General features: G+C 48.7%; 1 protein-coding gene and 1 pseudogene across 2 annotated transcripts; both read left to right on the top strand.

Annotated features, from left to right (window-relative positions):
• The first annotated feature begins 17,504 nt into the window (after positions 1-17,504).
• Positions 17,505-68,501, top strand: LOC140409279 (histamine H2 receptor-like). Of its 2 annotated transcripts, none has more exons than XM_072497650.1 (4): positions 17,505-17,735; positions 18,543-18,834; positions 56,494-56,670; positions 61,178-68,501. In XM_072497650.1, the coding sequence occupies exons 2-4, from the start codon at positions 18,551-18,553 to the stop codon at positions 61,851-61,853; spliced, it is 1,137 nt and encodes a 378-aa protein (XP_072353751.1). In that variant the 5' UTR covers positions 17,505-17,735; positions 18,543-18,550; the 3' UTR covers positions 61,854-68,501. The 2 variants fall into 2 exon arrangements, with proteins under 2 accessions (XP_072353751.1, XP_072353753.1); XM_072497652.1 differs by having other exon boundaries at positions 17,505-17,796.
• LOC140409661 (U1 spliceosomal RNA) lies at positions 47,801-47,936 on the top strand (annotated as a pseudogene).
• Positions 68,502-72,089: the final 3,588 nt, after the last annotated feature.

The raw sequence follows: 72,089 nt of genomic DNA, 5'->3' as shown, positions 1-72,089 counted from the left end.
GCTCCGTACGTACCCGTCGCGACAAACCCACCCCCCCCCCCCGGACACGCCACAGGCTTGCGCGGTCCAAACGCCAAGTCGCACTGGGGGCGCCCGCTGCTATTTCTGCGGCCAGGCGAAACACCCCCGGCAGCGCTGCCCGGCCCGCGCAGCGATCTGCAAGAGCTGCGGGAAAAAGGGCCATTTCGCGGCTGTGTGCCGGTCCCGCAAGGTCGCCGCTGTCCCGGGAGAACAGGGAGCCCTGCACGCCGTTTACGCTCCCCAACCCCCCCAGCGCCCCATGTACGACCCGCAGGCACAGCCACTCTGGGTCCCGACCACCGCGGTCCTGGGAGAACAGGGAGCCCTGCACGCCGCTTACGCTCCCCAACCCCCCCCCCCCACGCCCCATGTATGACCCGCCGGCGCTACCACTTTGGGTCCCGACCACCGCTCTCCCCGGAGAAGAGGGAGTTCTGCGCGTCTCTAACGCCCCCCAAACCCCTCCCCCCCCGCGCCCCACGTCTGACCCGCCGGCGCTACCAATTTGGGTCCCGACCACCGCTGTCCCCAGAGATGAGGGAGCCCCGCGCATTCCTAACGCTCCCCAACCCCCCCAGCGCCCCATGTGCGACCCGCAGACGCCGCCATTTTGGGTCCCGGCCACCACGAGGGGAGGAAGGGCGCCGCCATCTTGGGCCACCCCAGACCTGTATGACGCATGGGGGCGGCCATTTTGTCCACCCCCGCCGCCATCTTGTGACCCCCCAGCCATGTGCGATGCATGGGGGCAGCCATTTTGTTCACCCCGACGCCATCTTGGACGGCAACAACGGACCCCAGTATCGACGGCTCCACGGGGTTCGAAGAAGACGCTCAACTACTACAACCACGTCTCGCTTCAATGACGCTGGACCAAGCTCGGCCCCGGACACTCCAGACGACAACGACAACGGTGCTGATAAACGGGCACGAGACACCATGCCTAGTCGACTCCGGGAGCACGGAGAGCTTTATCCACCCCAACACGGTAAGACGCTGTTCTTTGACCACCCATCCCGGCGCACAAAAGATTTCCCTAGCTGCAGGATCCCACTCCGTACAGATCAAAGGCTTCTGCATAGTTACCCTAACGGTGCAAGGGAGGGAGTTCAAAAACTACAGGCTCTACGTCCTTCCCCAACTCTGCGCCCCCACATTACTGGGATTAGACTTCCAGTGCAATCTACAGAGCCTAACCTTCAAATTCGGCGGCCCAATACCCCACTCACTATCTGCGGCCTCTCAACCCTCAAGGTGCAACCCCCGTCCTTGTTTGCAAACCTCACCCCGGATTGCAAACCCGTCGCCACTAGGAGCAGAAGTACAGCGCCCAGGACCGGACCTTCATTCGGTCCGAAGTCCAGCGGCTACTAAAGGAAGGCATAATCCAGGCCAGCAATAGTCCCTGGAGAGCACAGGTGGTAGTAGTAAAGACAGGGGAGAAGCAAAGGATGGTCATAGACTATAGCCAGACCATCAACAGGTACACACAACTAGACGCGTACCCTCTCCCCCGCATATCCGACATGGTCAATTGGATTGCCCAATATAAAGTCTTCTCCACCGTGGACCTCAAGTCCGCCTACCATCAGCTCCCCATCCGCCCAAGTGACCGCAAGTACACAGCCTTCGAGGCAGAAGGGCGATTATACCATTTCCTAAGGGTCCCATTTGGCGTCACAAACGGGGTCTCGGTCTTCCAACGAGAGATGGACCGAATGGTTGATCAACACGGGTTGCGGGCCACGTTCCCGTATCTCGACAATGTAACCATCTGCGGCCACGATCAGCAGGACCACAACGCCAACCTCCAAAAATTCCTCCAGACCGCTAAAGCCTTGAACCTCACGTACAACGAGGACAAGTGCGTTTTCAGCACAAACCGGTTGGCCATCCTGGGCTACGTAGTGCGCAATGGGATAATAGGCCCCGACCCCGAACGTATGTGCGCCCTCATGGAATTTCCCCTCCCGCACTGCTCAAAAGCCCTGAAACGCTGCCTGGGGTTCTTTTCATACTACGCCCAGTGGGTCCCCCAGTACGCAGACAAGGCCCACCCCCTAATACAGACCACGACCTTCCCTCTGTCGACAGAGGCTTGCCAGGCCTTCAGCCGCATCAAAGCGGATATCGCAAAGGCCACGATGCGCGTCATCGACGAGTCCCTCCCCTTCCAGGTCGAGAGCGACGCCTCCGACGTAGCTCTAGCGGCCACCCTTAACCAAGCGGGCAGACCCGTGGCCTTTTTCTCCCGAACCCTCCACGCTTCAGAAATCCGCCACTCCTCAGTGGAAAAGGAAGCCCAAGCCATAGTGGAAGCTGTGCGACATTGGAGGCATTACCTGGCCGGCAGGAGATTCACTCTCCTCACTGACCAACGGTCGGTAGCCTTCATGTTCGATAATGCACAGCGGGGCAAAATCAAAAACGACAAGATCTTAAGGTGGAGGATCGAGCTCTCCACCTTCAACTACGAGATCTTGTATCGTCCCGGAAAGCTGAACGAGCCGTCCGATGCCCTATCCCGTGGCACATGTGCCAACGCACAAATTAACCACCTCCAAACCCTCCACGAGGACCTCTGCCACCCGGGGGTCACTCGGTTTTACCACTTTATCAAGTCCCGCAACCTCCCATACTCCTTAGAGGAGGTCCGTACAGTCACAAGGAACTGCCACATCTGCGCAGAGTGCAAACCGCATTTTTTCAGGCCGGATGGTGCGCACCTGATTAAGGCTTCCCGCCCCTTTGAACGCCTTAGTCTGGATTTCAAAGGACCCCTCCCCTCCACCGCCGCACCCCGCGACCGCCCCCTTCCCAGGAGGATCAGTCCTCCTCCCAGGCCCGACCAGGAATGAAGCCCAAGCTGAAACCGTAAGGCTCCCGGAGACGACAACACCGGAACAAGCACCACCACCACCACCGGGGCCGAGGCGATCGACGCGGACGACCAGACCGCCCGACCGACTCGTGGCGTCGATCTAACAGTACAATATATGGACTTTTAACGAGAACATTTTGTCTTTTCCTGACGATTACTGTAAATAGTTTGAGAAAAAAAAAACCTTGTACATACTGTAATAACATGCGAAAGCTTTCCTCCCAGGACCAGCCTTGTAAACCCTTACCACCATGTGAAGCATCACCCCGCCGGGTTCATTTTTAACAAGGGGTGAATGTGGTAGTATGCATTAGGGGTCATGTGGGACTGTGAAGCCATGATGTCATTGGCTGACAGATCCCGGGCCCTGGTTGGACGTTGACCTCTAGCTCCGCCCTGAAGGCGGAGTATAAGTACCTGGAGTCCTCCCCCGCAGGCAGTCTACTACTGAACTGCGGGGGAAACAGGCACGCTTAATAAAGCCTCATCGACTTCACTCTATTCGTCTCTCGGAGTCTTTGTGCGCTACAAGGGGTAGAAGGGTGGGCAGCATGGCGGGATAGGTAAGATTATACATTACAGGATGCGACCGTCATGGAGAGCACCAAGGTTTTCGTCTCTGCCAGTTCGAGCGTGGCCCCTTCCAGTAATTGTTCTCGGATGAGGTCCGACGCAATACCCGTCACGAAAGCATCGTGCATGAGGAGGTTTGCGTGTTCAGCGGCCGTAACGGCCTGACAGTCACAGTCCCGGACGAGTGGAATTAGGGCGCGCCAGAAGTCTTTGATGGACTCACCAGGTAGTTGCGAGCGGGTGGCGAGTACATGCCTGGTGAAGAGCGTGTTCGTCTTCTGAGCATAGTGTTCTTTAAGGAGTTCCATTGCTTTCGCGTAATTCGTGGCGTCTTGGATCAATGGGAACACGCTGGAGCTCAGTCTGGAGTACAGGACGTTTATCTTCTGAGCCTCCGTTGGCGCGGGGTCCGCAGCGTTGATGTAGGCCTCAAAACATGCTGGACAGTGAGTAAAGTCTTTTCTGGCGTCGGGCGAGTGCGGATCCAGCTGCAGGCGATCTGATATCCATTCTGTGGAAAAATCTGACTGCAATAAATTGATGCGCAATCAATTGCACAAAGACGCAGATTGGGTACAACTGTGGCTTTATTGCAGTCAGATGCGTGGCCTCCTGCTGCAGCTGGCGAAATGGCAGGGCACTGGAGGTCATGCAAATTTATACAGTTCTTAGTGGGCGGAGCCAGCCGGCAGGGGCTACCGGCGAACCTGTAGTGCAGGTCCTACCTTACATGCCCTAATACAGTGGTTCACCACACAGACAAGGGACCTCAAACCTGTTTCAGGACCCTGCAACATAAGAAATAGAAGCAGGGGTAGGCCAGACGGCCCTTCGAGCCTGCTCCACCATTCAATACAATCATGGCTGACGCTTGGCCTCAACTCTACTTTCTTGCCTGCTCCCAATATTCCTTGATTCCTGAGAGAAAATCTATAACAGCCTTAAATGTACTCAGCGTTGGAGAATCAATAACCCGCTGATGTAGATAATTGCAAAGATTCAAATAGTCCTGAGTAAAGAAGTTTCTCCACACATAAGCTCTAAATAATTGGCCCTTTTATCCTGAGATTGTGGCCCAAGCATTCTTGAATTCCGAGCCAGAGGAAACAACCTCTCGATGCCCCTTCAACAAGCTCACATCTCATTCTTCTAAACCCCAGAGAGTAAAAACACCCAAGCTTTCGTCATGGGACAACTCTCTCATCCCGGGAACTAATCTAGTAAATTTTTACTGTACCGCCTCCAATGCCGCAAAAGCCTTGTATCAAAGGCGCACAATACCACAATACCTGTGGTCTCGCAGAAGCCCTGTACAATTACAGAAAGACTTTCTCAGTTTTATTTTCCAGTTCTCTTGCAATAAAGACCAACATGCCATTTGCCTGCCCAATTGTTGGAACAATACTCTGTCTAAAATGGTGGATCTCTGCTCATCAAGTGAGGAGAAATATCTCGATGTCTGTCATTCAATATTACAGCCCACAAGATTAAATTAAATTTTTGTTGTCATATCTGTCTTTGTTGTGTAATGTGGGTATGGCACGGTAGCACAGTGGTTAGCACTGCTGCCTTATGACGCCAGGGACCCGGGTTCAATTCCAACCTTGGGTAACTGTCTGTGTGGAGTTTGCACATTCTCCCCGTGTCTGCGCAGGTTTCCTCCGGGTGCTCCAGTTTCCTCCCACAGTCCAAAGATGTGCGGATTAGGTGAATTGGCCATGCTAAATTGCCCCTTAGTCTCCAAAAGGTTAGGTGGGGATATTGGGTTATGGGATAGAGTGGGGACAGGTAGGATGCTCTTTCAGAGGGTTGGTGCAGACTTGATGGCCGAATGGCCTCCTTCTGCACTATAGTAACAACGAATTTCCATACTCTGAATAATTCACAAATTTCAATACGAATCTCAAGAGTCCCTTTTCTGTGACAGATGGAGTTTCCATAGCATTGGTGAGGGTGCAGGGGGAGTTTTATTTCAATCATTCTCGGGATGTGGCACTGCTGGCAAGGCTGGCATTTATGGACCAACCTTACTGGCCCTTAAGAAGGTGACAGTGGGTCCATTTCATGAAGCGCCACAGTTCATGTGGTGAAAATGTTCTTCATCCTTTCATGAGATGAATACAGCGCATCAGGGCCAGGATTTGTTTCTCAACCCAGTTGCCCATGTGAAAATCATTGTGAGCCACCTCCTTGAAATCATCCAGTCCATGTAGTATAGGACAGGGAACTTGCAGGTGGCGATATTCTCATGCCTCCGCTGTCCTTGTCCATCTAAATGGTAGAGGCCTTGGATTTGGAGGTGCTGTCAAAGGATCCTTGGTGAGTGCTGTAATGCATCATGCAGATGGTACACATAGCTGTCACTGTGCACCGGTGATTGAGGGAGTGAATGTTTAAAGTGGTGGATGGGGTGCTGAACAAGCGGGCTGCTTTGTCCTGGAGTTTTGAGCTTCTTGAGTGTTGTTGGAGCTCCCTCATCCTGGCAAGGGGAGAGTATTCCATCACACTCCGAAGTGCATCTTTAGATGGAGGACAAGCTTTGCGGAGTCAGGAAATGAGTTAGTTGCCACAGAATTCTCCCTGCTGTTCTTGTGGCCACAGTATTTATATGGCTGGCCCAGTTCAGTTTCTGGTTAATGGTAACCCCAGAATGTTGATGGTGGGGGATTCAGCCATGGTAATACTGTTCAATGTCGTGGGGAGTTGGTTAGATTATCTCTTTTTTTTAATGAACATTTTACTGAGGTATTTTTTGGTATTATAACAACAACACAATAAACAATGTACATGAAATTATAAACATGGTGCAAAAGCCGTCTCCCTCCCTTACAGGTCCCACATTTATTAACCCGCTACTCTAAGCTAAACTAACCCCCCGCCCGTATTTTGCACACCTGTCTTCCACCCCAAAGAATCTGCTCATCCGGGCCACTGTGAGCCCGGTGAATGACCTTAAATTGTATCAGGCTGAGCCTGGCACATGTTGCAACCATGTTGATTCTACTCAACGCATCCGCCCAAAGACCACCCTCTATCTCATCTCCCAGCTCCTCCTCCCACTTGCGCTTCAGCTCCTCGGTCTATGTCACCTCTGACCCCAGAAGTTCCTTGTAAATGTCCGTGACGCTCCCTTCTCCTACCCACCCTCTGGAAACTACCCTGTCCTGAATCCCCCTTAGCAGTAGAAGCGGGAAGGTTGACACCTGTTTACGTAGGAAGTCCCACGCCTGCAGGTATCTGAAATTGTTTCCCCTCGCCAACCCAAACTTCTCCTCCAGCGGCCTCATACTCGGAAAGCTCCCCTCTAGAAATATATCCCCCATCCTCTCAATCCCTGCTCTCCGCCATATCTGGAACCCCCCATCCATACTTCCCGGGGCAAACCGATGATTATTACAGATTGGGGACCAGACCGATGCTCCCTCTGCTCCTACATGTCTCCACCATTGCCCCAGACTCTCAGGGCCACGACCACCACTGGACTGGTGGAGTACTGTGCCGGTGGGAACGCTCCCATACAGACCCCTCCCTCACCACCCACTTCCTGCTCATGGCTATATTCGCCGCACAGTAATAGTTACTAAAATTTGGCAGTGCCAGCCCGCCCTCTCCCCGACTCTGCTCAAGCATTACCTTCCTTACCCGCAGGGTCTTGCCCGCCCAAACAAAGCCAGAGATCACTTTGTTGACCTGTTTAGAAAAGGACCGCGGAATAAAGATGGGGAGACATTGAAACACGAACAGGAATCTCGGAGGACCATCATCTTCATCGTCTGCACCCTCCCAGCCAGTGACAACGGGAGCGCGTCCCACCTCCGAAAATCGTCCTTCATTTGGTCTACTAGCCGGGCCAGATTTAATTTATGCAGCCGGTCCCATTCCTGCGCTACTTGAATGTCTAGGTACCTAAAGCTTCCCCCTATTAATCTAAACGGCAGCTCCCCCAATCGCCTCTCCTGTCCTCTCGCCTGGACCGCAAACATCTCACTTTTCCCCATATTTAGCTTATACCCCGAAAACTGGCCAAATTCCCCTAGAATCCTCATGTTTTCTTCCATCCCCTCTAATGGGTCCGATACATACAGAAGCAGGTCGTCTGCATAGAGCGAGACTCTGTGCTCTACCCTCCCTGGACCAGCCCCTTCCAGCCCCTTGAGGCTCTCAGAGCAATTGCCAACGGCTCTATAGCTAGGATGAACAACAGTGAGGAGAGGGGGCATCCCTGTCTCGTCCCCCGGTGCAGTCTAAAATAGTCCAATGTTGTCCTATTCATCCGTACACTTGCGACAGGAGCCTGATACAGCAACTTGACCCAGTCAATACAGACCCGCCCAAATCTGAACCGTCAGGTAATCCCACAGATTAATCCCATTCTACCCGATCAAAAGCCTTTTCTGCATCCATTGTGATCATTACCTCCACCTCCCAGGGGCATCATGATCACATTTAACACCCTTCTTACATTGGGCGCCAACTGCTTACCCTTAACAAACCCCATCTGGTCCTCCCCAATAACGTCCGGAACACAATACTCAATCCTGGAGGACAAAATTTTGGCCAGCAGTTTGGCATCCACATTCAACTGGGATATCGGCCTTTAGGACCCACACAGCTCCGGGTTCTTGTCCCGCTTCAGAATCAGCGAAATCATGGCTTGTGACATTGTTGGGGGCAGCACCCCTCTTTCCCTTGCCTCATTGAATATCCTCATCAACACCGGCCCCAATACCCCAGAGAACTTTTTATAAAACTCCACTGGGTACCCGTCCAGCCCCGGGGCTTTACTCGCCTGCATGGTCTTCAGACCCTCCACTATCTCTTCCAACCCGATCGGGGCCCCCAGCCCTTCTACCAGCACCCCGTCCACCTTTGGGAAATTCAGTCCCCCCCAAGAAGTGCCTCATCCTCTCCAGCCCCGGAGGGACTATACAGCCTACTGTAGAAATCCCTAAACGCCTTATTTACCCCTGCTGAAACTCCAACCAGATTCCCATCTCCGTCATTTACTTTCCATATCTCCCTGGCTGCCTCCCTCTTTCTAAGCTGCTGTGCAAGCATTCTGCTGGCCTTCTCTCCATACTCATAGATTGCCCCCCTCGCCTTTCTCAGCTGCTCCACCGCCCTCCCTGTGGTTAACAAGCCGAACTCCACCTGCAGTCTCCGCCGTTCCCTTAAAAGCCCTGCCTCTGGGGTCTCCGCATACCTCCTATTGATCTATAGTATCTCCTTCACCAGTAGGTCCTTCTCTTATCTGTCCACCTTCTCCCTTTGGGCCCATATCGAGATCAGCTCGCCTCTGACCACCGCCTTCAGTGCTTCCCAGACCATCGCTGCGGAAATCTCCCCCGTGTCATTGACCTGCAGGTAGTTCTGAATACATTTCCGCAACCGCTCGCACACCCCTTCGTCAGCCAAAAGTCCCACATCTAACCTCCAGTGCGGGCGCTGGTTACTGTCTTTACTAACCTGCAGGTCAACCCAGTGCGGAGCATGGTCTGAGGTTGTGATCGCCGAGTACCCCGTGTCCACCACCCCTGCCAGTAAGGCCCTGCTCAAAATGAAGAAATCGATCTGGGAGTGCACTTTATGCACGTGTGAGTAGAAGGAGAACTCTAGAAGGAGAACTCCTTCACCCTTGGCTGCCCAAATCTCCATGGGTTCACCTCAATCCCCCCCCCCCTCCCCCCAATCTGCTTCATGAACCCTTTTAGTTCCTTTGCCATTGCTGGCACCCTGCCCGTTTTCGAGCTTGACCGGTCCAAGCCAGGGTCCCCTCCCATGACCAACCTGTGCGAGTCCAGGTCCGGTATTTTCCCCAGCATCCTCTTTATAAACTCCACACCATCCCAATTTGGCGCATGCACATTTACCAATACCACCTGTACCCCACTGACCATAATGTACCGACCTCCCACATCCGAAACTATTCTACCCGCCTCAAACATCACCCGCTTGTTGATCAGGATCGCGACCCCTCTAGTCTTTGAATCCAGTCCCAAGTGAAAGACCTGACTGACCCAGCCTTTCCTCAATCTAATCTGGTCAGTTACTCTGAGGTGCGTCTCCTGCAACATTACCACGTCCGCCTTCAGCTCCCTAAGATGCGTGAACACACCTGTCCTCTTGACCAGCTCATTTAACCCTCGAACATTCCAAGTGATCAGCCTAGTTGGGGGCTCATTGCCCCCCTCCTCTTCGCCGATCGACCATCCCCTTTTTTGGGCCCGCCTCCAGTCCATGCTCTGCGCCTCCACCGGCCTGCCCCCAGGCATTCTCCGCCCCAACCTCCTCTCTGTCCCTTGGCCCAAGTCCCTCCCTTGTCAGCAGAACATTCCCCCCCTAGTAATAACACTCTGTAACCCAACCCCTTTGATAAACTGAACATATGCACACCCCCCACTCTGCTTCCGTGAGCTAGCCTGCCCAGCTAGCTTGGTAGCCCCCATCCCTGGCGCCGGATAGTCTCCCACCGACTGTTCCCTCCCCACCCTCGCCCCCGCTCATACAAACATACTCCAACATCAAACAATCTCCACACAATTGCCCGACAGAAAAAGACCAAAATCTAAACAAGCAAACACCTCCATCCCCAACAGCGCAAATGAAAACCTTAACTCACTCAGCTCTGCCACTGGTCCCAAATCAATACAGGAGGCATTACAAACAGCTTCCACAAAACGAGAAATGAGAAACTTTGTTTTAAAGAACAGAGAAACAAAAAGAGAAAAAAAACATAGATGTTGCAGGAAAGTTCAAAAGTTCTCAGTCCACCACCAGTCCTTTCCTTTTCACGAAGTCCAGCGCGTCCTCAGGCGACTCGAAATAAAAGTGCTGTTCCTTGTTTGTGACCCAGAGATGGGCCGGATATAACGTTAGATTATCTCTTGTTGGAGATGGTCATTGCCTTGCACTTGTGTGGCGCAAACGTTAGGTTTTGAGTTCCAGAATTTTGCCCAGCGACAATAAAGGAACAGCCGTATAATGCCAAGCTGTGATGTTATGCTGAAAACTTGGAAGCGATGGCATTCCTATGAGTTGCTTTCCTTGTCCTTCGAGCTAAATAAATGGATGATCCTAAGTTGAGGTTGTAGGTGAAGCAGATTGTTGTTTGAGACCTGAATGCGCTGCGAGGAATAAACAATTATTTTAATCATTAGAAATGAATCGAATTCCTTGCTTACCTTCTGGTTCTTTTTAATGGGACTACAGTAATTACAGCAAAATATTTTAAAAAAACAATCTGAGAGTAGGCACAAAAGAGAGTATTTAAATACCTAATTATTTTGATTATTTAATGATGAAAAGCACAAATACTTGTGTGTGCAATGAGACTAGGAACTGCAATCTCACTTACAGCTTAACCAAAACCATGAGTGGCACTTGAGAGATTTTTAAAAAATCATCTACACTCTAAGAACTAATACTCTGTTGGGTTCGTGTATAAAGGCCAGTCAAAGGCACTTCACAGATCAAAGGAAACTGATACTTCTGACATAAAATGTTTTGCCAAGGCCTGTATATCAGGTTACCCAATGGTGGGCGTTCTCATTAAAATAAAACATTTTGCGTTGACAATGCACCTTTCACAACCTCTAGATATTCTGATGAAGTGTTTCTGGAGTGTATTCACTGGTACAATGTGAGGCATCTGACAGCCAGTTTGAGCAGAACAAGCTCCCACAAACTGCCATGGGATAAAATTGGGCAACGTATAACATGGAATATCAGATTACGAGCACCTGCTGGCACTACAGTCCGAGACCAGTTTCACTACCTCCCACACCCCACATGTCACACTGAGAACAAACAGTGAGATAAGGGTTTCATACTCTAGTTTCTAGCAAGTGACGGCAGTACTTTAAAAATTCATTCATGAGATGTGAGCATCACGGGCCAGAATTTATTGTCCATCACTAATTGAGCTTGAGAAGGTGGGAAAGGGTCAATTTCTTGAACTGTTGCCGTCCATATGGTGTAGGTGCATCCACAGTGCTGTTAGGAAAGGAGTTCCAAGAATTTAACCCAGTGGCAATGAAGAAACGGCGATATATTTCCAAGTAAGAATGGTCTGTTAGTTGTAGAGGAATTTAGAGGCAGTAATGTGCCCAAGCATCTACTGCCTTTTTTCTTCTAAGTGGTAGAAGTAATCAGCTGGCAAGATGTTCCAATGAGCCCTTATGAGTTGCTGCAGCGCATCTTTTGTCTTATTCATTTACGGAACTTGGGTGTCACTGACTCGGGTAGCATTTATTGCCCATTCCTAGCTGCCCTTCAAATGGTGGTGGAGAGCTGCCTTGTTGAACCGCTGCAGTCCTTGAGGTGTAGTTACACCCATAGTGCTGTTAGGGAGGGAGTTCCAGGATTTTGCCCCAACGACAGTGAAGGGACGGTGATATATTTCCAAGTCAGGGTGGTCAGTGACTTGGTTCGGAGGTCCTTGTAGATGCTAGTGGTCGTGGATTTGGAAGGTGCTGTCTAAGGAACCTTGGTGTGTTCCTCCAGCGCATCTTGTAGTTGGTACACAGAGCTGTCACTGTTCATTGGTGGTGGAGCGATTGATTGTTTGTAGAAGGGGTAGCAATCAAGCTTTGCCCTGGAATGTTGTTGGAGATGCACTCATCCAGGCAAGTGAACAATATTCCATTACACTCCCGCCTTACGCCTTGTAGATGGTAGACAGTGGGTTAGGAGGTGAGGTACTCACTGCAGGAGTCCTAGCCTTTGACCTGCTCTGGTAGCCATAGTATTTATATGGCTAGTCCAGTTCAGTTTCTAGTCAATGGTAACCTCCAGGATGTTGACAGTGGGGGATTCAGCCATTGAATGTCAAGGAGCAATGGTTAGATCCTCTGTTGTAGGAGATGGTCATTGCCTGGCACTTGAATGGTGTGAATGTTGCATGCTACTTGTCAGCCCAATCCAGGATATTGTCCAGGTCTTGCTGCATTTGGACATGAACTGCTTCATTTTCTGAGGAGTCACAAATAGTGCTGAATATTGTGCAGCCACCTGCGAACATCCCCACTTTTGACCTTATGATGGAAGGAAGGTGAATGGCTTGTGACCGACCAAAATGGAAAAGGTTCACTGGGGGAGGCACCAAGCACATCCAGAAACTTTCCCGGGAATGGGCCAGGATGAAGTCTAGGCAAGGGAGGGAGAGCACAAACCTCCAAACAACCCATCCACTGAACCCTTCAAGCACTACCTGTACCACATGTGGCCTGGGACTGCAGATCGCACATTGGATATATCAGCCATGTCAGAACCCCTCGAACTGGAGTGGAAGCAAGTCATCCTTCATTTTGAGGAACTGCTGTGAAGAAAAAGGAGAAAATAGTGGCAATGCTTTAAAATGTGCTTTGTTGACCAAACTGCTCTGGAACGTCCCGCGATTAAAGAACAAAGAACAAGGAAAGTACAGCACAGGAGCAGGCTCTTCGGCCCTCCAAGCCTGTGCTGACCATGCTGCCCGTCTAAACTAAAATCTTCTACACTTCTGGGGTCCGTATCCCTCTATTCATATCCAATTCATGTATTTGTCAAGATGCCCCTTAAACCTCACTATCGTCCCCGCTTCCACCACCTCCTCCGGCAGCGAGTTCCAGGCACCCACTACCCTCTGTGTAAAAAAATTGCTTCGTACATCTCCTCTGAACCTTGCCCCTCGCACCTTAAACCTATGCCCCCGTGTAAGTAAAGAACAAAATGGGATGGGGAAAAGTAGAGTATAAATGTTTTATATTTATTTCGCTGTACCTGACATAATTGTTGGCTTTGTGGTGCACTTCCAGGTCACAGCAGGTAATAGGTCAAAACTTTGGGGACTTATTACCAATTGCAGTTCTTCCCCTGGTGTTATCAGCAACCTGCCCTTCGAGGGAGAAGAGGAAGATTGAGAGAATTTCCTTTGTTTGCTTTGACATGCAGCCAGACAGAGCAACAATGCTCAACCTATAATTGGTGAGATGACAGGTGCATGCAGCAAGCCATTACATTGCATTTGAGGTCATTCCTGAGGGTGACAGCATCTGAGTAAAGTAACATTCACACGAAAAGGGCATTTGTCGATCCCCTGGGCATGGCCAGTAAACAATTCAAGCACGTTAACCTGTTTCATTATTGTAGCTACCTGGCATGCTCAGGAACATAGTAGGTGAGTCAGCCATTCGAGCCTGCTCCTGCATTCACTGACATCATAGCTGACCTGTACCTGCATTCCATTTACCGGCCTTTGATTGATATTCTTTGTTATCCTTACCTAATAAAACTCCATCGCTCTCCGTCTTGAAAATTTCAATTGACCCACATCCTTTTGGAAGCCAAATTTCTACCATCCTCTGAGTGAAAAAACACTTCTTGATCTCAGCTGAAATGTAAGATTGCGCCCCTTTAATGGTCGGCATTCCTCCGACGCAGGAAGCAGTTTCTCTGAGTTTAACCCAGCTCATCATTTTATCATTTTCAGCACTTCAGTTAGATCACCCCTCAAGGTCTTAAGGTCGAGAGAACAGAAGCCATGTGAACCTGCTCTCATAATTCAAGTCTCTAAGTCCTGGTACTATTCTGAGGTTGAGATTTTCCACGCCCACCCTCCCCATGGTGTGTTTTGCGGTGGCGGAGGCAGCCGCCCCTTTCCCACTGGCCAGTGGCGGGATAATCATCATCATCTCCTCATCTTTATTATTGTCACAAGTAGGCTGACATTAACACTGCAATGAAGTTACTGTGAAAAGCCCCGAGTTACCACATTCAGGCGCCCGTTCGGGTACACTGAGGGAGAATTCGGAATATCCAATTCAACTAATAAGCACGTCTTTCGGGACTTGTGGGAGGAAACCGGAGCACCCGGAGGAAACCCACACAGACACGTGAGAACGTGCAGGCTCTGCACAGGCAGTGACCCAATCCAGGAATCGAACCTGGGACCCTGGCGCTGTAAAGCAACAGTGCTAACCACTGTGCTACCGGATCGCCCATTCCCGCTACTGTCGCCGGGTTTCTCAATGTTCGCACCCATCGCCACTGGGGAGCTCATGGCAAGGGGTTACCGTCATCTGCACAAATTGGTACCCAGAGTCACACATAATCATGATGAGCAGATTGTTGAAAGTTGGAGGTGAACAGTGCACTTCACTTCAGATGAGCCTTGTACTGATTACTAAGCACTGAGAAGTGCCCTGAATACTCTCAGAAACATACCTTCCAGTCCAAGAGATTCTGTATCATTGGGGCTCTGACTGACATTAGGGAGGAATATTGCAGCCACCCCAAGTTTCAGTGTATGAGAATTTACTCAAAGCTAAACCTACCCTCCCTCCTAGAGGTGTATAATAAACACAGCTGCCTCTGCTATAACAACATTACATGCAAATGAAATCATGAAGGACACTTGAACATAATAGGTTGGAATGATTATGTTTGCTTTTTAGGTTATGGAAAGAATCATAAGTTAATAATTTTTTCCTGATGGCAGTCCATAGCAGTGTTGAATGTATAATCAAAGCAATGCTGCCAGCGATCGTCGTGATTTTGGCAGCAACACCCACAATCAAGCCAGTACTAATGGCTCTGCGGACATTGTGTGGGGACCACCCGTTGAGGGGGGTGTGGGGACGTGTGTTGCTGTTCCCACAGACATTTTCCTGGCAGCAACTCTGTTCCCAATTCCCCTTCCTCCAAACAGGAACATTAGGAACAGGGGTTCAGCCCCTCAGGCATTCAAATGGCAGGATTGTCCCTGAAATCCCCCCTCACATCCTCCTGCACTTGTTTGGATGTGGAGGGTGTGTGCCACCTTGACAGTCTCTCACCCAGTGTTGTCTGGAGGCACAACCCTGCTCCCGGTGTATAAACAAGAGGTGACACCAGATATCGCATGTGGTCATTTTCCAGTTGCCAGACAAGTGGTTTCGGTCTTTGCTGAAAAGTTCAATTTCGCAGGTTTTACACTCTTGGGATATAGAATCCACCCTTCAACACTGGTGAAAGCTCACAGGTGGAAAATGGAAGTCACAAACATTTTCCACCAACTGCTCAGAGGTGCTGTTCAGTAGGCTCAATAGGCCATTCCTTCACTCTGGGTCAAAATCCGGCAACTCCATATACAACAGCACTGTGGCTGTACCTATTCCGCATGGACGGCAGCAATTCAAGAAGGCAGTTTAACACCACCTTCTCAAGGGCAATTCAGGATTGGCAATAAATGCTGATCTAACCAGTGAAGCCCACATCTCATAAATGATCTTTTAAAAAGTATTTGATGAACGCCAGTGTCTTTGGGTCTGAATATACTGCCCTGGCTGGTAGATACCAAGGATTTCCCAGGCTGGTCACTCAGCCAGTGCTGAGTTAATTGATCTAAATAGGCTGCAATATTAGGGGAGCTACTACTGGCTTCTGTGTTCTTAAGTTAAAGAGTGAGAGAAATGTAGCTTTTCAACACCAAACCCCTGCTTCAAGTGTACAGTCAGATGTCAAATGTGGTTCAGGGGATAGCAGTCTCATTCTTCAGGTCGAAGGCTGGGGATTCAATTGCCTTCACGCCCAATGACTAGTGCACAAAATCTAAGTTGACAGACCCACTCAGTGTGCTGACTGCTGTAGTCGAGGCAACATTAAACTGAGGCTCAGCCTGCTCTCTCAGGTGAATGCAAAAAGACCCCACATAGAACTATTTCAAAGAGGAGCACAGACGTTCTCCCTGGTGCCCTGGCCCATACTTAATCGTCTAAAGACAACCCCAAAAGCAGATACAAAAACACGTTGCATGGTAACACAATGGTTAGCACTGTTGCTTCATAGCGCCAGGGAATTGGGTGCGATTCCCGGCTTCAGTCACTGTCTGTGCAGAGTCTGCACGTTCGCCCTGTGGGTTCCCTCCGGGTGCTCCGGTTTCCTCCCACAATCCAAAGATGTGCAGCTTAGGTGGATTGGCCATGCTAAATTGCCCATAGTGTCCAAAAAGGTTGGGTGGGGTTACTGGGTTACGGAGATGGAATGGAGGTGTGGGCTTAAGTAGGATGCTCTTTCCAAGGGCCGGTGCAGACTAGATGGACCAAATGGCACCTTCTTTCTTTTATTTTTTAATAATCTTTATTGTCACAAGTAGGCTTACATTAACAACTGCAATTAAGGTACTGTGAAAATCCCCTAGTTGCCACACTCCGAACGACGCCTGTTCGGAATTCAGAATGTCCAATTCACCGAACAGACTTGTGGGGGGAAACCGGAGCACCCGCAGTAAACCCACACAAACACGGGGAAAACGTGCAGTCTCCACACAGAGAGTGACCCAAGCCGGGAATCGAACCTGGGACCCTGGAGCTGGGAAGCAACTGTGCTAACCGCTGTGCTACCGTGCCGCCTAATCTGCACTGTAATTTCTATGATTCTGGGAAACAGAAAGTACTGGACAATCTCAGCAAGTCTGACAGCATCAGTAGAGAGAGAAAGGGAGCTAACGTTTGGAGTCTGGGTGACTCTTTGTCAAAGCTCCTTTGGAGTTGGAGTCATCCAGACTCCAAAACGTTCGCTCCCTTTCTCTCTCCACAGATGCTGCCAGACCTGCTGAGATTGTCCAGTATTTTCTGTTTCTCTTTCAGATTCCAGCATCCGCAGTCATTTCCTTTTAACTCCAAGAAAACAGATGCTGGGGTCATTTTATCGCCCTCTGTCCCATCACTGTGGACAGTTTCTTAAGTGGTGACAACGAATGCGCTTCCAAAGGACTCAATGGGCGGTCAAGTGCTGTGGGACGTCCTGGGGGGGGGGGGGGGGGGGAGGGGGGCGTGGTGAAAGGCGCTACACAAATGCAAGTCTGACTGGTTGAATCGAGCCACTCGCACAAATATTCCTGCATTCAAGTATTCTGGGGGTTAAAAAAAAATTCCCCTTGTGTGACCGCCTGGCCGTCTCCTCACCCACCAGAGAGAAGGATGAGAGCTCGGTGAATGGGCGGAGGAGGCGGCGGGGCGAGGGGGAGTGGGGGGGGGGGGGGGGGGGGGGTGAGCCCCCCACACCCAAGGTCCGGGGATGGCTGCCTCTGCTGAATCCGATGAGAACAGCGCCATGGGGCGGCGGTACCGTGCAGGCAGAGAGGAGTTAGTTTGGTGCACAGGAGAATGAGGAGCCTTCAGCCCGGCGTCTCCCGCTCTCCTGAATCCCGCCCCGCAGTCCGGCAGCAGGAGGAGGAGGGGGTGAGGGAAACGCTGCACTCCGCTGAACAGACACACACACAGGCAGCTGAGCTGGCGGCGCGGTAGGTGCTGCTGTCTCTCCCTCCATCCTCCTCCCACCACAATGTACTCCTGAGTTGTGAGGTAAATTCTCCTCACCACTTTCCATCCTTTAACCGCCCCCCCCTCCCCCCTCATCATTTAACAAGGCAGCACACTTTGTGAGTGTGACTGCACAAACATCCCATCCATCAGTTGCTGAAAGAGTTGATCGCTGTTGTTTCCTCTGACAAATATAATTCAGATTTTAACGCACAGATCGGCTGATTTCGATTCGAGGAGAGTATTTCTTTGCTGCTGGGGGTGGAAAGAGAATTACACTGGTCTGCATCGTGTGTATATATATTTCCATGGGTGTTGGATCTAGCCAAACATTTGGAAGAGTCTGGGGTCGCCTTTATTTTTAATATAAATCGAGGATTTAAGTCGCCGTTGGTGCTGTCTCCACTCGCACAAGTTTGGGGAGGGGGCGGGGGGCGGGCTGAAGGACATTCGGGGACCAGGGAGCACAACCTTAAAACAAAAGGTGGGCTGTCCAGGGGTCTCGCTAGACAGGCACTTCCTCAAACAAAAGGTAATGGAAATCGGGAACTCTCTCCCCCAAAGAGCTGTGGGGGCGAGATGGGGAGGGGGGGGAGTCCATTTGAAATGTGCAAACAGATTGACAGATTTTCCCCTCCTCAAGCTTTAAGGGACACGGAACAGGTCGCGAGAGAGTTGAGGCACAGATCTCACGATGGGGCGGTACAGGCTGGAGGGGCTGAACGGCCCCGGTTCTTGTTTGGAGCATGCGATTGTTAACTCGTCTCCCTCTCTTGCTTCCTCCCCAGCTTTTGCCATGTTGAAGATGTGGTCGGAGGCAAACATTTCGGCATCGTTCAACTATTCGGCGCCCTCCCGGAGCCAGGCAGCGAGAGAGGGGAACAGCAGTGCCCGCCTCGCTCCCCAGGAGGTGATGGTGGGAGTGCTGCTGACTGTCATTGACCTGGTCACCTTCTTGGGCAACACCGTGGTCTTCATCTGTCCAGCAGTGGAGAAGAGGCTCAGGACAGTCACTTACATGTTCATCATGTCACTCGCCATGGCGGATTTACTGCTTGCTTGTCTTGTTATGCCTTTCAGGTAGGATTTTGTGTATGTATACATAAATATTTTAAAGCTACAATATATTATTGGGGGAAATTTCATTTAAAATCCCTTTGTCAACGCCAATTTAATCACATTAAGCTTAGGTTATGCATTTCTCGATTTTTAATAACCTGCCACTTGGACCAGGCTTTTGATCACCTGTCGTATTGTTTACTTCCTCTGGCCTGGTGTCAATTATTGTGTCTCATTGCGTTGCTGGGAAGCACCTTCGGCGGGTAGGGGTGGGGGGGCGAGGTGCCCTTCACTAATGGTGCTATATAACTGCAAGTTGTTGTTGTAATGACATTTCTTCTCTTTGGCACGGCCATTCTGGCCACCATCAAATCAGGAACGTCGCTTTTTAAAAAATATTCCAATTAAAGGGCAATTTAGCATGACCAATCCCCCTACCCAGTAGGGGTGAGACCCATGCAGATACGGAGAGAATGTGCAAACTCCACACGGACAGTGGCCCGGGGCCGAAACTGGGACCTCGGTGCCGTGAGGCAGCAGCGTTAACCACTGCGCCACCATCAGGAACGTCCACAAAAGGTATAAACCTGGGGCCATTTTTTGCCTCTGCACTCCCAGATGGTCATATCATAGAAATCTGGAACGCACTTCTCCAACAAATCAAAATGATGGCAGGCAGGGTGTGCCCAAACCTCCCTCAACGTGCAGAGTGTCTCTGATTGTCATGACTGGGTTGCTGTCTGTGCGGAGTCTGCATGTTCTCCCCGTGTCTGCGTTGGTTTCCTCCGGGTGCTCCGGTTTCCTCCCACAGTCCAAAGATGTGCAGGTTAGGTGGATTGGCCATGCTAAATTGCCCTTAGTGTCCAAAAAATGTTAAGTGGGGGTTACTGGGGATAGGGTAGATACGAGGGCTTCAGTAGGTTGCTCTTTCTATGGGCCGGTGCAGACTCGATGTGTCGAATGGCCTCCTTCCGCACTGTAAATTCAATGATTCTATGATGACACCAGTTATCATGGCAACCGGTAGTGTGAGGAGTGTCAAACCCAGGTTGTTCATTGAGCAGCATTTGGAGTCTTGAGAAAACAATTCTGCTTTCTGTGTCACTTTGGTGATGCCTTGCACTATTCCCCAGAGAATACAAATGCAATGGTACCAGTACATCGTCTGCTCTTTAATGTCACAATTGAGAGTTGCATCAGCATGCAGAACCCCCATGATCTTCAATGTTCAGGGATAAAGGGGAGGTAGCTACTGTAAATGTGACACTGTTCCCAGGCAGTCAGCAGCAACAACAGATTATTACCACCATCTTTTGTTGAGTTCCACTATGGAAACGTCAAGAATGTAATGAAGACCTTTCCTTCTGCTTGCACTTCATGGTTAAAGCAGGAGGTGTGGTCCTGTGGTGGAGTGATATGTAAGGTGCGTACAATACAATGTTTTCAATGTGAAGGGTCATCCTATTCGCACCTTCCATGGCTTGTACTGCTTCTTAAGGCTGCTCCATGTCTCCATCTTGACATGTTTCTGTACCATTGAAAATATTTTGGAACCAGAGGACTGCCACATTAAGGTGGACTGACGGAAAGACGGGACTGACCGAATGATACTCTCGCTGCTCCATGACAGACATTAGAATTGTGCAAACCAGGCGGAGCTCTGGCTTCACAGAAGGCTGGCCAGTAAAAATACTAATTGTAACAAGGCTCTAAGGAATTTTGGTGAATTCCTGCGGTTTTCCATCTACACGATGCACTGCAGGAACTCACCAAGGCTCCTTCGACAGCACCTTCCAAATCCCATAACCACTACCATCCAGAAGGACAAAGGCAACAGACACATGGGACCCCACCACCTGGTAGTTCCCCTCCAAGACACATAATATCCTGACTTGGAACTATACCGCCATTTAATTTGTCACTGGGTCAAAATCCTGGAATTCTCTCCCTAACAGCACACTGGGTGTACCTACACTACATGGACTTCAGCGGTTCGAGAAGGCAGCTCACCACCTTGTCAAGGGAAATTAGGGACGGGCAATAAATGCTGGCCTAGTCAGCAACGCCCACGCCCCAAGAATTAATTTTAAAAAAACTCATGAATGGATGTTGCTCCACAAACCAAAGGACAGAGGATCAGATCAAACCTCGGTCTACAACAGCTGGGGCCCCTTGCAGCTCTCCAAGCTCCTCCATTCACTCTCTGGGGCTCTTTTATCTTCTCCCACCAAAAATAAATCAGAGCTGGTCTTGATTCTTTTTGTGTAGTGACATTCAGTGAGTGCACCCACTGTAGCTGTGCCCTCAAAAACTGAGAAAGAGATGTGCATCATGCTGGCACACATTTGGAAGAGTCTTGCTCTGAGGCTTCTAGTTGTTTGCTCTACATTAATGGACATTAAGTCGAAGCGCTCCAGCTAGGTCGTACCTAAACCTCCACTGTAGCCAATTTCATGAATGAGCAAGCCACTGCCAAAAAATATTTCAGTACCCCTTATCCAAGGAATGTATCCTCTTAGTGCCTGTTGCCCTTTTTGTTGACTATCTGCTGTTACTATTGAACCATTTTGATTTTTGAGCCTCTATTGACATTGCTGGATGAATAAAATCCAAGGTCCACAAGTTCACTATCTTCCATTCTGATAGTCTCATGATACAATAATAGAGTGGTTGTCTGATCATAGCAATCAATCTGTTTATTAGCCTACAATATCTTTCTGTATTATGTCAGTGATAATACTTCCTTGGGTTTATTATGTCCGCAGCCAGCTGCCAGTCCATTGGAAAAGCTCTCTAATAAGCAACAGAAAATCCAGTGACCCCCTCCCTGGAGCAGAGCTAACTGAGTGAAGTTGTGGGGGTAAAGGGGTATGGAGTGTTAATCATTGGGCGGGTTGTCTGTGGGGTCAAAGGGGATTAATTAAGGTCCTTTAAGGACTGCATGTTAGGCTGTTCTACATTCGGTATCATTGAGTGCAGTGCCTTTCAATCAATTAGTTCCTGAACATTATACTGGAGTCCTAGTTAATTCAGAGGACACAATCTATACCAAGGTTCCCTGCTTCCGATATCAATCACAGCCCCTTAATTGAAGGCTCCATAATGAAGGACCAGAGAAAGGGGTATTACCATAAGCCTCTTAGGCATTGCAGTCACCCCCTCTGGTCACTGCTGATTGTGGGTCCTTGCTGTGGATAGTTTAATTTCTGCATTTCCCTGTTGTGCAACAGAGACATTACTTGATTGGCTACAGAACCTTGATATCTCAAAAACCTGAACATAGGAGCAGGAGTAGGCCATTCAACCCATCGAGCCAGATCCACCATGCAATATGATCATGGCTGATGATCCACTTCAAGCCTCTTTCCCCCAACACTATCTCCATGTCCCTTTACATTTTGAAATCTGTCAATCTCTAAATCTACACAGCCCTCTGGGGTAGAGAGTTCCAAAGATGCAGAACCTTCAGCATAGAAGAATTTATCCTCATCTCGGTCCTAAGTGGCTTCCCCCGTATTTTGAAATTGTGCTCCCTAGTTCTCAACTTCCCAACCAGAAGAAAAATCCTACCTGCATCTACCCTGTCTATTCCTTTCAGTATTTTGTAGGTTTCATCAAGATCACCTCTTGTTCTTCGAAAATACAGAATACAGGCCCGGTTTCTCCTATCTCTCCCCATAGGACAGTCTCGCCATCCCGAGAACAAGCCTGGTGAATGTTCTTCAGATTCCTTCTACGGAAATAATCCTTCCAAAGGTAGGGGCACCAAAAATGCTTGCAGTGCTCCAGGTGGGGTCTAACCAAGCTCCTACACAGTTGAAGCAAGACTTCTCTACTTCTGCACCCAAATCCTCTTGCGATAAAGGCTAACATTCCATTAGCCTTCCTAATATCTTGCTGCCTCTGCATGTTAGCCTTCAGTGATTATTGACAAGGACACCCAGGTCCTTGAGTACATCTAAACTTTATAATCTCTTCCCATTTCAGAAATACTCTGCACATCGGTTCCTCCGACAAAATGAATAATTTCAGATTTTTCCACATTAATTTCCTTCTGCCGTGTTCTAAGTCTGTCCAAATCTTCTTGAAGCCGCCTTGCATCTTCCTCACGACACACATTCCCACCTATCGTTTTGTCAACTGTAAACCTGAAAACATTACCTTTGATCATTGATATATATATTGTGAACAGCTGGGATCCTACTACTGATCCCTGTGGCACCCCACTATTCACGGCCTGCCAAGGCAAGAAAGCCTGTCTATTCCCGCTCTTTGCATGTTTGCCCATTCCAGTATATTACCTCCTATTCAATGTGCTTTCATTTTGTTTTATTTGATCACGGGATGGACCAGCATTTGTTGCCCAGCCCCAATTGTGCCTGAACTGAGCTAGGCCATTTCAGAGGACATTTAAGTGTCATCCACTTTGCTCTGGAGTCACGTGCAGGAGTTCCAGAGCAGGTGCGGATGGCAGATTTCCTTCCCTAAAGGACTTTAGTTAACCAGATGGGTGGGATTTGAACCCGGGTCCCCAGAGTTTCTGGATTACTAGTCTATTGACAACACCACTAAACCACCGCCTCCCCTGAGGCATGCTAACTAACCTTCTGTGCGGGACTTTACCAAAAGCTTCCGAAAATCCAACTATACTCTGTCCACTGACTCCCTTCATCAATTCTTTTTGTAATAACATCAAAAGACTCCAACATTGAATTCATGTAAACTCTTTTCAAGCAATTTCCAAACCACACAGGAATGAAAAATTTGTTAGCCTTTGTAAATGTTATCATATTTTTTTCATTATATATATGAGCCAGATACTCAGCTGGTCTGCTTTAAATTCCAATAACTTATTGGCTAATTCATTCCCAAATGCTCATTCTTTTTCTGTGATATGCCTTTCCGTGCAGGGCAGCACGGTAGCTTTGCGGAAAGCACAATTGCTTCACAGCTCCAGAGGCCTAGGTTCGATTCCGGCTTGGGTCACTGGCTGTGCGGAGTCTGCACATCCTCCCTGTGTGTGCGTGGGTTTCCTCCGGGTGCTCCGGTTTCCTCCCACAGTCCAAAGATGTGCAGGTTAGGTGGATTGGCCATGATAAATTGCCCTTAGTGTCCAAAATTGCCCTTAGTGTTGGGCGGGGTTACTGGGTTGTGAGGATAGGGTGGAGGTGTTGACCTTAGGTGGGGTGCTCTTTCCAAGAGCCGGTGTGGACTCGACGGGCCGAATGGCCTCCTTCTGCACTGTAAATTCTATGATATCTATGTTGGCAGCTCCACTCGTTGCTTTTACTTTACAGCACACCATTTATCAGCAACAGGATTCATCTAATCCAGGAGTGAACAAAATGTGGATACTGATAGCCTAGTGGTTTAAGTGCAGTGAAATCACAAGCTTGAGCGATTGGAATGCTTACAAACATTGGAGTTTCACCACTTTGGCCATTGAACCATGAAGGGAGATGAATGAATCAAAGCTGCGGATGGTTTGTAGAAGCTGTCAATCACAGACCATGACTGAAAGCTATGAATGGCTTAGAGGCAGGTCACAGCTGCCCTCCTTCCAGAAATGGACATGTGGCTCGTCAAGTTAAGCATTATAGCTACAATCCTTCCCATTGTCTTTATTCTGTCTTTATTCTGGGGGGTGGAGGGGGCGGGGGGAATTCCTTTAGGCAGGGGTTCCCATTTTCGGGGTGCCAGATGGTCCCGATTTTGTGTCAGTCCGGCGTCTACCTCGTTTTTGGCGTCAGAGGCTATTCTCCGCAAACGCGATTTTGGCACGGCCGACGGTGAATCCCACCCACAGTCTTCCAAATGGAGAACCCCGCCCTATATGTTTGCTATATTTGAATCCCCAACTGGATGTAAGAATTTCCTTTTCCTTGCTGTGCCAGTTGAGGAATCTGCCAATGGATTTTCTACTGCTGTCTACTCCAAACCTTCATTGGTCAATATACGTGCTGGGATTCCTACAGTTCCCTAAGATTGACCTTATCGGCAACCCCATTAATAGGGGGCGGGATTCTCCGAGCCACCGCGCCGAAATCGCGATCGGCGCGGGGGGGGGAAGAATGGGCGTTGACGCTGAAATCCAGTGCGATGCCGCTCCCGCGATTCTCCGATCCCCAGAGAATCACCGAGAATCGCGCGTGCGGTCTGCGTGGGTAGTGGGCCATTGACAGATGCCTCCGTGGTGATTCTCCAAGTGTAACTGGCCGAGTTTCCGACGGCGTGGGTCTCTCATGGTCTCACCTGTCGAGAACTCGGCGTGGCGGCTGCGGACTCAGTTCGCAGCCGCCCTGGTGGGGGGGCGGGGGGTCCTTCACCGAGCGTACTTCATGGATGGCAGGGGCAGCGATCGGGCGGCAGCGATCCGCGGGCGTGCGCGATCTTGGGGGGGGTACCTCCATTACTGGTCCTGCTTCCTTTCTTAAGGAAAGTCCAGAGTGAAACACCCGCATTTTGACGCTGGCATGGGGACACAGCCCCATTATTGGAGAATCCCACCGCCTCAGCCATTTGTTCACTGTGCAAACCTGGGGCGAGATTCTTTTTCTGTTTTCCTGTCAGGTTTCTTTCCTTTTTGTCAAAGAAATAAAGCGGTGAGGTGCAAAGAAATGCACTTTGATTAAAAATAACAGATACATTGGGATATTTTCTTAAGATTATTAGAAACAATGGAAGAATGATGGGATTTGGTAAACGTTAGTATAAAAGTACTAGATACCGAAACTAATCAGAAAAGGTTAATGAGGGATCGGTATCCAAAAATCAGGGTCTGGTGTTCCCATCAACCTGCTATCCTTGTCTTTCCGGCAGGTTTAAGGCAGTGGTTCAAGGCAGTGGTTCAAGGAAGTGATTCAAGGAAGCAAATTAACACTAACTTCTCAAGGTCAATTAGGAATGAGCAATATATGTGAGCCTTGCCAGCATATTAAAGTTTCCACAGTCCCAGATGATCATAGGCTGCTTTGCCCTATGAGGGGGAGAGCTCTCTGGTGGTGATTTAACCTGAGGATCACCACACCCTCAGGCGAGGGGCAAGGTTGAGAAGGTCGTGAATAACCTCGGCCGGTACAAGAATTGAACCCATGCTGCTGTCCTTGCTCTGGATCACAAGTTAGCTGTCCGGCCAACTGAGCTAAACCAGGATCAGACAAGGGTTCAAAAAGTTTCTTACACCTCTGAGACAAGAAATTGCTCCTCATCTCTGTTTTAAATGGGTGACCCCTTACTGTGAGGTTATGCCCTCTGATCCTAGACGCTCCCAAAAAGGGGAAACATCCTCTCAGCATCTATCCTGAGAATTATCTACGTCTCAATAAGGTCGCCTTTCATTCTAAGCTTCAGTGAGTACAGGCCAGCCCTATTCAACCTTCAGAAAATCCCTCCATATCCGGCATCAACCGCATGAACCTTTTCTGGACGGCCGCCAATGCCAAGCTTTTTATCAGTAACAGTGATTTTGATCAATTTGCATAACCTGAGGCGCAGCAATACTTAATTCGGATATGTTATCACACAGAATGACAGTGAAACAAAGCTGACAGCTTGAAAAAAACAATCAAAAATGACTGGAACGCACGGCAGAAAAGTCACTTTGTGAACCTGGAACATCAATCAACCTTTTCTCTGCCTGCAGCTGATGGATTTTATCACCGAAACCTGGCATCTTTAAATTTCAATTTTCAAATATTTTATCAATCTTTATAGAATCACCACAAATTCCCTCGTAGAAAGGAATAATCAAAGTTCTTTGATGGAAGGTCAAAGAAAACCAGCAGAAAATTGAATCAGCCAGCACATTTTGAGGCAATTTAAAACAACGGTTTGTGAGGAACACATGACAAATGCCATTTTCCGAATAACTTTCCTTCCAATATTATTCTGCAACTGACTTGAGTTTTTTTTTGTGTGGGTGGACCCTACTCACTCTCTGTACGATGGGCATCAGTTTTGGGGTGGGTGGGAAAGCAGTGGGCTAGCTTCCCGACATATTTTACGTGCCCACCCCTGCCGAAAACACGGCCCATAGTGGGCCCATAAAATCCAGCCCGTACCTTCCTCACTCTTCTCCTTCCTTACCCTTCCGTTCCACCTACAATTTATCAATCCTTAAAAGCTAGGTTGACAGCACCTAACCGTTCCCTTTTGATCTTAGACGGGATTCTACGATTTTGAGGCCATGTCCAGAGGAAGTGTCTAGTTTTACGGCGAATAAATCGGCGAGGCCCCAGCACCATCCCTCCGACTGGTGAGGGGCTAGCAGTCACGCCACGTAAAACACACGGTATTCACGAAATAAACGGCGGGAGAAGTGCTGTGGCCGTGGCCGCACATGGGAACGGCGACGACCTACAGCTGTTGCGGCGTATAACATGGCGCAGGCCGCACGCGGACCAAACCTGCCAGATAGTGCCCCCCCCAGGACACCCCATGGGACACCTCCCACCAGTCCCCCCAGCTCTCACCGAAGCCCCCCCCCCCGGCCAACGGCACAGCTCCTCCCGACTGTGGCGGTGCTGGACCCAGTCCACAGCCGCCACGCCGGGTTCATAAAAGCTGAGAGCACAAGTAAACCGTGCCGTTGGGAACTCAGCCCATCGGTGGCGGGCCTTCAGGAAACATCCTGAGGCCATCCCAACGGCATGCGGCGTACCCCTCGATGACGCCATTTTGGAGGGGGCGGAGCACCCAAACACAGACGCCGCCCCCGCTTCGGTTGTAAACAGGGATTCTTCGCACGATCGTCGATTACGATATCGGCGTCGAGCAATGGAGAATCCAACCCTTTATCTTTTCTGCCCTACATTATCACCTTTCGGCTGTGTGTCTGAATTTAATTTTTTCAAATTAGGATGTCCACGGTTGACCCAGTTCTACCCTTACTCACTCTGATGCTTTGCCTCGATTATTGAATGTAAGAAAAATAATAATTCCTTTAATTCCGTATCTTTTACCGTTGCACATCTATTGAAAGGAAACATTCAGGGGATGAAATTGGTCTTGGTGCTTAGCGGTGTAATATTGTCTAGAGAGAACAAATGGCCAACTCAACTTTACATCCACATCCGACTCTCCATAGCCTCAGTGCAAACAACTGACTGTCCAAGTACAGTTTCACCTCCTCAGTGCTGTTTTAAAACTTGCCGGAAATGTTCTTGGGGTCAATAATAACATCCTTGACTTCCGGGGACGGCGGGCGGGAGGCGGCCGCACAATGGAGAGCCCCCGCTCGGGAACAGCAATTTTGGGGCTTTAAGCCCAGTCCCAGGGTCCGCGGAGGCGGTAGAAGAAGGGAGAAGGCACGGAGGCAGCACTGAGAAGACACAGGAGGGAAAAAAACCCAAAGAAAAATGTTGAGGGTGAGCAGAAAAACGGCCGAAAAAAAAACCAGCTGGGTCCGTCGGGGAGTGGAAAGGTCACCGCGGGGTCACCAGAAAAATGGAGGCTGGAGCACCAGGGAAGGCCGCACTGCTTACGGCTGAAGAAATAACCAAGGTGATGGCTGCGGAATTTGAAAAGCAGTTGGCGCAGATTGCGAAATGCATGGAGACGGTGAGGAAGGAGATGAGGGAGGCTTTGAGTGTGCTGGTGGAGGAGGTGGTTTCCCCGGTGAGGACGGAGGTGGCGAGCGCAGTGGCGGAGGTGCGAGAGCAAGGGGAGGCGCTGAAGGAAGTGAAGGAGACGTTATTGCAGCACGGTGATCAACTTGCCTCGATGGGGAAAGAGATGCGGAAGGTGATGGATACTAACAAGGATCGGCGAGGAAACATGGAAGACCTGGAAAATAGATCCAGGCGACAGAACTTGAGGATTGTGGGGCTGCCCGAAGGAGTTGAAGGACCGAAGCCGGCTGAGTATTTTGCCGCGATGCTGGCAAAACTACTGGGGGAGGGGGAGGACCCCTCCCGATATGAACTGGATCGGGCTCATCGGTCGTGGAGGCCTGTACCAAAGGCGAGTGAGCCGCCAAGGGCAGTGACTCTGTGCTTCCGTAAGTACAGGGTGAAGGAGAAGGTCCTGAGCTGGGCCAAGCAGAAGCGGTTGGTGCAGTGGGCTGGAGCTGGTATGCGTGTATACCAGGACTTTACGGTGGAGCTGGCAAGGAGGCGGGCTGCCTTCAACCGGGTGAAGAGGGCACTGTACATTAGCAAGGTGCGGTGCGGCATTGTATATCCAGCGAAGCTGAGGGTGACTTACAAGCTCAGGGACTTTTATTTTGGAATGGCAGAAGCAGCGGAGGAGTTTGCAAAAGCAGAAGGACTGTGGCAGAACTGACAAACTGAGGAATGGCCATGTGCCGATGTAACCTCATGACTGTATTTTCTTCTTTTTTGTATCACTGCGCGCGGGTGTAGAGATTAAAGAAGCCAAGGTGGTATATATTTGGACGAGGGAAGGGACGGGACTTTCACTCGAAATGAGAGTTCTTTGGGGTGTAGGTGGATAGGCGGGGTTTGTGTGCTAAAAGGGGATCTTTGGGCTTTCCTGGGGCCGGGCAAGTGGGAAAGGGACCCGGGCGGGGGCCGCCACGCTGGCCGGTGTGTGCCGGCCAGTGAACGGGAGTGAGGTGGGGGGAGGGGCTGCGGCCATCGGAGCCTGGCAGAACAGGGTCCGAGTGGTCTAGCCGGGGTGGAAAGTTGGGGGGAAGGAACCGAGGTAGGGGGAGGAGTTTTACAAGAGGCAGTGGACGGGAGGAGTTGGAAGCATGGGGTGGGGGGGTGGGGGGTGGGGGGGGGGGAACTGTGTAAGATTAAGGGTGACTACGGGTAATCCCTGATTTATTTTTGTCATTTGTTTATGTAAACATGCGGGTTGAGGTTTGGGGGTTGGTGGGTAGATGGGATCGTTGTTGTTATTATGGGGACTGACATATCTTGCTGATTATTGTTTATTGTTGATGGATGTAAATGTGGGAGAAAATATGAAAATGGAGGAGAATAAAAAAAAAATAATAATAACATCCTGAGACAGGATAGAAGAAAAAGAGGATGAAAAAGAAAATCACGTGTAAAGCGGAGATGGCCGATGCGATGAGGGGATATGGTGATTGGCACAGAAAAATGAGACAGAAGCTGATTCTAAAGGTAATCTGCCTCAAAATTAAATATCTTAAATCTCCCTTTGATTTATCACTGTGAAACATTTGGAACTAAATATGGGAAGATAAGGGAGGAATAATAATTTATTTTTAGTTAAAATACTATTAAAACATTTTAAAATAAGGGATGGAGTGTGTAGGGAAAAAAACTAATTAAAACAACCTTAACAACAAGAACTTTAAAACATAAGTAAAATACAGCGGATGCTGGAAGTCAGAATAATTTCTATAATAATAAAACAGAATATCGCGATCAACTCTGCGGGTGAATCAACACCACACTGACTGCAGAGGCTCATCACCATCTTCTCAATGCCAATTAGGAATGGGCAGCAAACGTTGGCCTTGCCAGTGACACCCACATCGCAGGAGCCATTTTTAAAAAAAGAGGGTTAATAATAGCTAAACTACGTTAAACTGCAAGCTGAAAAACAGGAATATAAAGGAACGTTAACAGACTTTGCCTGACAAGGGCAGCTGGTAACCAAGGACAAATCTTGGGTTGCTATGGGATGAGCAGAATAGAGTGGTGCAGCCATGAGATAGGACACCTTCAAAATGCAACAAGTGTGCCCCGGGGCCAGATGGGTATCCGGTGGAGTTTTACAAAAAGTTCTCCGAGATAGTGGGGCCGGGGCTGGCTAGGGTTTTTAATGAGGCAAGAGACAGAGGGGTGTTACCCCCGACAATGTCACAGGCCACTATCTCCCTGATATTGAAACGGGACAAAGACCTGGAGGCATGTGGGTCCTATAGGCCGACCTCTCTGCTCAACGTAGATGCTAAAATTCCGGCCAAGCTCTTGGCGGCTAGGATTGAGGACTGTGTGCCAGACGTCATTATGGAAGAACAAACCGGGATCGTCAAGGGCTGGCAGCTGGTGGCCAACCTAAGAAGGCTGCTGAATGTGATTATGATGCCTCCGGAGAGTAAGGAGGTGGAGGTAGTTGTGGCAATGGATGCCGAGAAGGCTTTCGACCGGGTTGAGTGGGACTATCTATGGGAGGTGCTGGGACGTTTTGGATTCGGGGAGGGCTTTGCGACTGGGTCAGACTGTTGTACCAGGCTCCGGAGGCGAGTGTGAGGACAAACAGGATGACATCTGACTATTTCAGACTGTACCGTAGGACAAGGCAGGGGTGTCCCCTCTCCTTACTGCTGTTTGCATTAGCAATAGAGCTGCTGACGATTGCCGTAAGAGCTTTTAGGGGCTGGTACGGGGTGGCGGGGGGGGGGGGGGGGGGGGCGGTGGCGGTGGAACACAGAGTTTCACTGTATGCCACCGACCTGCTCTTATACATCACGGATCCAGTGGCTGGGATGGATAAAATCATGGGAATCCTGAAGGAATTCGGCCGGTTCTCGGGATACAAACTGAACATGTCAAAGAGTGAGTTGTTTGTAGTCCAGGTGAGGGGCCAGGAGGGTAAGTTGAGGGGGCTGCCATTCAGGTTGGTAGGGGACAGTTTTAGATACTTAGGGATACAGGTGGCGCGGGACTGGGGCCATCTGCTCAAGTTAAACTTGTCTCGGTTGGTGGAGCAAATGAGGGCTGATTTCCGAGGTGTTATGTGCTCCCACTGACACTAGCGGGGAGAGTGCAGACGGTTAAAATGACGATCCACCCGAGATTCCTGTTCGTTTTCCAGTGTCTCCCCATTTTCATTCCGCGGTCTTTTTTCAAGGTTAATAAAATGATTAAGGGATTTGTGTGGGCGGGAAAGTCCCTGCGGGTGAAGAGGGTGATGCTCGAGAGGAACTGAGGGGAAGGGGGGCTGGCGCTGCCAAACTTCAGTAATTACTACTGGGCGGCCAACATAGCTATGATAAGGAAGTGGATGGTGGGTGTGGGGTCGGATGGAGGCCGCTTCGTGCGGGGGGGACTAGTTTGGCAGTCCTGGTTACGGCGCCCCTGCCGCTCCCGCCGGCACGGTACTCCACCAGCCCCATAGTGGTGGCAACTTTGCGGATCTGGGGCCAATGGAGAAGGCACGTGGGGGGAGTGGGAGCATCGGTTTGGTCCCCTGTGTATTTGGTCCCCAGGTATTGCAGTACCTGAGAGGTGAATGACCATTGGCTAGACCGAGGGGTCTACCATTGGACAGTGTACATAGCCCCGCCCTGAGAGGTGGGGTATAAGAACCGATGCCATCCCAGCAGCCTTCACTTTCTGTATCATCGCTGCTGGGTACAGTTCTATCTGATTAAAGGTGAATCGATATGACTGCTCGTGGTCTCAAGAGAATTGATTGTGCATCAATTTAATCAGATAAGTACTTTTGAAGGATGGATCTCCGCATCAAGCCGGCGTGCCTTCAGCTCAGCCCGCACGCAGAAAACTCCGCCGCGATTTTTAAGCATTGGCTGGCATGCTTTGAGAGCTACCTCGAAACGGCTGCCGACACCCCCACGGAAAGGCAGAAGATACACCTCCTACGCTCGCGGGTCAGCCCGGCGATCTACCCCCTGATCGAAGGGGCGGCGAACTATGATAAAGCCATGGAGCTGCTGGAAGGACATTACATTCGTCCACTGAACCAGGTCTACGCCCATCACCTGATGGCAACGAGACGGCAGAGCCCAGATGAGACACTCGAAGACTTCTACCGGGCACTGATAGTGCTGGGCCAAAACTGCGGCTGCCCAGCGGTGACGGGGAACGAGCACACGGAACTTTTAATTCGAGACGTTTTCGTGGCAGGTATGGTTCCCCCCGACATCCACTGAAGGCTCCTCGAAATGGACACACTGGGCCTCACCGAGGCCCGGGCCATGGCAGGGTCCATGGACGTGGCGTGCAAAAACGCCCCCGCGTTCGCTCCCGCGGGCACAGCGCCCCCCTGGGCTGCGTGGCACCCCGCCGCGGCAGCCCCCCAGACTTACCCGATAAACCCACAGACTTACCCGCTAACTCCGCAGGCCTGCGGGGCAAGGCGCCCCGCTACCGCCGCCAGCCAACACTGCTACTTCTGCGGCCAGGCGAATCACCCGCGCGCGCGCTGCCCGGCCCGCACCGTCACCTGTAAAAGGGTGCGGCAAGAAAGGCCACTATGCCGCGGTCTGCCTAGCCTGCGCTGTGGCCGCGGTATCCAGCGATTACCCACAGCCGTTCTTCCAGGTCCCGGCTGTTCAAGGCCCACCGCAGCCGTTTTTTCAAGTCCCGGCTGTCCAAGGCCCACCGCAGTCCCTTTTCCCAGCCCCGCCGGCCCAACGCGCACCGCAGCCTTTGTCCCTCCAGTCAGCGTGCGACCCGCAGCCGCGGCCATTTTGCCCCCCGGCAACCACGCTGGAGGAGTGGGCGCCGCCATTTTGTCCCTCGCCGCCGCCATCTTCGGAGTCCCCGTCCCCGGACTCCATGTGCGATCCATGGCCGGCGCCATCTTGGATGGGGCCTCAAGCCCCCAGCACGGCTGACTACGCGCTGCCCGACCAAAACTCCTTGCTGCAGCTGGCCTCCGTTACCCTGGACCAGAGTCGGCCACGAACGCTAGCGTAGGCCACCACTACGATCGCCATTAACGGCCACGTGACGTTGTGCCTCATTGACTCCGGGAGCACGGAAAGCTTCGTCCACCCCGACACGGTAAGACGCTGTTCTCTGGTCACCTATCCCATCCAACAAAGGATCTCCCTGGCCTCCGGGTCACATGCAGTGCAGATAAAGGGGTTCTGCCTAGCGAACCTCACCGTCCAAGGCAGGGAATTCCGCAATTTCCGCCTCTACGTGCTGCCGCATCTCTGCGCAGCCACCCTTCTGGGACTGGATTTCCAGTGCCACCTACAAAGCCTGACCTTTAAATTTGGCGGCCCTATACCCCCCCTTACTGTTTGCGGCCTCGAGACCCTTAAGGTCGACCCGCCTTCCCTGTTTGCGAACCGCACCCTGGATTGCAAACCCGTCGCCACCAGGAGCAGACGGTACAGCGCCCAGGACCGGACCTTCATCAAGTCCGAGGTCCAAAGGCTGCTGAAGGAAGAGGTCATCGAAGCAAGCAACAGCCCCTGGAGAGCTCAAGTAGTGGTGGTAAAGAGCGGGGAGAAACATAGGATGGTCATCGACTATAGCCAGACCATCAATCGGTTTACGCAACTGGATGCGTACCCTCTCCCCCATATTGCCGACCTGGTAAACAGGATTGCGCAATAGAAGGTCTTCTCCACGGTGGATCTCAAGTCTGCACACCACCAGCTACCCCTCCGTAATAGTGACCGCCAGTACACTGCCTTCGAAGCAGATGGGCGGCTCTACCACTTTTTAAGGGTTCCCTTCGGTGTCACGAACGGGGTCTCGGTCTTCCAGCGTGAGATGGACCGAATGGTTGACCGGTATGGCTTACGCGCAACGTTCCCGTATCTTGATAACGTCACCACCTAAAGCCATGACCAGCAGGACCACGACGCCAACCTCCGTAAATTTCTCCAGACCGCGCACCTCCTTAATCTGACCTACAGTAAGGAGAAGTGCGTGTTTAGCATCGAACGTCTAGCCATCCTAGGCTACGTAGTGCGAAATGGAGTCATAGGCCCCAACCCGGAACGCATGCATGGAGTTCCCCCTCCCTCACTGCCCCAAGGCCCTAAAGCGCTGCCTCAGCTTCTTTAGCTACTATGCACAATGAGTCCCTAATTACGCCAACAAGGCTCGACCACTGATCCAATCCACAACCTTCCCCCTGTCGACGGAGGCCCGCCAGGCCTTTTGCCGCATCAAAGCGGACATCGCAAAAGCCACGATGCGCGCCATCGACGAGTCCCTCCCCTTCCAGGTCAAGAGCTACGCGTCTGATGTAGCTCTGGCTGCCACCCTCAACCAGGCGGGCAGACCCGTGGCTTTCTTCTCCCGCACTCTCCATGCTTCCGAAATTCGCCACGCCTCGGTCGAAAAGGAGGCCCAGGCCATAGTAGAAGCTGTGCGACACTGGAGGCATTACCTGGCCAGCAGGAGATTCACTTTCCTCACGGACCAACGGTCGGTGGCCTTCATGTTCGATAATGCGCAGCGGGGCAAGATCAAAAATGACAAGATCTTGCGGTGGAGGATAGAACTCTCCACCTACAACTACGAGATCTTGTACGTCCCGGGAAGCTGAACGAACCTCCTGCTGCCCTGTCCCGCGGCACTTGTGCCACCGCACAAGTAGACCGCCTCCAAGCCCTCCACGAGGACCTCTGCCACCCGGGAGTCACCCGGTTCTTCCATTTCGTTAAGTCCCGAAACCTGCCTTACTCCATCGAGGAGGTCAGGACAGTCACCAGGGACTGCCGAATCTGCGCGGAGTGCAAACTGCACTTCTACCGACCAGAGAAGGCGCATCTGATAAAGGCTTCCCGTCCCTTTGAACGCCTCAGCATGGATTTCAAAGGCCCCCTCCCCTCCACCGACCGCAACACGTACTTCCTTAACGTGATAGACGAGTACTCCCGGTTCTCATTCGCCATCCCCTGCCCAGACATGACCACAACCACCGTCATCAAGGCCCTCCAAAGTATTTTTACACTGTTCGGTTTCCCCGCATACATCCACAGTGATAGGGGGTCCTCCTTTGTGAACGACGAGCTGCGTCAGTTCCTGCTTAGCAAAGGCATCGCCTCGAGCAGGACGACCAATTACAACCCCCGGGGAAACGGGCAGGTAGAAAGGGAGAACGGAACATTCTGGAAGACCGTCCTGCTGGCCCTTCGGTCCAGGAATCTCCCAGTCTCCCGCTGGCAAGAAGTCCTCCCAGTGGCCCTTCACTCCATTCGGTCGCTGCTATGTACTACCACAAACCAGACACCTCACGAACGTCTCCTTGTTTTCCCCAGGAAGTCTTCCTCCGGGACCTTACTCCCCACCTGGCTAGGGACACCCGGACCCGTCCTGCTGAGGAAACATGCGAGGGCGCACAAGCCGGACCCGTTGGTCGAGAGGGTCCACCTGCTGCATGCCAACCCCCAGTACGCCTACGTAGCGTTCCCCGACGGCCGCCAAGACACGGTCTTCCTTCGGGACCTGGTGCCCACCGGAGCCCCGAGGGGTCTACCATTGGACAGTGTACATAGACCCGCCCTGAGAGGTGGGGTATAAGAACTGATGCCGTTCCAGCTGCCTTCACTTTCTGTATCATCGCTGCTGGGTACAGTTCTATCTGATTAAAGCTGAATCGATATGACTCCTCGTGGTCTCAAGAGAATAGATTGGATACAGGTGGTTCGGGACTGGGGCCGTCTGCACAAGTTGAACTTGTCTCGGTTGGTGGAGCAAATGAGAGCTGATTTCCGGAGGTGGGGGGAGTGGGAGCATCGGTTTGGTCCCCAATTTGCAACAATCACCGGTTTGCCCTGGGGAATATGGACGGTGGGTTCCGAGCATGGCGGAGGGCGGGGATTGAGAGGATGGAGGATTTCTTCTTGGAAGGGAGCTTCCCAAGCATGTGGACGTTAGAGGAGACATTCGGGCTGGCGAGAGGGAATGAGTTTAGGTACTTGCAGGTACGGGACTTTCTATGCAGACAGATTCCATCCTTCCCACGCCTGCCACTCAGGGGGATCCAGGACAGGGTAGTGTCCAGTGGATGGGTGGGGGAAGGGGAGGGTCTTGGATATATATAAAGAGCTTATGGGAGCGGAGGAGTCACTGACTGAGGAGCTGAAGCTTAAGTGGGAAGAGGTGCTCGGAGGTGAGATAGAAGAGGGCTTATGGGCGGAGGCGTTGAGTAGGGTAAACGCGACCGCAACATGCGCTAGGCTCAGCCTGATCCAATTCAAGGTCGTCCACCGGGCCCACAAGACAGTGGCCCAGATGAGTAAATTTTTCAGATTGGAGGACAGGTGCTCCAGATGTTCGGGAGGGCTGGCGAACCATGTCCATATATTTTGGGCATGTTCAAAACTCAGGGGGTACTGGCAGGGGTTCGCGGATGTTATGTCTCGGGTACTGAAAACAGGGGTGGTGATGAGTACAGAGGTGGCAATATTTGGGGTTTCGGAGGACCCGGGAGTCCAGGAGGAGAGAGAGGCTGACGTTTTGGCCTTTGCTTCCCTGGTAGCCCGGCGACGAATTCTGCTGGCATGGAGGGACTCAAAACCTCCGAAGTTGGAGGCCTGGCTATCAGATATGGCGAGCTTTCTTGGTCTGGAGAAGAATAAGTTTGCTTTGAGAGGGTCACTGTATGGGTTTGCCCGGAGGTGACGACTGTTTATCGACTTCTTCGCGGAAAATTAATCGTCAGTGGGGCGGGGGGGGGGGGGGGGGGGGGGGGGGGCGGGGGGGAGGTTTGGGATGGTGGGTTAAGGTAACGTAGGTTAGGGGGGCAGTTAGGCTGGTCCTTGTGGGAGGGGAGCTGGTTTTCTCACACTATAATGACTGTTTTTTGCACACTATTTTACATTATTGTCATTTATTGTGCCAAAATGTCTTAATAAAATTGTTTATCAAAACAAAATGCAACAAGTGGGATGCATCAACCATGAACCAATCAATCAACGAGAAGGAAGTGAGAGTTTTTAATAAGTACAAGGGGAGCAAATTGGGGCAGCACGGTGGTTAGCACAGTTGCTCCAAAGCTCCAGGGCCCCAGGTTCGATTCCTGGCTTGGGTCACTGTCTGTGCGGAGTCTGCACGTTCTTCCCGTGTCTGCGTGGGTTTCTTCCCATAGTCCAAAGATGTGCGGGTTAGGTGGATTGGCCATGCTAAATTGCTCTTAGTGTCCAAAAAGGTTAAGTGGGGGTCACTGGGTTACGGGGGCAGGGTAGACAGTGGGCTTGAGTTGGGTGCTGTTTGTAAGGGCCGGTGCAGACTCGATGGGTCGAATGGTCTCCTTCTGCACTGTAAATTCAATGATTCTATGAAATCAACAGAGGTATTAGTGGAGTACAGAAAGTGTAGCTTGGAGCTTAAGAAAGCAATTAGGAGAGCAAAGAGGGGATATGAGAAATCTCTAGCTGGTAAAAGTAGGGAAAATCCTAAGATATTCTATAAATATATCAATGGGAAGAGAATAAGTAGGGAAAATGTAGGGCCCATTAGGGACCATGGGGAGAATCTGTGGGTGCAGCCAGAGGACATTGGTAGGATGTTAAATGAATATTTCACATTGTCTTCACCCAATAGATTGAGGAGGCATATACGGAACTCGGGGAGAGAGACTGTGAGCTTATTGAGCAAATTGTCATAGGGAGGGACATGGTATTGTAGGCGTTGGCAGGTTTAAAAGTGGAGACATTTCCAGGTGGGGACAAATTGTGTCACAGGTTGTTGTGGGAGGCAAGGGATGAGATTGCAGGATCCTGATCCAAATTTTTCATTCTTCTCTGGCTCCGAGAGAGGTGCCAGTGACTGGAGAACTGCAAATGTGGTCCCACTATTTAAGAAAGGCTGCAGGGATAAGCCAGGGAACTACAGGCCAGTGAGTCTCACGTCAGTGGTGGGGAAACTAATGGAGACAATTCTGAAGGAGAGACTATCTCCACTTGGAGAGACAAGGTTTGATGAGGAATAGTCAGCATGGCTTTGTCAGAGGGAGGTCATGCCTAACAAATGAGATTGAATTTTTTGAGCACATGACAAAGTGTGTAGATGAGGGTAGTGCAGTTGATGTAGTTTACATGGATTTCAGCAAATCATTTGACAAGGTCCCATATGGGAGACTTCTAAAGAAGGCAAATGCACATGGAATACAGGGGAGCGTGATAAGGTGGAGTCAAAACTGGCTGAGCTGGAGGAAACAGAGGATGATGACAGACGGCTGCTTTAGTGACTATAAGCCAGTGTCCAGTGGTGGACCACACAGATCTGTGCTGGATCCCGCATTATTCGGTATTTATATGAATGACTCAGATGGGAGTTGGATCAGTAAGCTTGCGGATGTCACAAAGATAGACCAGGTGGTCAGCAGTGAGGCTGAGAGTCTTGGGTTACAGGAAGATATGGATGCGATGCTCCAATGGACAGAAAAGTGACAGATGGAATTTAATCCTGAAAAGTGTGAGGTGTTACACTTTGGAAGGAGCAATGTGATATAGAAATATTCAATGAATGGCACCACACTGGGAACTGAGGAACAAAGAGACCTTGGTGTGTTTGTAAATAGATCTCTGAAGGCAGAAGTGCAAGTTAATAGGGTGGTGGAAAAGGCATATTGTACACTTGCCCTTATCAATGGTGGCATAGATTACAAAAGCAAGGCAGCCATGTTGGAGCTATATAGAACATTGGTGAGGCCTCAGCGGGAGTACTATGTGCAGTTCTGGTCACCACATTGTAGGAAGGAATGAAAATGAAAATCGCTTATTTTCACAAGTAGGCTTCAAATGAAGTTACTGTGAAAAGCCCCTAGTCGCCACATTCCGGCGCCTGTTCGGGGAGGCTGGTATGGGAATCGAACCGTGCTGCTGGCCTGCCTTGGTTTGCTTTAAAAGCCAGCGATTTAGCCCAGTGTGCTAAACCAGCCCTGATGTGATTGCACTGGAGTGGATGCAGAGACGTTTCACCAGGATGTTGCCTGGGATGGAACATTTTAGTTATGAAGAGAGGTTGGATAGGCTTGGATTGTTTACACTGGAGCAGAGAAGAACGAGGGGCGACCTGGTCGAAGTGGACAAGATTATCAGGGTGTATAGGGAACAGCTGTTCCCCTTAGTCAGTTACGAGGGGCACAAGTTCAAGGTGAGGGGCGGGAGATTCAGGGGGGATTTGGGGAAAACCTTTTTACCCAGAGTGTGGTGACGGTCTGGAATGTACTGCCTGGGATGGTGGTAGAGGCGGGTTGCCTCACATCCTTTAAAAAGTACCTGGATGAGCACTTGGCGCGTCTTAATATTGGAGGCTATGGGCCACGTGCTGGCAAATGGGATTAGGATTGGCAGATCAGGTGCCTTTCAAGTAGCGGTACAGACTCGATGGGCCGAAGGGCCTTTTGTGCACTATATTTATCTCTGATTCTGTGATATGTGCATTTGAGAATGACAAAGAAATATGTGTGGCATGGTGGCACAGTGGTTAGCACTGCTGCCTCACAGCACCAGGTACCCGGGTTCGATTTCAGCCTTGGGTGATTGTGTGGAGTTTGCTCTTCCTCCCCGTGTTTGTGTGGGCTTACTGCGGGTGCTCTGGGTTCCTCCCACAGTCCAAAGTACTACAGATTAGGTGAATTGGGAATACTAAATTGCCCATCAGTAACTACAAAATGCGCAGATTGGGGTTATGGGCCTAGAGAGGCTGCTCTTTTAATGGGTCGGTGCAGACTCAATGAGCCGAATGACCTCCTTCTGCCCTACAGGAATTCTATCAGTCTATGATGAGTACAAAGGATCTAAGAATTAATACAATATCTAGATTTTTCACTGAAGTCGGCTAGGACTGATAAGTCCTAAACTAACGGAAAGACATTGAAGCAGGCAACAGATTTTGAGTGACCATTGGGTTGGCCACTAGACTCTTGGAGACTAGTTGCGATTCTGATTTAATTCTTTATTAGTAGTTAAATAAAGATAATGGGCTGGATTGATAAGTCAGCAGGAAGGATGAGTCAGCTGACCAAGGCACCATGGTTCAGTAGGCCATTCAAGGGGAGGGAGTAAATAGGCAAGTTGTAGTTGGAGGGGATTCTATTATCAGGGGGATAGATAGTATCCTTTGTGAGCAGGATAAAGAGTCCCGCATGGTATGTTGCCTGCCCGGTGCTAGGGTGCGGGGCATCTCTGACCGGCTTGAAAGGATACTGGAGAGGGAGGGGGAGAATCCAGTTGTTGTGGTCCATGTCGGTACCAACAACATAGGCAAGTCTAGGAAAGAGGACCTGTTTAGAGATTAGTTTTGGGACAGGGGGGACCTATACCGTTGGGATGGTCTCCACCTGAACCGAGCTGGGACCAGTGTTCTGGCGAAAAGAGTAAGTAGGGTGGTCAATAGGACTTTAAACTAAAGATTGGGGGGGAAGGGAAAGTCAGGGAACCAAGAGGTGAAGTAATCAGTGGGAAGCGTAGTTGCTTAGGAATACAAAAAAGAACGAAAGGACAAAACTCAGGAGAGGTTACGATAGTCCCCATCCCACAAAATATGACAGTGTATGGAAAGGCTCAGTAAACCAAGGTCCACCACACTAAGAAAAAAAAAGGGACGGTCAATAGAGAATTAAAGGTGCTATATTTAAATGCGCGCAGTGTACGGAACAAGGTAGATGAGCTTGTGGCCCAGATTGTGACTGGCAGGTATGATGTGGTAGGCATCACAGAGACATGGTTGCAGGGGGTTCAGGACTGGCATTTAAACATCCAGGGATTCACAACCTATCGAAAAGACAGAGAGGTGGGCAGAGGGGGCGGGGTTGCCTTGTTAATTAGGAATGAAATTAAATCAATAGCACTAAACGACATAGGGTCAGATTGTGTGGAGTCTGTGTGGGTAGAGTTGAGGAACCACAAAGGCAAAAAAACCATAATGGGAGTTATGTACAGGCCTCCTAACAGTGGCCAGGACCGGGGGCACAAAATGCACTACGAAATAGAAAGTGCATGTCAGAAAGGCAAGGTCACAGTGATCATGGGGGACTTCAATATGCAGGTAGACTGGGTAAATAATGCTGCCAGTGGACCCAAGGAAAGGGAATTCATTGAATGTTTACAGGAGGGCTTTTTGGAACAGCTTGTGATGGAGCCCACGAGGGAACAGGCCATTCTGGACTTAGTGTTATGTAATGAGCCAGACTTGATTAAAGATCTTAAAGTAAGGGAGCACTTAGGAGGCAGTGATCATAATATGGTAGAATTCAATCTCCAATTTGAAAGAAAGAAGGTAGAATCAGATGTAAAGGTGTTATAGTTAAATAAAGGTAACTACAGGGGCATGAGGGAGAAACTGACAAAAATCGACTGGGAGCAGAGCCTAGTGGGAAAGACAGTAGAACAGCAATGGCAAGAGTTTCTGGGAGTAATTGAGGACACAGTACAGAGGTTCATCCCAAAGAAAAGAAAGCTTATCAGAGGGGGGATTAGGCAGCCATGGCTGACAAAGGAAGTTAGGGAATGCATCAAAGCAAAAGAGAAAGCCTATAATGTGGCAAAGAGTAGTGGGAAGTCAGAAGATTGGGAAGGCTACAAAAACAAACAGAAGATAACAAAGAGAGAAATAAGGAAAGAGAGGATCAAATATGAAGGTAGGCTAGCCAGTAGCATTAGGAATGATAGTAAAAGTTTCTTTAAATACATTAAAAACAAACGGGAGGCAAAAGTTGACATTGGGCCACTCCAAAATGACGCTGGTAATTTTGTGATGGGAGACAAGGAAACCCAGATGGGCTACATCCTAGAGTTCTAAAGGAGATAGCTGAAGAAATAGTGGAGGCGTCAGTTATGATCTTTCAAAAGTCACTGGAGTCAGGGAAAGTCCCAGAGGATTGGAAAATCGCTGTTTTAACCCCCCTGTTCAAGAAGGGAACAAGGAAAAAGATGGAAAATTATAGGCCAATTAGCCTAACCTCGGTTGTTGGCAAGATTCTAGAATCCATTTTTAAGGATCAGATTTCTAAATTCTTGGAAGTGCAGGGTCGGATTAGGACAAGTCAGCATGGATTTAGTAAGGGGAGGTCGTGCCTGACAAACCTGTTAGAGTTCTTTGAAGAGATAACAAATAGGTTAGACCAAGGAGAGCCAATGGATGTTATCTATCTTGACTTCCAAAAGGCCTTTGATCAGGTGCCTCACGGGAGACTGCTGAGTAAAATAAGGGCCCATGGTATTCGAGGCAAGGTACTATCATGGATTGACGATTGTCAGGCAGAAGGCAGAGAGTTGGGATAAAAGGTTCTTTTTCGGAATGGCAACCGGTGACGAGTGGTGTCCCGTAGGGTTCAGTGTTGGGGCCACCGCTGTTCTCTTTATATATTAACGATCTAGATGACGGGACTGGGGGCATTCTGGCTAGGTTTGCCGATGATACAAAGATAGGTGGAGGGGCAGATAGTATGGAGGAGGTGGGGAGGCTGCAGAAAGATTTAGACAGTTTAGGAGAGTGGTCCAAGAAATGGCTGATGAAATTCAACGTGGGCAAATGCGAGGTCTTGCACTTTGGAAAAAAAAATAGAGGCATGGACTATTTTCTAAACGGTGACAAAATTCATAATGCTGAAGTGCAAAGGGACTTGGGAGTCCTAGTCCAGGATTCTCTAAAGGTAAACTTGCAGGTTGAGTCCGTAATTAAGAAAGCAAATGCAATGTTGTCATTCATCTCAAGAGGCTTGGAATATAAAAGCAGGGATGTACTTCTGAAGCTTTATAAAGCATTAGTTAGGCCCCATTTAGAATACTGGGAGCAATTTTGGGCCCCACACCTCAGGAAGGACATACTGGCACTGGAGCAGGTCCAGCGGAGATTCACACAGATGATCCCAGGAATGGTAGGCCTAACATACGATGAACGTCTGAGGATCCTGGGATTATATTCATTGGAGTTTAGGAGGTTGAGGGGAGATCTAATAGAAACTTACAAAATAATGAATAGCTTAGATAGGGTGGATGTAGGGAAGTTGTTTACATTAGCAGGGGAGACTAGGACCCGGGGGCACAGCCTTAGAATAAAAGGGAGTCACTTTAGAACAGAGGTGCGGAGAAATTTCTTCAGCCAGAGAGTGGTGGGTCTGTGGAATTCATTGCCACAGAGGGCAGTGGAGGCCGGGACGTTGAGTGTCTTTAAGACAGAAGTTGATAAATTCTTGATTTCTCGAAGAATTAAGGGCTATGGAGAGAGAGCGGGTAAATGGAGTTGAAATCAGCCATGATTCAATGGTGGAGTGGACTCGATTGGCCGAATGGCCTTACTTCCGCTCCTATGCCTTATGGTCTTATGGATTCTCCATCGGTGGAATCCTCCACTTTGCTGGCAGCACACTCACGCCCGCGGATTTCCCGACGGCATGGGTGTACCCACGATGGGAAACCACATTGGCTGGCTGCCGGGACGGAGAATCCTGCTGCCAGCGGGGGTACTCCGTACTAGAAATCGGGTGCGGCGGGACAGAGAGTCCTGCCCAATGTCTGTTAGTGACAGCGTTTCTATGGAGGCTGATTCAAATCGACGAACTCCATGCTAACACCCAGTAGAACAAATGTCACGCTAGTGATCCCAATAATAAGTCCACCAGTGATCCCACAGAGGATGGGCCCGGGGAGGACATGGTAGCTAACGCTACACAGGTTAAGACAATAAGTACATTTTTTTGACAGTTTTACCAAAGTGGCAAGGGGGCCGATTAGCTCATCCCCTCAAGAATGAGTAAAGCTTGTTCTCCCTATAATCTTTAATCATTGTTGACCCTCACTGCAAACTTGTCCTCTTGGACTAACTAAAGTTCATTGGTTTTCCTCTCTGGAACACCCTTCGAACCTGATCACGTCACACTGTGGGGCAGGCTCGAAGGGCCTACCTCCAAATCCTGTTTTCCTTTCCACAGCGTCACTTTCATCGCGGACTGCCAGAATATGTCCAGCCAGAGTTGGCAACCCTATCCATGCCTATCATTGTCTGAAGAAGTCTAGAAAGCTAGTCAGTTGTCAGTGCCACTAGTGATGGCAGATAATTGTGATTGTACCAGGGGCATGTACATTTTGAGAACAGATTTAGTTAAAAAATAAAATTTCTGCATTGCTTTCTTACTATTCCACTATACTCTTGAGGTGGTGGCTCACAGCTTATTTGAATAATGCAGGCATCAAGTTGAATGGTGTGGGTGGGCAGTGAAATGTGTTGATAGGTTCTAAGTAGATGGCTGGCAGATCAAACTGACTCTTACTGACTCATTCCTGGGGCAGAAGTACGGTATGGTGGCACTGTCACTAGGCTACTATTTCTTTTATATTTCTGCAAATCTAAAAGTCAGGTGCATTCAATGGAAAGGAGATTCAAATGGGTTGAGAATTCACAGACTGATGCTAGGAACTTACCCTGAGTTTGGCATGGCAAGGATTATTTGATCAGTCATTGTAGTTACAGGGGAATCTCTGAACCCATGAATGAATACCAATTTCACCAACCTTCCTAAAAGTTATATCAGCTGAAGCAAGCACAAAGAAAACAGCTCATCACTCCCTGCAGGTGGTCACAGAAAGTGAACTTAGGAATTTGGCGAGGACGAGAATTTAGTGCAGTGATGGAGGAGAAAGCAAGTAGGTAACATAACAAGCAAGCGGATAAAGGGGAACCTCTACACAAGGTATACTTGGATTTCCAAAAGGCATTTGATACATTGCCACATTTATCTTTCAAAACTGGGGTAATTTAATAGCAATTGTATGGTTTTATTAATATTAGGAATATTCACTTGCAATAGAAAAGCTTAATTGGGAGCTCATTATAAATTAATTCACTCTCGCAGCTTCTTCTTCGCTGTTACCAGACTCCTAAACGACCCTCTTATGGCCTGACCTGATTATCCCTACACTCCTGTATGCTTCACCCGATGCCGGTGTCTAGGTATTAATATTGTGCACCTTGTGTTGCCCTAATATGTTGCCTTATTATGTATTTTCTTTTCTTTCCATGTACTAAATGATCTGTTTGAGCTGCACGCAGAAAAATACTTTTCACTGTACTTCGGTACATGTGACAATAAACAAATCCAATCCAATTAAAGAAATAAGTTAATTAAAACATAATAAAAATAGCAGGGCAGGTGATGTGTTGCATCTATAGTATGTGGGAGCTCCTGGCAGTGGCGGACCTACATTTTTGGGGCCTAAAGCTTGAACTGTTATGGGGGCCCCTTCGCAACCAGCAACGAGGTCTGGGTAACCACTGTTATCTTCTTCAATGGGGTTGTTCCACGACAGATCACCACAAACTTTTTAAAAATTTAACCACTACATCTCAGATTGCTGTACTGGATTATCTCACAGCCACTGGTGTGAATAAAAATTTCCTATGCCTTATAGTTTTCGAGTTATGGGGGGATGAAAATTAGGGAAATGTTATATACATGCATGATGCATCATAGAATAAAACATAGAAAAGACCACAGTCAATATAATCTTTTATTTTAGACACCTATGAGAATATATACTACATGAAGCACATTTTACAAAATACTCTTTTTTCTGTTTTCTCTAGCAACATATTCATGTACAGTTTTGTCATATGAGAGCTTCCTTGCAATGTCATTTTCTACAGACAATATGCATAAAGAATTTAAGCGCTCTTCAGTCATGGTAGACCAAAATTTGTTCTTTATAAAGGATAGCTTTGAAAAATTCCTTTCTGCATCACAGCTCGTGATAGGCATTGTCAAATACAGCTTAAGTGCAGTAGTAATATTGGGGAACACTTCAATTAGGTGTTGCTCACAAATAAGCTGAAGAACTTCTGCGCATTGCATTTTAGATGGCGTGTTTTCTTCTGTGTTCTGGGATTTCCTAAGGTGCAAATATACTTTGAACTGATAACACTCGTTTACTAATTTGTGGTCAATATCATCTTTGTAATACGATATTATAAGTATAATACTGTCCTCATCAATTTCAGAATTGTTCACCAATTCTGAGAGGAACTTGAACCTTTTCGCAATCTGCTCATATGGGTCAATCCTCTTGCGTAACTGGATTATCAAGCAGTCATAGAGTTGATATAGAACTTATATCCTAAATTTGTCAGCTCCTCTCAAAGAAGCAATACCACTTGTTCCATCTGAAAATGTCCTTGTAACAATGTGTTTGGAAGCATCAGAATAACTTGAGGTGATATCTTCACACAAACCTTTTGCTTCTGGTTCATAGTGTGCAATTCTATCGGCTGAATTTTCTCTGAGTTCTTTAACAAATAAATAAGCTAAATAAGCTAAACTAGGCTATGTTCAAGCTAGCCTACGCTAGGCTAGACTAAGTTAGGCAAGACTAGGCCACCAAAACTCATAGGCTAAGGTAATGTAACACAATTTTACCATTATTTGAACACTTTTCATAATAAACACCTGTAATTTAACACAAATTCACCCTTTTATTACTTTTTCATAAATATTTGTAATCCAGTATTAGCCTAGGCTGTGCGGTGGTAGCCTACCTTCCGTTCACCTCTTCATAAAAACAATAGGTTTAGGCTAATCTAACACTATTTCACCTTTATTACTTACCTTACTTTTCTAAATATAACATTTCTTTTTGAGTAGGGGTAATTAAAATATTGTATCCTTATGAACACTTGCTATCACGTTGAAAATTCACGTTAGCATTGTGATTGCCTTTTCAACGGCCCCCTTTTTTGTTACGACACGTCATCTACTGTTTGTATTTCTGTCATAAATGTTAATAGTGTTTTAAATTATTTATAATTATTTTATATTAAATATATTTAGAATGAAACATCCTTAATTTGAACGTTTTTTCGTTTACGGCTAGCCTACATGATACTTTAATAACCTTTTAATTTTTATTTTAACTATTATTTTGTGTTGAATTACACCATATTATTAATTTTTATTTTTTTTTTAAACCCCTTCTCATACAGTAGACCCAAAATTTTTAAGCAATGTGGACTAAAGTCGCTTCTGGGGCCCCTCCGGGATTAGGGGCCCTGAAGCTTAAGGTTCATTATTTTCATAGTAGGTCCACCTCTGGCTCCTGGATGCCAGTGTGATCCAGGGCAAACACATCATAATAGGTTCCAGTGGCTTGAGGAGCTTTGGCTCCGAGTCATTGAGCTAGAGACCAACCTGCAGACACTGTGATGGATCAGGAAGGGAGAATGTTACAGGAACATTTTGTTCCAGGAGGCAGTCACACTCTTTAGATTAGGTCTTCTGATTTAGTCAGTGGCCATGGACAGGAGGGTATGACTCTGAGAGTGAAGCAGGCAAGGGGACGGAGAAGGTAGAAGTGGAGGAGCCTCAGCCCTTACAATTCTCCAATAGGTTAGAGGTCCTTACAGCTCCTGGCAGGGGTGAAACCATGATCAAAAAGGTGGATCGCCCAGGACGAGGCTAGCCCATTACACTTCGGGTGTGCTGACGCCTGCGATGTCCCCAAATGCGGGATACTTGACTGCAAAATTTGTGCGGACGAAAGCAGGGGCTGCAGATTGAATGAGCAAACCTAACCAAGGGACAGAAAGCCATGGTCTTTGTGAGTCCAGAGGCTGTGTTGTCTACTATTTAGGGTTCAGGACATCTGCTCAGGGATGGAAAGGAACTTGCAGTGGGAGGGGAGGGTCCAGTTTTCATGATCTATGTAGGCATCAATGACATAGATAGAAGCAAATTACTACGGATGCAGGAATCTGAAACTAAAGAGAAAATGCTGGAAAATCTCAGCAAGTCTGGCAGCATCTTTAGGGAGAGGGTAGAAGTTCGAATCCGATGACTCTTTGTCAAAGCTAACAGACAGTGAAAGTGGGAAATATTTATACTGTGGAGTGAGAATGAAAGATGAGTCATAGCCACAGAAACCCAGGGAAACCGGGTAGGCTAATGGCCACAGAAACCAAGGGGAAAGAGTGCTAATGGCAGTCCCCAGAGAGAACAAAAGATGTGAAAGGTCATACAGCAGGGAAACTAACATCAGAGGATGAACTGTAGATGTGGGGGGAGTGGAAGGGGAGCAAAGAGGAGAAAGGTGAAGGAAAGGTGGATAAGATTGCGGGGGGCGCGGGGGGGGGGGGGAATTTAAATGTATATTAAGAAAGAAAGAAATGGTAAAAGACAGTTAAGATGAAATGAAAACAAATGGGTCAAGGTGGGGTAGAGCTGATCATCTGAAGTTGTTGAATTCGATGTTCAGGCCGGAAGGCTGTAGCGTGCCTAACCGGAAGATGAGATGTTGTTCCTCCAGTTTGCGTTGCGCTTCACTGGAACATTGCAGCAGACCAAGAACAGACATGTGGGCATGGGAGCAGGATTTTTTGTTAAAATGGCAAGCAACAGGAGGTCAGGGTCCTGAATGTGCACAGACCGAAGATGCTCAGCAAAGCGATCACCCAGTCTGCGTTTGGTCTCTCCGATATAGAGGAGACCACATTGGGAGCAGCGAATGCAGTAGACCAAATTGGAAGAGATGCAAGTGAAACGCTGCTTAACCTGGAATGAGTGTTTCGGGCCTGGAATGTTAAGCATGGAAGAGGTAAAGGGGCAGGTGTTACACCTGCTGCGATTGCATGGGAAGGTGCCATGGGTGATGGGAGAGGTACTGGGTATGGTGGAGGAGTGGACTAGATTGTCTTGGAGGGAACGGTCTCTGCGGAATGTTGACAGAGGGAGTGAAGGGAAGATGTGTTTGGTGGTGGCATCACGATGGAGTTGGTGAAAATGGCGGAGGATTATGCTTTGCATATGGAGGCTGGTGGGATGAAATGTGAGAACGAGTGGGACTCTATCCTTGTTCTAGGAGGGAGTGGAGGGGTCGAGGGTAGTGGCGCGGTAGATGGACCGCACACTGTTGAGGGCCCTGTCCACAACTGTAGATGGGAAATCACGGTTGAGGAAGGAGGAACACATTTTCAAAGCACCATTTTGGAAAGTGGCATCATCAGAACAAATGCGACGGAGGCGAAGGAGTTGAGAGAAAGGGGTGGAGTCCTTACACGGTGCAGGGTGCGAAGAGCTGTCGTCCAGATAACTGTGGGAGTCAGTGGGCTTGTAGTGGATATTAGTGGATAGTCTATTGCCGGAAATGGAGACAGAAAGATCAAGGATGTAGATAGGACTAGGAAAGAGTTTCTGATTAGGGATTGTGAGCAACTAGGGGTCAAATTAAAAAGCAGAATATCAAAGGTAATAATCCCTACCTGAGCCATGAGAAAATTGGCATAGGGTAAACAATAACAGCAAGTGAATATGTGGCTCAAAGATTTGTGTGGGAGAAATGGGTTTTGATTCATGGCATATTGGCACCAGTACTAAGGAAAGGGGGAGATGTACCAGTCAGATTGTCTTCGCCTGAACCATGCTGGCACCTGTGTTCTGGTGAGTCAAATCACTTGAGAGGTGGAAAGGACTTTAAACTAAAAGATGGGGTGAGTGTGGGGTGGTGTGATCATGTGAGAGGGGATGTAGTAAATCAGAGGGTAACAGCAAGTTGCTAAACCAGGGTAGCAATTTGGGTCCAAATAAGGAGGAGATGGCTAAGGATAAATGGTGGTCATAGATTATCATAGAATTTACAGTGCAGAAGGAGGCCATTCGGCCCATCGAGTCTGCACCGGCTCTTGGAAAGAGCACCCTACCCAAGGTCAACACCTCCACCCTATCCCCATAACCCAGAAACCCCACCCAACACTAAGGGCAATTTTGGACACTAAGGGCAATTTATCATGGCCAATCCACCTAACATGCACATCTTTGGACTGTGAGAGGAAACCCATGCACACACGGGGAGGATATGCAGACTCCGCACAGACAGTGACCCAGGCCAGAATCAAACCTGGGACCCTGGAGCTGTGAAGCAATTGTGATATCCACAATGCTACCGTGCTGCCCTTACTTATGTAGTGGCAATGTCATCGTGCTGCCCTTACTGGTGTAGTGGCAATGTCATTGTGCTAGTAATCCAGAGGCCCAGCCTCATGATCTGAGGGAATGGGGCTCAAATCCTGCCATGGCAGCTGGTGGAAATTAAATTCAATTAACAAAAAAAATCTGGTACTGAAAGCTCATCTCAGTAATAGTAACCAGGAAGCGACTATCGATTGTCATAAAAACTCATCTGCCATCCTTCCCTGGTTTGGCCTACGCGTGGGTACTCTTAATGGAAGGGTTAAAGATAAAGGTTCTCTCTGAATGCATGCAGCATTCGTAACAAAATGGATGAACTGCCAGCCAAGTTACAAGCAAATATGTACAGAAACATAGAAAAACAATAGGAGCAGGTGGAGGCCATTCGGCCCTTCGAACCATCTCCGCCATTCATTATGATCATGGCTGATCATCTAGTTCAATAGCCTGATCCCGTCTTCCCCCATATCCTTTGATCCCCTTCGCCTTAAGTGCTATATCTAACTGCTTCTTGAAACCTTACAATGTTTTGGACTCAACTACTTTCTGTGGTAATGAATTCCATAGGCTCACCACTCTCTGGGTGAAGGAATTTCTCCTCATCTCTGTCCTAAATGGTCTACCACATCTTCAAACTGTGACCCCTGGTTCTGCACACATCCACCATCGGTAACATCCTTCCTGCATCTACCCTGTCTAGTCCTGTTAGAATTTTATAGATTTCTATGAGATCCCCCCTCATTCTTCTGAACTCCAGCAAATACAATCCCAACCAATTCAATCTCTCCTCGTATGTCAATCCTGCCATCCCAGGAATCAGTCTCGTAATCCTTCGCTGCACTCCCTCTATCACTAGAACATCTTTCCTCAGATAAGGAGACCAAAACTGCACACAATATTCCAGGTGTAGCCTCACCAAGATTTATACCAGTTTGACCTGAAAGCCGTCAAGGAGTCATGGTTGTAGGGTGACCAAGGCTGGGATTGAATAATGAAGGATGTTTGACATTTTTATAAGAGAGGAAGCTACAGAACGGTGGTGGGGTAGCTCTGTTAATTAAGGATGTCATTATTGCAGTAATACATTCGTACAAAGATGACCTTAGCTCAAACGATCAAGGTGCAGGAATCCATTTGGGTGGGGATAAGAAATAGTAATAGTAATTGGTCACTTGTGGGAGTAGTTTGTAGGCCCCCAAAGAGTAGTGTCACTGTAGGACAGAGAGTAAAGCAAGAAATAAACGGGAAGTGTAAGTAAGGTCCACAATAATCATTGGTGACTTTAATCTACATGTAGATAGAAGAAGCAGATTGGAAAAGGCAGCCTGGAAAATGGGATACCAGTGTGTATGTGGGACAATTTCTTTGCGTAGTACGTTCTAGAGCCAACCAGGGAGCAGGCTATTCTTGACCTGGTAGTGAGCAATGAGACAGGAGTAACCAATAACCTCACGGTAAAGGTGACAGCAATCAGAACATGTTTGGCTTTCATGTTCAGTTTGAAGGGGTGATGTGTGGGTTTAAGACTAGTGTTTTAAACCTTAATGAAGGGTATGAAGGCAGAGCTACCTAAAGTAAACTAGGAAAATTATTAAAAAGATAGGATAGTGCAAATAGCGGCAGACCTTTATGGAGCTATTTAATAACTCTCAGCAAAGATTTACCCCAGTAAGAAAGAACGACTCTTCTTGAAGGATGCATCATCTGTGGCCAAATAAGGAAGTTATGGATTTTATCAAATTGAAGGAAACGCTGCACAAATCTTCAAAGATTAGTGGAAGGTCAGAAGATCGGTTAGCAAAGAATGATGACAAAAAGAGAAAGTTGAGTATGAGAGAAGCTAGCAAGCAATATAAAAACAGAGTCAGAATTTCTACAAATATTTAAGTAGGAAAAGAGCAACTCAATGGTCCTCAAGAGAGTGGTTTGGATTTTCTGGTCCTATCCACCACGGAAATCGTTGCGATGGGGCAGAAAATCTGATGGGCCATCAAAAGTTGACTTTGGGCAGGAATTTCCAGTTGTGTGGCAGGTGGGTCTTGAAAATATTGGCCAGTGAGTCTGGGGACTTGATCGTGGAAAACAAGAAAATGGCAGAGTCGTTGAATAGATATTTTGTGTCTGTCTTCACTGTAAAGGATGTGGGGCGGAATTTTCCCTTTCTGAGGCAGAGTGTCGCAGCAGATGGGGAAAAGTGGCGTTGAAGCCACGCACCCCACTGGCAGCTCAGTCCGTCATATTGTTAGCAACTTAGAGGGGGGAAAAAGCCAAGGGATGGGTTCCTGTGGGGAGGAGCATCCAGCTGAGGCCGCACTTACCTTAGTTTCCTGCACTGATGAGCTCAGCTCATCAGCGGCCTCTGGAGGCCCCAATGCCCCAACTCACTTGTTAGGGGATCCTCGAGCCCCCCTCGCAAGGCAGGCACCCCCGGGCCCAATTCACTGCCTGGATAACCTGGCACCCCGGCACCTTGGCACTTCCAGCATGGCACCTGGACAGTGCCCCAGTCGTACCACTCAGGCACCCTGGAAGTGTCGGGATGGCAGGGTGCTCAGGTGACAGTGCCAAGGTGCCAGACTGGCAGTGCAAAGGTGCCCATGTGGCAGTGCGAGTGTCAGGGTACCACCCTGCCCAGAACCCGGGGCCTCCGATGGCCTAGGAGAACCCCAAGTGCAGTTATGCCTGGTCCAAAGTTGTATTGACCAGTGCTAAACAGAGACATGGGAAAGTCTCCCAGGCTCAGGTGTTCGTTCCCAGACGCTGGGATAATCTGGCGCATACATATTTAAATGAAGGGCGAGATTTAACGGCCTTGTCATGTCACCAGGTCGGGCCGTTCAATCGTGCCCCTTGTTTTTATATACGGTGTAACAGTGGGTCAGTGTCACTCCTGGTTTTTGACATTGCTCAATGGGTGTACATATCATCCATGTGTTTTTCATGAATTTCACAAGGGATAGAAAACTGTTATCGAGGCTGCCCATGAGAAGGGTCATTTTGAAAAATCACCCCTGACCATTTATATCAAGATACAACATTGATTTGCTAAAACAATATGGTATTTAATATTTCTTCACCAAGCTTTACATCGCAGTTCCAAACACGATATTTATAAGTATATATAGCAAGAAAGTAATATCTTTAACGCAATGCCAAGGATATGGTGGGATTCTCCGGTCCGCCAGCCGTGTTTTGGATTTGTTTATTGTCACATGTACCGAGGTACAGTGAAAAGTATTTTTCTGCGAGCAGCTCAACAGATCATTAAGTGCAATAAAAGAAGAGGAAATAAAAGAAAATACATAATAGGGCAACGCAAGGTACACAATGTAACTACATAATACCGGCATTGGACGAAGCATACAGGGGTGTAGTGTTAATGAGGTCAGTCCATAAGAGGGTCATTTAGGAGTCTGGTAACAGCGATTAAGAAGCTGTTTTTCAGTCCGTTCGTGCGTGTTTTCAGACTTTTGTACCTCCTGCCCGATGGAAGAAGTTGGAAGAGTGAGTAAGCCGGGTGGGAGGGATCTTTGATTATGCTGCCCACTTTCCCCAGGCAGCGAGAGGTGTAGATAGAGTCAATGGATGTGGGGCAGGTTTGTGTGATGGACTGTGCTGTGTTTACGACTCTCTGAAGTTTTTTGCGGTATTGGGCCGAGCAGTTGCCATACCAGGCTGTGATGCAGCCCGATAGGATGCTTTCTATTGTGCATCTGTAAAAGTTGGTAAGGGTTAATGTGGACATGCCGAATTTCCTTAGTTTCCTGAGGAAGTATAGGCGCTGTTGTGCTTTCTTGGTGGTAGCGTAGACGTGGGTGGACCAGGACAGATTTTTGGACCCTTAATGTGTACCCCTTAATTTGAACCTGCTAACCAGCTCCACCGCCGGTGTTTTCCTGTGCAGCCCGATATCGCCGGCAGCAGGAATGTCCGTTCCCACAGCTAGCCATTGTGGCCAGTCCACAGCGTTGTGAAACCTGCGGGCGTGGGTGTGCTACCAGCTGGCCGGAGGATCCCACCGACGGAGAAATCCGCTGATGTTCTCTCAATCTATGCCAGTGTTAATATCTCTTCATGCCAGTCTCTCAGCCAATGACAGGATCTCTCTCACATGGTGCTACCACAAAAAAAGCTTCTCACCTGATGAAGGAGCTATGCTCCGAAAGCTCGTGATTCCAAATAAACCTGTTGGACTGGGAGAGAGAATTAGTGTCTTGGCTCAAGTAGCTGGAGCTTGGGATGGTTTTCTAAGTGAGCTGGTGGTGGAAGTGCTGACAGAGAAGGGCAGTCTGGAGCTGGAGGCCAAGACATAAGCGAAGAGGTGTAAGTTCTGGAGCACTGCAGGTTATTGCGATCATTTTCACCCCTGCTCTTCTGAGGTTGCTGACTCTCACGGTGCTGCAGGCAGCAGGAGTTCTCCTGGACTGCGCCCCCCCCCCCCCTCACCCCCCCTACCCTACCCACCCCCCACAACTGGCCAGTTTGAATAAAAAGCAAAGACCAAGATTGTTGGGGCCCAGCTCTGCTGGGTTGGCTTTCCCACTCATCAGCCTATCTCAGCTCTGACCACATCCCAAAATGTAGGACTGAGAGCCACATGGGTAAGAGAAACCAAAGGACTAGTGCAAGCCCAAACATTGAGTGTCCATATGCTAGTCATGCATGGTAGGGGGATGGGTTACAGCCAAATCCTATCCTCTCTATCCGTGCAGAGGTCTTTTGGTAGTGATGAAGAGTGTAAGCTCTGAATGACTTGTACCTGTGACTCACCAAGGGATGGTCTTCACCTCCACCTCAACTACCTCCAGACTGTCCCTCTCTGTCAGCACTGCCACCACCTGCCCACTCAGTCAGATGAGGCAAAACCTAAACACTGCACATGGCGGAAATTTGAAATAAAAACAGAAAATGCTGTTAATACTCAGGATCTTGGGTAGTATATGTAAAGAATGATATGAGGAGGAATTTCTTCTTTTAGAGGGTAGCGAATCAGTGGAATTCTTTACCGCAGAGAGCTGTAGAGGCTGAGTCGTTAAATTCAAGGCTGAGATAGACAGGTTTTTAATCAGTAAGGGAAGTAAGGATTATGGGGATAAGGCGGAAAAGTGGAGTTGAGGATTATCAGTCATGATCTGATTAAATGGTGGAGCAGACTCGATGGGCTGAATGGCCTCCTTTGGCTCCTATGGCTCATGGTCTTCAGAAAGGAGCAGAGGCAACCTTCTCGCAGCAGTGCAGTAGAGGTATTCTCCTGGAAAACCTCCGGACAGATGTGCCAACCTCTGAACCTTACTGTCGGTCAGGTAGTGAAGGCACCGGATTTGGACTCAATGAACCACTTTAAAAAGCAGCTGGATTGATGCGCGTAGAAGATGTGTTAAGGATTACAGCGCGTTCAAGAGCACTGATTGATTTTCTTTTCCTGTAAGTGAAAGAATACTAGTGTAAGGCAGTCCGAAATTGATAAGAAGTGGTGGTTACATTCCTATTTGTTAATCTCCCCATTCGCACTCAATTTCCATGAGTCAGCCAAGCACCATAATTTATCACAGTCAGGTGCAAATCCATTCAACTAAACAGAGCATACAAGTGACAGGAGTAGAAAATTAAATGTCCAGTGACAATTCAGTCAGTGTTGACTCGAGATATGAATTACCTAGCTAGTTGATTGAGCACAGAAACAGCCCACCTGGCCCACACAAGCCTCTTCATACACTAATCCCTTTCTTCCTCATTTACTTATGTAGCTGTCCGTTAAATGCATCCATATTATTCACTTCAACGGCTCCCTGTGGAAAGTGCGTTCCACATTCTAACATTTCTCTGGAAAAATAAGTATCTTCTGAATTCCTTATTGGATATATTAGTGACTATGACATTCATTACTCCTAGCTTTGGACTCCCACATAAGTATTTTTGCTACATCTGCCCTATTCAAAATCATAATTTTAAAGACAGCAATCATGTCACCCTTCAGCCTACTCTTTCCTTCAGAAAGAGAACCCCAGCCTTTTGCCCTTTGAAGTGCAATTCAAATTCAGAATATAATATGACGTAGTCTGTTCCTTTAGGCACCTGTAGCCAACTACCAGTTTGTGCCATTGGCTAACCCAAGTGTCTCTCCTGTTCCAGTATTATTTATGAAGTAACGGGAATGTGGATGTTTGGCAGACAGTTCTGCAAAGTCTGGATCTCCTTCGATGTGATGTTCTGTACCGCCTCAATCGTCACCCTGTGCTTCATCAGCTTGGACCGCTACTGCTCAGTTGTCACCCCATACCACTACCCAAAGAGGATGTCTCGCAAAAGGTCAGTGAAACTCTTTTACAGCTCGCTCAGTGTGTGAGCGAGCAAATTTCCAGTGCGGTGCCTGTGATAATCAAAATCCTTTCTCTGTCTTTCTCCTTAGTAATAATTGTAATCAGCATGTTTCAGAAGTGCTGGCATTCTACCATACTTACTCACAGGACATTGCGGGTGACGATGTGTGCCAGCCTGGTACCTTTGTAGAACATTGCTTTGCGAAACAAATGCTGTTAATTGTAGCTATCTTTAATTGTTGTGGTTAAAGTTGTTACTTTTGTAAATTTGAAGACGGGGGTGGGGAGTTAGGCCCCAGGGTTGTGGAGAGTGGGCTAGAATCACTGAGAGTTACCAAGATCGGTCAAATTTGGGAGCCCTGTGCTCCAGAATCCCCTCCCTAAATGTCACAGCCTCCCCATCTCGCTCTCCTCTTTTAAGCTACTCCTTAAGATGTAATTCCTCAACCAATCCTTTGGTCACCTGTCTGAATGTCCCCTCATGTGGCTTAGTGTCAAATGGCCTTTGATAACACTCCTGTGAAGCACCTTGAGGTGCTTTACTATTTCAAAGCTGCAACATAGTTGTGAGTTGTTGTTAAGGTGGTTGTTATTGACAGGTGCAGTGACCTTGTGGAGGGAGGGAAGCCCAGGGAATCCCCAAACGTGGAGATACAAACTGCCCTCGATCCATTTCTGATCACATTGCTCACAAAATTCAGACCATTTTGTTTGTTCCCTGAATGGAAAATACCTGTTAGATTGGACGTGTAATTGGGACGAGAATAAAACGTGGGGCCTCAAAGATTGTGGAATTTTAAGAGCACGTGAACCACGCATGTTAACTCTTTGATGACCAATTTTCCTGGGGTGCTTACATTCACCTTACAGATCCCCTCGCAGAGTGCATCGCCACCGACAGGGCTGGCTCTTCTCCCAGGTTACAAATGCAAGTCTCCTGCCGTTGCACTCTGTTTGAATCCCCTCCTCAAACTTTCAGATGCAGCAAAAAACAGCCTTGTTTTTTCAGGTGGTCCAGTGAAAAATATTGAATGTCTTGTTTGAAAAATTAATCCTCGCAGAGTCCTGATCTGGGTTTTCTTTTTCTTGGTCTGGATGTCTGTCCAAATTAAATCACATTCAACATTAAAAGGGGCTTCCCAGATTGATGGTTCTACAACATGTTGACATAGAAATTCCTTTCGGACAGTGAAACAAAACCTGTCAGTGTTGGGTCAGCAGGCCGTTATACAGAGCGTCACTTATTTAATTACACTGACTGCAATGGAACTCAGTACATTGTGTTGTGTATTGTATATGTCAGTCTGATATCATCTATCTGAAGAGAATTTCTACTCCTCTGTACCTGAAATACATTAATGACAGTTAAATGAGTGGAAACTTTAATTTTCACAAATAAAGAACGAAATGTATCAGGTCGGATTTTCCGTCCCTTCCTAGTGGCAGGATCTTCTGGCCTCACTGAAGCCCCCCCCCCCCCCCCACCCCCCCACCGGCAGCGGGATGGGCGAGCCACGCAAAATGGCAAAGACATCAACGGGACCGGTAGATCCCGCCGGCAGCCCATGGCGGGCCACCTTCGTCACCGGAAAAAATGCCGCGGGGAGAGGGGGGGGGGTGGAATTTACCGCCCATGGCGTGGGCTCAGTGCCTTCCTTGGTCTCCAATTGTTTCTGCTAATTTGCACCCATTTTACATTTGGATGTTTTCTAATGCGATTTGTGGGAAATCTGATAGTAATGGCATGTTGGCCGAATGGACGTGGATCAGGCACATTTCCGGGTCTAACCTCCAGGTTGTGCAAATTCCAGGCTGCGAGCCTTTCCACATTCTTATCCATGACAAGAAACCACTTCGCAAACGTAAACACACTGTGGTAGTTGGTATTAGGGGCATTACGGTACCCAGGTTGATGCTGTAAGACCATTGGTGTGGGAGGTACCTGAGACAGCAATATCATTGGTGGAGCCTGCCTGCTGGTTCCGCCCAGTAAGGTGGAGTATAAGAGCTTGTGTCTCCCGAGCAGCTGCATTCTGTACCTGCGCTGCTGGGGGAAACATCTAGTCCAATAAAGCCTTCAATTGTCATCCAATCTCACTTCTGGAGTTATTGATCGAGCATCAATTTATTGGACTAGATTTTAAAGAATGGAGCTCTGAATCAAGCCGGACTGTCTGCAACTCAGCCTCCACGCGGCAAACTCAGCGGCAACCTTCAAACACTGGCTGGCGTACTTCAAAGGGTACCTCAGGACGGCCATGACTGCACCTACGGAGGACCAGAAACTGCAAGTTCTCCACTCGAGGGTGAGCCCAGAGATTACAACCTCATTGAGGATGTGGACGATTTTGTGGCCGCAATGACCCTGCTGAAAGAACACGCCCGACATCTGTTCGCGACGAGGCGACAAATCCCCAGGGAATCGCTGGAGGAATTCTATCGTGCGCTCCTGGTGTTAGGTAGGAACTGTGACTGCCCGCAAGTTTCAGCCAGCAAACACACAGAACTTTTGATTAAGGTGCATTCGTTGCAGGTATGCTGTCCTCCCAAATCTGCCAGCGGCTGCTAGAAAAAGAGACACTAGGCCTCAAGGAGGCACAGGCCTTTGCTAGCTCCCTGGATGTGGCCTCCCGAAACGCCCGCGCTTACATACTCGACTGCACGGCGGCCCATTGGGCAGCGTGGAACCCCCCCTCCGCGGCCGACTCCGATGCATCCCCCATCCCCCCACAAGCCTGTGCTAGGTGACTACCAGGCAGCCCCGGGGGTCCCCGCTGCTATTTCTGCGGGCAAGCCAAACACCCCGGGCAGCGCTGCCCGTCCCGCTCCTCCACCTGCAAAGGGTGCAGCAAAAAGGGCCATTTCGTGGCGGGATGCCAGGCCCGGGCAGTCGCCGCGGTCTCCAATAAAGCCTTCAATTGTCATCCAATCTCGTCTGGAGTTATTGATCGAACATCACACACATTGCAAAGCTGAGAATCTACAGGTTTCCTGTGCAGTTTGCCTGCTGCTGAATCGCTTTCATACCTTTGCTACTTCTAGACTTGACTATTCCAGTGCACTCCAAGTACAAATCTCTCACTTAAGCTCTGTCCTAACTCACACTAAGTCCCAACTACCCTGAGCTTGCTGACCTACACTAGCTTCCGGTTCAGCAGAAACTAGATTTTAAAATTCTCATGCTCATTTCAAATCCCTTCACGGCATCACCACTATCAATCTCTACAATCTCCCCTTGTCCTAAAACCCTCTGAGGTCTCTGCTCTCCTCAGATTCTGGCCTCTTCCACAACCCTGATTTTAAAGACTGCAACAATGGCAGCCGAACCTTCAGTAGCTGACGACCAAAGCTCCCGATTTTTGCCCTGAAGTCTCATGATCACTCCACCTCTTTTATGTGTCCTTTAAGACACTCCTTAAAGCCTACCTTTCATCTAACTTACCATCTCCTTACGTGGCTGATTTTTCTTTGGAAACACTCCTCTGAAGCACATTGGAATGTCTTACTATGTTACCGGCGCAATGTAAATGCAGGTTTGGCGGCATGGTGTCACAGTGGTTAGCACTGTCGCTTCACAGCTCCACGGTCCCAGGTTCGATTCCTGACTTGGGTCACTGTCTGCGTGGAGTCTGCACGTTCTCCCCGTGTCTGCGTGGGTTTCCTCCGGGTGCTCCGGTTTCCTCCCACAGTCCAGAGATGTGCGGGTTAGGTGGATTGGCCATGCTAAATTGCTCTTCGTGTCCAAAAGGGTTAGAACCATAGAATTTACAGTGCAGAAGGAGGCCATTCAGCCCATCGAGTCTGCACTGGCCCTTACAAAGAGTACCCTACTGAAGCCCATGTATCTATCCTATCCCCGTAACCCAGTAACTCCCACTTAACATTTTTTGGACACTAAGGGCAAAACACTAAGGGTTAGGTGGGGTTACTGGGATACGGGGATGTGGTGGTGGTGTGGGCTTAGGTGGGATGCTCTTTCGAAGGGTCGGTGCAGACTCGATGGGCCTCATGGCCTCGTTCTGCACTATAAGTCTATGATTCTGAGTTTGTTATTGCTGCTACTGAGACACCGAGCTACGTACAAAGACTCAGAAATTCTATCCTTCTGTTTGGCTTCTCCTGCTGGCCTCATGGGTACAAGTCGTACAATCTAGATATGAAGGCTGGGGGCATACAAGTGAAAAACAGATTAATAAATGGGGATGCCATTTGAGGTTGAGGGATTCAAGAAATATTTTGGTGGGTGTCTGGAGAAGGAAGGGATTGTGGCAGATTGATAGCGAGCAGGTAAAGATGGTGTTTTCCAAAAACCCCATGACACCAATAGTCCCTCCCCATCCCCCATCCCTCCACCATTCTCTCCCTCCCACTCCCTGTGTTAAATCTCCACTTCCCACTGCCTGATAAATTTCCACATGCCTTTAATAGCATTTTCCAGCACATTGTCTTAATATGTTAAGACAAATATTATTCATATCTTTATCATTTTTTTGCAGATGTATCATAATGGCAGTGACTATATGGGTCTACTCATCACTGATATCATTTCTACCTGTGATGCAAGGATGGAATGAAATACCAGGCATCAATTTTGATATCGGGACAGAATGTGTTTTCGTGACCAACTGGGCATTCGCTATCGTGGCATCCGCCTTGGCCTTCTACATCCCCTTCCTGATCATGTGCAGCATGTATTTCTTCATCTATCGGGCATCCCGGCTGAAATCCAGGAGAATCATGTCACAGACTCTGGACCTCCACTACCATCCCAATAGCAAGCGGCCAAATAACCTACAGCTGGAAAACAAGGCCACTAGGACAATGAGCATCATCATTTCGGTTTTTGTCATGTGCTGGCTCCCATACTTTGTCTTGAATGTCTGGCTCGCAGTACACAGCGCCGATGTGTCCAGCGACGTCATCACATTTGTCTTCAAAGTGATAACCTGGCTCGGGTACTGCAATTCCACTATCAACCCCATGCTGTACGCCTTCCTCAACCGCGACTTCCAGCGGGCGCTGAAGAAGCTGCTCATCTGCCGGAGGTCACAGGTGGACATCGGAGCAGATATGGTGTCCATTGTGACCTTCTCAAAGACTGCCCAAGAGGCTGAGTACAATACCAGGGTGACCAGCATTCCCAATGGAAACAAAACCAAATCAAAGCAATAAGTGTTCACATTGGGTCAGATGGAGTTAGTATGGGAGAAGGCTCGTGTGGAGCATAAACACTAACCTGGACCAGTTGGAACAAATGACCTGTGTCCACATTGTAAATAATATGGCCCGGAAATTGCAATCAGTAGCAAAATGACAGCACTTGCTGCTAACCTCAAAGAACACAGCCCCGCTAAGATTTAGCAATCTCTGTGGCTGTGAATTTCTGGCATTACTTTCATTCTGGCTTCACCGGATCTCCAAAATCCAGCAGCCTCAAGCAAGCTAAGTAGCTAATCACATTGAAGAATTCTTCCCACAGACAGCAAAACTGGAAGTGGCATCCACTGATTATTCGCCATTTTTAATTCAATTTATATGTGGCAAAATTAGAACGTTCATAGGGGATTAAGATTGAAATACCACAAACAAACTTCAACAACAAAACGATTTTACATATCACTTTTTATCATAATGGAGAAATGTTCACATTCCACAAATGTAAAAATAGATTTTCAGGGGCAAAGAGGTCATTCATTGGAAAATCTGAACTATGTATATTGCTAAAAATCCAGTTACACTTCATTTAACAAAGCATAACTTTTCCAAAGGCTTTCAAACAAATAATAATAATCTTTATTCTTGTCACAAGTAGGCTTACATTAACACTACAATGAAGTCACTGTGAAAATCCCCTAGTCACCACACTCCGGCGCCTGTTCGGGTACACAAAGGGAGAATTCAGAATGTCCAATCCACCTAACAGCACGTCTTTTGGGACTTGTGGGAGGAAATCGGAGCACCCGGAGGAAACCCACGCAGACTCCGCACAGACAGTGACCCAAGCCAGGAACCGAACCGGGTCCCTGGTGCTGTGATGCAACATTGCTAACCACCAGTGTTCACCTTAAATCACATGATTCAGAAGATTTCTGCCTGCAGGGACTCCCAACAGCACACTCCAACAGTGGAGGAGCAGGGAAAGCTCGCAGGCAAGTTCAGAAAGTAATAGAGAAGGCAAATGGGATGTGGGCCTTTATTTCAAAGGGAATCGAGTAATCGGAATTCTTACTGAAATTATACAAGGTACTAGTTAAACCACAGCTGGAATACTGTGAACAGTTTTGGTCCCCTTATCTAAGGAAAGATATACTGGCATTGGATACAATCCAGCGAAGGTTCACTAGGTTGATCCTGGGAATGGAGAGATTTTTTTATGAGGGGAGGTTGAGTAGATTGGGTCTGTCCTCATGGAGTTTCGAAGAATGCGAGGCAACCTTATTGAGACATATAGGATTCACAGGGGACTTGACAGAGTAGATGCTGTGAAGATATTTCCTCTTGTGGGAGAGTCTCGGAGCAAAGGGTACAATCTCAGATTAAAAGATCACCCATTTAAGCCAGAGATGTGGAGGATTTTCGTCTCTGAGCGTAGTGAATCAGTGAAATTCTTTACCACAGAGGGCTGTAGAGACTGGATCGTTAAGTATCTTCAAGACTGAAATAGACAGATTTTTCATCAGTAAGGGAATCGTGGGTTATGGGGATGAGGCAGGAAAGTGGCGTTGAGAATTAACATTTCAGATCAGTCACGATTTCATTGCTTTGCGGAGAAGACGTGATGGTCTGCTCCGACGACTTATAGTAATCACTGACAGCAACTTCTGGATTTCCATGTTCAACTGTGCATGTATGAATACCAAAAATTGAGCCATCTTTATAGCCACAAAATTTTGACTTTCGACGTAATTCAGTGTAAGGTGGCCGGTTAGCTCAGTTAGCTAGACAGCTAGTTCGTGATGTGGCGTGATGCCAACACGTGAGTTTTATTCCTGTACTGGCTGAAGTTATTCATGAAGACCCTGCCTTCTCAACCTTGCCCCTTCCCTGAGGTGTGGTGACCATCAGATCACCAGTCAACTCTCAAAGGGGCTGTGGCTACATTTTGTTCTCAATCCATCATGTCCTGTCTTTCTCAGTTTCATTCGAATTACTGTGGTCTCTCTATTGTTCCTTGTAAGTGCCAAATTCATCATCCTACACTATCTACTTCACTTCTCATTGTGTTGAAATTAAGATTCATGGGTTTGATTTTACTCCATCTCATTCATCTCTCTCAGTCTTTCCCCCTTCCTAAAGGCCTTTGTTTTTTTGAAACCCTAGATTGCTGTCACTACTTCCCAATTTAATTTGTATTGTCTGCTGCTTTTTTGAGTCTTGCTCCTCAATATGTAAAAACAAATCTTATGGGTTGTGGGGAGAGAAACATCCCCAGCGTCATTCCAAAATTTTATTACTCTTGTAAAAGCAGCGGAACTTGCCTTATCATTTCTCCATGTTACATGTGATGCTGTGTTAAATGTTATGCACTCTCTTTAGAACGATTAATTTGCTTAAATTGCTGAGGAGCATATTGCAATTTGTATAAGACACTGTATAGCATGGCAATGTAATGTAAAAATAATATTGTGTTAGTTCCTTGCACTGTTATGTAATACTTACTTTATTTTATGTATCACTGTCTCACTGGCTGACGTGAGAAGATCATGGGAGCCAAATAATCAGAGACAGACTGTAAAACACAGCATAGGCTGGGAAGTCCCCATTGCATGTTCCTCAGCCCAATTCCACTTTGCTCTCTCTCTCTCACACACCCTTTGCAATTGCTTCACTGCCAAATACCCATCCAGTTTTCTGTTGCATTTGCTAATCGGACTGGTCTTCACTACTCCCAGGCATTTCCCTTCTGCGAATTCACCAATCTTTGACTAAACCTAAACAGTTTGTTGACCTTCTTTCTTCAGAGCTGGGGCTTATGGCAGAAGGATTTTTTTCTGCTTGACTTGAATAACATTAGAGTGCCGTAACGTGCTCTCTCATTCCTGTAATAGGTAAATTAACAAAGAAAAAAGAACAAAGAAAAGTACAGCACAGGAACAGGTCCTTCGGCCCTCCAAGCCCGTGCAGACCATGCTGCCCATCTAAACTAAAATCTTCTACACTTCCGGGGTCCCTATCCCTCTCTTCCCATCCTATTCATGGATTTGTCAAGACACCCCTTAAATGTTACTATCATACCCGCTTCCACCACCTCCTCCGGCATTGAGTTCCTGGGCACCCACTGTGTAAAAAAACTTCCCTCGCGCATCTCCTCTAAACTTTGCCCCTCGCACCTTAAACACATGTCCCCTAGTAATTGACTCTTCCACCCTGGGAAAACGCCTCTGACCATCCACTCTGTCCATGCCCTCAGAATTTTGAAGACTTTGATCAGGCCGCCCCTCAGCCTCTGACAATCCAGTGAGAACAAACCACATTTATCCAACCTCTCCTCATAGCTGATGCCTTCCATACCAGGCAACATCCTGGTAAATCTCTTCTGTACCCTCTCCAAAGCCTCCACATCCTTCTGGTAGTGTGGTGACCAGAATTGAACACTATATTCCAAGTGCAGCCGAACTAAGGTTTTATACAGCATGGCTTGCCAATTTTTATACTCAATGCCCCGTGTGGGATTAATCCATACACACCAGGGAGACTCCGGTTTGATCACTAGTGCTGATCTTGTTTGAACTACAAATAAGGCTAGCAGATAGGTTGGCAATCTTTACCCAATTATATGGCCAGCCATGACAATTGGAGAGCGTCAATCCTACCATGGCATTCGTTCGCCTTCACTTCCGTTGTGCATATGTGCCTCGTTTATCCGCCTGTTTTGCCACTGAGGACTGAAAATATGTGCTTTAATAGAGATTTGCTTCCTAGATCTGCCCAGATCATCCAAGCAGTCACGTCTGCAGATATTATCAGGGATTGTCTTGGTGGAAAAGCAAGCTGTGAGCAGAGCCACAACCTATCCACCTCACTGGGGTTCAGAAACTACTACAAGGGGAAAGAGACTGCTGGGCAGAACCACTGAACCCAATCTGAGGACTCAGCTGTCCACATGCAAGTACAAATCTCTGTCTCTGTTGTCACTTGTCCATTGTTGTCGGGCTCTTTAGTGCCCTTGGCAGGTGACTATATGCGCCAGCTTTTAACATTAGAAAGTCAGTGCACAATCTTGATGGGTTGGAAATCTTTATCCAGTGGCATGGCAAGCCATGATGACCGGAGAGTGCAGTAGTCACCACCCTTCTACATGGCAGTGAGATTTGGACCTACCAAAGGCATCCTCGGATGCCAGAGAACGTCCACCAATGGTGATTCCGCAGGATACCCAAAGACAAGTGGGAAGACAGCCAAACGCACTCCAGCATTCTCAACACAACCAATTCTTCCAGCAACCATTTATTTTAAAATAATTTTTTTTCCAATGAAGGGGCAATTTAGCGTGGCCAATCCACCTAACCAGCATATCTTCGGGTTGTGGGGGTGAAACCCACGCAGATATCCTCCAGCAACCATGATCATTCAAGATCAACTCCACTGGCAACAAAAGCAGAAGAGCAGGGATCAGAGGCCTGGTTCCAGAAACATCCCCCACCCCCCAATTCCTTTATAATATCATAATCTTTATTGTCACAAGTAGGCTTACATTAACACTGCAATGATGTTCCTGTGAAAAGCTCCTAGTCGCCACATTCCGGCGCCTCAGGGCCAATCTTGTCCTCTCTGTCCAAAACCTGTGGCTCCATATTAATGATGTCTGGCAGATGTCATCTTCGATCCAAGGGACTGACAACGATGACAGGGAAGGCTAATGCAGACTAACTTAGTGTGAACTCTACTGCTGGCCTTTTTAGACAGGTAAAGCACTCGGTGCAGCCGCATTCTGCCTGAATTCAACGATTAATGTTTAGGTTATCAATATTTGAGACTTCATGCTCTTCTTTCATAATAACAATCGTTATTAGTGTCACAAGTAGGCTTACATTAACACTGTGATGAAGTTACTGTGAAAAGCCCCGAGTCGCCACACTCCAGCGCCTGTTCGGGTACACAGAGGGAGAATTCAGAATGTCCAATTCACCTAACGACATGTCTTTCAGGACTTGGGGGAGGAAACTGGAGCACGTGGAGGAATCCCACGCAGACACGGGGAGAACATGCAGACTCCGCACAGACAGTGACCCAAGCCGGGAATCGAACCCGGGTCTCTGGTGCTGTGACGCAACAGTGCTAACCACAGTGCTACCGTTAAATGGTAGCCATCTAGCGATAGAGCACAAATAAGTGAAAGGCCATTTGGGATAATGATCAATCAGTTAAAAGCAAAAAGTCTATGGGTCTAGCAATTGGGTGATGTGATGCCATTTTACAATAATAAAATGGGCACCAAGGCATTTAATATGGCGGGTGACATATGTGTACATATTGTGCCACAAATGCACCCCACGGCACAATGCTACCTGAAGGTGTGTTGAAATGATATCAGATCAGCCGCAACCTGGCCATTCAGGAGCCAGAATTGTTTATCATGGATTATCACTTCCTTATTGCTCAATGTAGAAACAGTTGAATAATTTCACAATATCAGGAATACGCATTAGATTTCATCCTTTGAATTATATTTTCCCTGTAAAATCTTTCAGTGTTAAAACATGATGCGTCTTGAGGTGACCTGCTGCTTACAGTTTAAAACAATTATTAACCTGTTACAGGAGTCACCATGGGGAGGAGGATTGCTTCTCACAGATCATCATTTTACCACTTTTTTATGTTTCATCATCAAAAGGCTTTCGAGGCTAAGCCAATGTGGACACATGGATTCCAGATCCAGAATTGTCAAGCGGCACCCAATGTAAGACAAATCAATAGCTGTGCTCTTCTTTGCCCCTCTTACCAACTTAAATGAGGTAAACTTTCCTCCCATTATCTACATCTGTCCAGGATTTCAAGTTCAGGGGCGAAATTCTCCTACCCGCCCCGCCACATTTCTGCCCCGACCGGCCGGCGGGAGTCTCCGTAACACCGGCCGGTCAATGGGGTTTCCCATTGTGGGGCAGCCCCACGCCGTCGGGAAACCCCCGGGTGCCGGCAAAACGGAGACTCCCGCCGGCGGAGAATGAAACCCCATGAGTCTAGTCCTTTAGGCCCAACTTTCCCCAAGTCCATTCCCACGTCATGGCACGATTGGGTGCATAAACAACAGCCAGAGGATGAGAGTGCTAAAAATGTAACAGATGATCCCTCCCTGTTGCACCAATCTGAGGGGTGGTTGGAAAGGCAAAGCCTATTTCTTCCAGGCCTGTCTTTCACATGGTCATCCATCCAGTGTTGGGAGAGGAAAATGAAGCTGGAAATTCTAGAACTCCCCCAGGTTAGGTAGATAAATATGGGTTCCCTCATTATTGTTCCAATGTTGCAAAATCTCTAATGCTTCAAGCGAAACACTTTGGTGGTGGTGAGGAATATGGGCCACGTTGGCCACTGCACAGGTTTCAACTGCTGAACACACCGCACCATGCAATTCCCTCCTGAAATAACAGTGGGATTATCGCTTTGTTGTTGTTTTGCAATGTTGTAAAGGCCCTGTTGCTGTCAGAATAAATTTATTTTGCACAAAGATTACTCTGCCTTTTATGGTCACTGTCAGCCAGCTTTTCATTTCTGTCACTTTGGCCGGGATTTTCGGACCCTTACAATTTTCCAAACATTTGACTTGATGCTCTCCGACCGCCCACCGGGTCGGAGAATCGCCGGGGGAGGCGCAAATCCCGCCCCGACGCCGGCTGCCGTATTCTCCGGCACCGTTTTTCGGGCGGGGGCGGGATTCATGCCACGCCAGTCGGCCAATGGCGGCGGCCCAACCGGCAATTCTCCGGGCCCTGATGGGTCCATTTTTGCCCAATCCCACCAGCGTGAATCACTCATCTCACATACTGGCGGGACCTGGCAGGTATGTCGGCTGGGGCGGTCCTCGGGGTTTCGCGGGGGGATCCGACTCCGGGAGGGGGCCCCCACAGTGGCCTAGCCCACGATTGGGCCCCACCGATCTGCAGGCGGGCCTGTTCCGTGGGGTCACTTCTTCCTTCCGCGCCAGCCCCTTTAGGGCTCCAACATGGCTGACACGGAGAAGAGAACCCTCCCCACATGCGCCAATATAGGCTGAATGGTCTGCGCATGCGCGGAACCATGCCGGCGGTTCCGTGCATGCACGGGATCATGCCGGCCCTTTGGCACCCGCGCAGTCCCTTCAGCGCCGTCTAGAGCGGCGCCAATCCCTCCAGCGTCCACCTAGCCCCCGAAGGTGCGGAGGATTCCGGCGGGGTCTTAGTCCCCAGAAGGGAGAATCCCGGCCATTGTGTCAGAACTGGCTCTCCAAATGAGCATTATGACTTCGGGCCATTCACCTGTCTTTTCCCCATACCCTTGAAAATTGTTTCTATTCGTGTAATCATCAAATGCCTTCCTGCATGCTTCGATTGAACGTGCCTCCACCACACTTCCAGGCAGCTCATTTCTCCAGGACCGCTTACGGTGTTCAACAGTATTTTCTCACATCACATTTGCTTCTTTGCAAATCGCTTTGAAACCATGTCCTCTCATTCTTGATCCTTTTATGAGTGGTAACAGTTTCTCTCAATCTACTCTGTCCAAACCCCTCGCAATTTTGAACTCGTTTATAAAATTCCTCTTTAACATTCTTCTCTCTAAGGAGAACAGTGCCAACCTTTCCAATCCATCCTCATAATTGAAGTTTCTTATCCCTGGAACCATTCTTGCAAACCTTTTCTGCACTCTCTCCAATGCGTTCACATCCTTCCTGTAGTGTGGTGCCCAGAACTGTTCACAATATTCCAGATGGAAGTCTAACTAGTGTCTTGTACAAGTTCAGCACAACCTCCTTGCTCTTCATTGAACTTACAGTGCAGAAGGAGATCATACGGCCCATCAAGTCTGCACCGGCCCTTGGAAAGAGCACCTTACTTAAGCCCACACCTCCACCCTATCCCCGTAACCCAGTAACCCCACCTAACCTTTTGGATACAAAGGGACAATTTAGCACGGCCAATCCACCTAACCTGCACATCTTTGGACTGTGGGAGAAAACCGACGTAGACACGGGGAGAAAGTGCATGCTCCACACAGTCACCCAAGGCCAGAATTGAACCTGGGACCCTGGAGCTGTGAGGCAGCAGTGTTAACCACTGTGCCACCATGCCGCCCCTATACTCCATGTCTTGTACTCCATCTTCCAATGAATAAAGCCGAAGAAATTGTATGTTTTATTAACTGCTCTCTCCACCTGCACTGCCATCTTCAATGATCTATACACATAGACACCCAGGTCAGTATTCACAGTGGAAGACACTAGTAACATTCCAAAAATAAATAATCAAGGGAAAGAAGGGGGAGGGAGAGGAAATAAATACTACAAGAATCATTAGGGAAAAAGTACTAGGGAAACTAATAGGGCTAAAGGCCTGGACCTGATGGAATGCATCCCAGGATATCAAAGGATGTAGCTACAGAAATTGTGGATACACGGGTAGTAATCTTGCAAGAATTCTTTAATTCTGGAAAAGTCCCAGAGGATTGGAAAACTGCCAATGTAACACCTTTGTTCAAAAGAGGAGGAAAACAAAAACAAGTAACTCTGGACTAGTTAGCCTAATTTCTGCCTTTGGGAAAATGTCAGTGTCCATTATAAAGAATGTGATAGCAGAGCATTTAGAAATGCAAAATCTAATTAAGCAGAGTCAGCATGGCTTCATCAAGGGGAGATCATGCCTGACAAATTTATTATAATTATTTGAGGAGATATAGAGCAGGGTAGATGAAGGGAAGATAGTTGATATAATATACTTGGATTTCTAAAAAATGATATTTAAGGTACCACACTAAAGGCTATTTCGTAAGATAAGAGCCCATGGTGCTGGGGATAGTATATTAGCGTGAACATAAGGATTGGCTAACTGATAGAAGATAGAGGGCAGAACTTCCGATTGCGGCTATGCTGAGCTAAGTCGCACGTTAGGCAGCTCCCGCCAGAAACTGACTTTTGGGCTCTTTTTAGGGGTCCCAGCGGCATTTGTTCGACGGTCCCCAGTGTGGGAAGGTGACAGTACGATTTCCCTGGCACTGTATGGATTGGACCAGGAGTGGAGCGGTGAAAAAAGTAATGTTGGTGCAGCGAAAAGTGCGAGGGAGGAAAACCAAGATGGCGGCGGGTGGCGACTAGGCAGCGTGAGTGCAGTGGTCGCAAGAGCAGCAGGAGTTTCTCAAGCACAGCTTCATGGAATTGAAAGCAGAGCTGCTGGAGCCGATGAAGGCTTCGATCGACAAGCTGGTCGAGACCCAGAAGGCCCAAGGGGCGGCGATCTGGGAGGTGTGGCAGAAGGCCTCGGAGAATGAGGACGAGATATTGGGCCTGGCAGTGAAGGTAGAGGCGCACGAGGCGCTGCATAAGAAATGGCAGGAGAGGTTCGAGGACGTGGAGAATCGGTCGAAGAGGAAGAACCTGCGGATTCTGGGTCTCCCGGAGGGAGTGGAGGGGTCGGATGCTGGAGCATATGTGGTCACGATGCTGAACTCGTTGATGGGGGCGGGTGCCTTCCCAAGGCTCCTGGAGCTGGATGGGGTCCATCGAGTCCTGGCGAGGAGGCCCAAGCCGAACGAGCCGCCACGGGCGGTATTGGTGCGGTTACACCGCTTGGTGGACAGGGAGTGTGTCCTAAGATGGGCAAAAAAGGAGCGGAGCAGCAGGTGGGAGAATGCAGAGGTCCATATATACCAGGACTGGAGCGCGGAGGTGGCCAAGAAGTGGGCCGGGTACAATCGGGCTAAGGCGGTTCTGCATCGGAAGGGGGTGAAATTTGGGATGCTGCAGCCGGCGCGACTGCGGGTCACGTTTAAGGACCGGCACCATTACTTTGAGATGCCGGAGGAGGAGTGGACCTTTATTCAGGCCGAAAAGTTGGACACGGACTGAGGGTCGGTTGTGAGGGGATGTCGCGGAGTGGGGGGGGGGGGGGGGGGGGTGGGGCTACTGTGGTTACTGTGTTTTGGGGGATGTTCTGTTCTGTTCTGTTTCCTTGGGTGCTGGGTGGGGTAGGGTGAAATAGATCGAAGTGGGGGTTTTGTGGGAGTGTGGGCGTCGGTGATTGGAAAGACGGGGCCCCATTGGGGGGAGGGGAGATGGGATTAGGCCGCAAAAGGGAGCTGCGCCAGAGAGTGCAGGGCCAGTTTGATGGAAAGTGCGGGCTTTTTCCCGCGCTAGGGAAGGAAGGGGGCGGGGCCGGTGGGAAGGGCAGTTTTGGAGAGGTGCGCCCGCTGATGGACAGGAGGGGGGGGGGAGACTACCAC

The sequence above is a fragment of the Scyliorhinus torazame genome, chromosome 3 (genome assembly GCF_047496885.1).
Source record: "Scyliorhinus torazame isolate Kashiwa2021f chromosome 3, sScyTor2.1, whole genome shotgun sequence".
NCBI classification, from domain to species: Eukaryota; Metazoa; Chordata; class Chondrichthyes; order Carcharhiniformes; family Scyliorhinidae; genus Scyliorhinus; species Scyliorhinus torazame.
Note: the sequence above shows the minus strand (reverse complement) of the source record. Positions and strands in the feature narration are given on the sequence as shown.

What these genes read in the sequence shown, in the direction of transcription:
- LOC140409279 (XM_072497650.1), top strand. Translation starts at nt 18,551, where the DNA reads ATGTTGAAGATGTGGTCGGAGGCAAACATTTCGGCATCGTTCAACTAT. An exon ending in TGTCTTGTTATGCCTTTCAG is followed by an intron (nt 18,835 to 56,493) that starts GTAGGATTTTGT and finishes CTCCTGTTCCAG; the next exon opens with TATTATTTATGAAGTAACGG. An exon ending in AAGAGGATGTCTCGCAAAAG is followed by an intron (nt 56,671 to 61,177) that starts GTCAGTGAAACT and finishes ATTTTTTTGCAG; the next exon opens with ATGTATCATAATGGCAGTGA.